Genomic DNA, 72,089 nt, shown 5'->3' with positions numbered 1-72,089 from the left:
ACCCGATACAATACATAAAAGTGCTTGTGCAGAATTCATTGCTTTACATACTGTTGCTGTATCAGATCTTCCCTGTTCACATCTGCATCAATTTGAACCTAATGCATGCAAAATGCCCCACAATTCCAAATAACAAATATTTCCCTGCACCCATTTTCCATGGGCTTTGAAATAAATTATTCCCTATCAATTTTTGAAGCAAATTCAATTGTTCAGAGAGAGAGAGAGAGAGAGAGAGAGAGAGAGAGAGAAGGGGGGTGAGCTGGTGCGCATGATAGATACAGGTCTCCATAATGCAAGTGGAGAAACAAGAATAATTTTTTTGAGCACTAATATTGACTTTTTGGTTTCTTCTCCACGATCCGAGTGGTTTTCCTTTTCGGGGCGATGTGAATGCACAGAACTGGAAGAGATAACGTAGTGGAGGGTTTCAAGCTCAAGCGAGAGCCAAAATTAACAGAGAGAGAGAGAGATTCCCAAACGATAAGGCCCACAAGTCACAAGACATTCCCTGTGCTGCATGTTTTATTCTTTCGGTGATAAGTTTACATTTGGTTTTATTTCCTTTTGGTTTACTCTTAATGTTTTAATTTGAGTTCCTTCAAATAAAAATAGAAACACACCTAAGCTGTTTTCAACTTACTTTCATAGCGCATTTTTTTCGTGGAGAAATGAATTATTTTGAAAATATTTTTTTTTATAAAAGTGATCGCTCGTGTAACTTACAAAAATGTGTGATCAAAAATAAATTTCATCATCCACAGATTTCACAGATATAGATTGAAGAAAATTACCAAAAAAGTTTTGAACTTATTGTAATTGTGTCAATTCAGTTATAATTTTTTTTTAGCCAATTTAGTCCTTTTGACCGGCATTGACGTGGCAATTTTTAATCGTATTTTAATAAAATCTATTAACTTTTTCTTATTTTATTTTATTTTCTTTATATATATTTTTTTGGCTTAGGGCCAGGATGCCATCACGTCGCCCTGGGCTAGGGTTGCGATGCCCTCGCCAAATCGGGCTAGGTGAGGATGCCAACCCTCGCGCAGCCACAGCGAGGGTTGTGATGGCCTCGCTTGTGGCCAGCACTAACACTTGTTGGCCCTAAGCTAAAAAAAGAAAAAAAGGAAAAAGTAATGAAAAAATAAAAAATAAAAAAATTATAAAAATTGAAGATATTCTTAAAATAATTAAATTGTCACGTCAAAGACTGTGAGCCAAAGTTGACCGGAAGGACCGATTTGGCAACAAAACTATATGACTGAATTGACACAATTATAATAGGTTTATAACTTTTTTTTTATAATCTTCCCACATAAATTGTTATCGATAATGAAAACGTCTTTCATTAACTAGTTATTTCAAATGATTATGTTTTGAAAAATATTTTTCAAATCATTCTTTTTCCGCAAAACAAACGGAGCCTTAAAATCATCTTATTATCAGGTCAAAACTTTTCACAATATTTTAGTAGTTAAAATACTTTTTTTGTGAGTTTCATTAGATAATGTTTATAACGTACTTATCAAGCAATCGAATAAAGTTTTCAATGCGTTGAGGGTTCTCCTAACACATTAATTGCTCCCCTAATATGTCATTGCTTTAAAAAAGAAATGTTTTCCTTGTTTAGTGCGTAGACCAATTTCCCTTGTGGAAGATCTTACTCGAATCAACGCATAATTGAAAGGAAAAGTTGAAAAAACAGGTTTTCACCTAACGTCGAATGATTTTAAAAGTAAGTTGAAAATGGTCTAGCTGTTTTTTTTTTCTAAAAGAAGTCAAATTCAAACACTAAGAGTAAACCAAAAGGAAATAAAATTGAATGTAAAATACTTTTCTAGTGAGTTTCATTAGAGAGTGTGCATGAAGTACTTGTCAAGCAACCGAATAAAATTTGCGATGCATTGAGGGTTCTCCTAACACATTAATTACTCTCCTAATATATCGTTACTTTGAAAATAGAAATGTTTTCCTTGTTGAGTGTATAGAACATTTTCCCTTGAGGAAAATTTTACTCAAATTGACACATGATCGAAAGCAAGAGTTGAAAATATAGGTTTTTGCAAAAGGTTCGGGCATTCGAAGGATCATTTTTGAACACCAATCTTACTTCCTCATCACGGACTTAGCTCGAAGTTGAGCACTCAAACACAACAGTGTTGGGCCCATGACAAGTAGCGACCGACATGTGATAGTGAATCCCGTGCCGTTTCAGCATGAAACTCGTTCGTTTGAGTTTTTATCTAGCTTTTAGAGGCTTTTCGCACACTTCTCCCAAGAGCTATCCAAATCAAAGGAGTGTTTTACGGGTTATCTACAAGTTTTTTTTTTTTTTTTTAATAATTTATGAGATCTCCGCGAGAGACTATGAGATAAGAACCATGTCATTGTTGAGTGTAGTTGCAGGTAGGGCCCGGCTGCTTGAGATATTAGACTCTGTAATTCTCCATTTGTTTGTAGTTAAGTCCTCATTGTGTGTGGACGGAGGTTATATAATTAAACAAAGGAAAGCCCGGTGCATTTTCTCTTTATTTCTCTCTTTTATTGCTTATGCTAAAATTTTAGGCATAAGGACACCCCAAGTACTAATATTTGTGCATGTTGCTCACTTTGGTGTCAATTTCTTTTTTTTTTTTTTTTGGATTACTTAAATACCAAATCGGAGAAAAAACGACCACTTTAGTGTCAGCAACGAGAAATTCCAGCGACTCTACCGGAGTTGGCACTTAAATAACCGTTTTTAAACAAAAAAATTGACGCTAGAGTGATAAAAAAAAACGATCACTTTAGTGTCAAATTGGAGAAAAAATAATCACATTTGGTGCTAACAACAAGAAATTCCGGTGACCTCATCTAAGTTGGCACTTAAATAATCATTTTTCAAAAAAATTGACATTTAAATAATAAAAAAAATATTAATATCAAAGTGAACGCCGTACATAAATACTTACACTTGAGTTTTGTCTAAATCTTCATGTTGACCTCTTACTCATATGACAACCTATTTTCCAATGATGATGCAGGCATGATCATTGCTTGCTCATGGTCGGAGTCGACATGTCGTCAACCTAATCATATCATAAAAGAATAGTTTCCCACTACATATATACAGAGAGAGAGACATTTGGCCCAATAAGGAACATTTTTTAGCCCGATATTTACTTTTGTTTTCTTCCTCGCTTTGACTAATTTCATCAGTTTCAATCCTCGCCGGCCAAGCACGTTTTGTACGTTTGGTCAAGAAGAGAAACAAAAAAAATCGAAAATTGAACCGAATTGAATTTTTAATTCTTTTCGAGGCGAGATCCGGTTCGGTATAGTTCAGGTTTCTTGAAAAACTGAACTAAACCAAACCGTTGACATTCCTAGTTGTCAATATCTTTTGTTCCGAGTAATTGTCGTAACTCAAACTCGCTTCTGGTTCTGTTGTTCTCTGGAGGACGATCTTTGCCTTTCTTGAGCCTCCACCGATCGATTGCTTTTGAAGCCTTGATTGGGTTGACTCCACCGGTCCATTATTCTAAGGAGTCTCTTTCTTTTTCTAGTACTAGCAAGTAGCAAGTTGTCCTTACGTTGCACGGGGTCAAGACTATATTTATTATATTACTCTAAATGCTGTTGTCCACATCAATTTTCACCAGAGAAATGACATGCAATTTTTTTCAACAAAATAAATACTCACGTCAATTAATTCCAGCTAGAGTTCATATAGAATTTCATTTAAGGTAAATCTGGACCTCATCGTGTAAGTTTAAGGAGACATTAAATTGCAATATTTAAGAAATCATAATGTAGGTATATGGAGTATTCGAGCCAGTAAAATAATATGAATCAATTAGAAACATGACAGTACAAAGTGAAAATCTAAATCCTCTTTTGATAGCTTTCCTTCTTTTGTCAGGATGTTCACCTTTGTCCCACCGACTTGGTATCGAAAAGAAGAGTAATTTATTCAACTCTGTTGTTTTCGCATCTTCACTTTTGGCCTTTTGGATCACTTAAGAAAATGAATCAAAAGATAATCAATACTTAAATTCAGGAAATTAATTTCCTCTTGAAAAAATTACAAATTATTTTTCAGAATATGACTAGATATTGTGATTAAATCAGAATCTCTATGCTTGAGCGCAATAACCCTAATGTCCGCTCTTGGGCCCTTGGCAATAGAAGCCGGGACTAGAGGTCGGGGCCAAGTCTACCGAAGTCCACAAAGGACAAGCCCGATTCCATCGAGGTAGGGGTAAGACCCTAGTGCCCGAGCTTGGAACTCCGGTGCTCGTACCCATGCTCGGCGCCTCGGCCATCTAGACTATGCCCGGGACACCGGTCATCGCACCCAGGTCCATCAAGGCCGGGGCCGATAACATTGAGACCAAGCCCAAGTCCCCGGGCCTTGTGCATGGATTCACCGAGCCCAATCCCTGGACCCCAACTCCAGTGTCCTAGTCCCCAGTGTGCGGACTGGGGTTTATCAAGCACGGGATAGGGTTCTAGGTGCCTACGCTTGGGTCCATCACGATATAACTCGAGACCTTGACACTTGGACGAAGTGGCCGACGCTTATGCCGGCGCCGGGGCCGGTTCTAGAGTAAATTTCTTCTCTCTTTTCCATCTTTTCTTCTCTATTTTAGAAACGAAGAAGTGGTCTCCGGATCATATTTCATATTTTTATTTCAATTTTTAGTGGAAATTCTCGCTAATTTTATAGTTTCCATGATTTGATATCTATCTTTTTGTTTTGGCAAAAGTCATTAGGTATTTTAACATCGTTGACAATGTATAATAAAGAGAATTGGATAACTAGAGAAAAATACGCAATCTTCAACTTGTATTTTTAAATAAATTTGCAATACTTCTTTCACCAGTAATGCATAAGTAGAATATCTTTGGTTATTTTTATAATGAATAATCCTTACTTTTCTTGTGAAAATTTCGTCGCCCATGTTTTGTTATTAATATACTTCGCATTTGTTGATGTTTGAAGCTAATTATCTATCCTAACTCTGTAAATTTTAATTTGGTGGTATCGTGGTTATTTGTTAATATCTTTTACTTATGTTACTATATTCTGTATGTTATGTGGACATTCCGGATGCAAATGGTGAAACATTACCTGTCCCACACTTTAACGTCCGTGTGACAAACAAATTGATATCAAAATTAAAAGGAGCATGAGATATTACTTACAAGTCACAATGACATTTTAATCAGGTGTATCTCTACGTGTGATGCACACTATTATTTGAACTTATTACGGCCGTAGAAATATGCCTTGAAATAGTAATAGGGCGGCGCTATTTCCACTCCAAATTTTGCTTTGGCACTCCCTTTTTACGGTGTCTTTACTATAATACCCTTACTGATCTTCTTTTGGTTTGATTGCCTCATTTTTCTTTCCTTGCGGGTCCCACGCTGTTCATTCTTTCTTCTCAGCTTCCGTAGAGAAGCCGTGGATGACCCAGCTCTCGGCCGTTGCTTGTCTCTCTCTCTCGCTGCCAAAGTGGAGGAGACCCAAGTGCCTCTCCTCATTGATTTCCAAGTACGTTGTCGGAAAATGTCTGTCGTCCAGCTATTTGACCAAATGCCTCTGAGAAAAAGTGTCGTTTGATTTGCTTGTTAGCGGACAATGTGGGTTCGGTTGTTTTATTAACATTTTTATCCAGGTCGAGGACCGTAGCTTCGTCTTTGAGGGGAAAACTATGCAGTGAATGCCTTTGTTTTCATTCTTAATTTTCTTTCCTCGCTGTCCCTCTTTTCATTATGGTCCAAGGCCGAAGCCTTGTGCGGCTCTTGAACTTGCCCGCCGTCATGGGGGTCGAGTCAACCGTCTTCGGGGATGCCGCAAATGCGAAAAGCAAGGTTGGAGCTGACACGTTTGGCGGCGAGAATGACGAGGAAGAAGGCATCGGGCACGGGTTCCTTGTCGATATCCCGCAGAGGTCCGAGTTCCTGCTGAACGACCTCCCGTCCAGGTTCATCAGCACGACATACTCTGGAATCTCACTGGCGAGCTCTTTGTTTTCGATCTTATCTATTATTTCCTTCCTCGCTGTCCCTCTTTTAATTATGGTCCATGGCCGAAGCCCTGTTTGGCTCTTGAACTTGCTCGTTGTCACGGGGGTCGAGCCAATCATTTTTGGCGATGCCGCAAATGCAAAGGTGAGGTTGGAGCTGACATGTTCGGTGGCAAGAGTGACGAGGAAGAAGACATCGGGTACAGGTTCCTTGTCGGAATCCCGCAGAGGTTCAACTTCCTGCCGAATGACCTCTCGTCCTGGCTCATCAGCACGACATACTCTGGAATCTCGCCGGCGAGCTTGTAGCAGGAGAAGTCGAGGGTTACTTTGCCGGGATCCTTCTGGCGAAGCCCATGAGGATCTCTCTGGAGAGCCGGTTGCGAGACCCGCACAAATTTATTCGGTGTGAAATCCCGCAAGGCGCATATCTAAGCATCAAAGTTGGAAAAATACCACCTTGATCAAGTATAGGACATTGGATCATCTTTTATACTATGCTCAGGATTCCTTCTTTCTTAAAAAAAAAAAAAAAAACTTCTCTCCTCGGGAAAAAAAAAGAGCAAATATATAAGTGAAAAAAAGAGAGAACAATAATAATAAAAAAAATGACTTGTTCAATCTGTAGAATTAAATTTGATATCATAGCAACGGAAAGACCTTTTTCTCTTATCGTCGTTTCAATAATTAAAAAAAAAATTAACAATAAGCATTTTTATTCTCGATTAATATCATTATATCTATGATTTTGGAACGGCGACAAGTTTGGACGAGAAAAGATTTTTCTTTTTTCGGAAAAGGGGGTATTCTTGCTTTTTTTATTTTTTATTTTTAATTCAAAATATCTCTTTACACCATTTTCTTTATCTAAATGAATCGTTTCTCTTTTCTCCCTTTCTTTAAGTTAGCTCAGCATCACCATGAACTGAAAAGAGAGAGAACGGAGAAGAGGAAGAACAATGTGCGACCCACAAGAAAAGAAAATGAAACAATCAAACAAAAAGAGGGACATCAGAGGTAATGCGGGAAAGACAGTGTAATAGGGAGGGTGGAAGCAAGAACCAGAGTGTAAATAGAGCGACCTATAGCAATACTATAGTTCAACGAAAAACAATAGGAATGTAAAAATATGCTTTGTTAGTAATCTCTATTCATGATAGATCTGTCAAACGAGCGAGTCGGGTTTGGTTGAAAATGATTCAACCTATTTTATACAATACAATTCTAATGACCAATTTCTAAAACACTTCAATAATTTACTCAATTTATAAAAACTTGTTTCTTATATATCTATTGAAAAAAAATATTACTAAACTATTGTGGAAATTTTTTTATAATTTTTTAAAAAGATCCTACTTTTTTTAAACCATATTCACATTTTTTTTTTTTTTTTTTTCTTCTGCGTTTGACAAGGATTGCTGGTGACCGGTGACGACCTATGACCGGTGGAGACCAATGATGGTCGGCGATCGGCAACCGGCAACAACGGGCCAGATCTCGACGAGCTGGAGGCTCGTCGAGGCCTTCATAGGTTAAATACATTTTGGGTTCAAATTAAATGGGTTGAATATGGGTTCACATCAAACCCAAATTAGACCCATATAAACGTAGGCTTTATCATTTCAACCTATTTTTAAAATTTTAGGTGATCCATGTTTAATCTGGGCCAGCTAAACCTAAGTTAATAAATGGATTTCGGACCTGTATTGCCACATCTCCGTGGGGTGATTTCATTTTCGGGGCAATGTGAATGCATAGAATTGCAAGAGAATAACGCGGTGAAGGCTTCGAGGGGATTGCGAAGGGTTTATGTTTTTTTTTTTTGGGGGCAAAAGCTGCATAGTGTTGAGGCGAATGTAAAGGCGCTGAGTTGGCTGGTCGATGGGTAGAGTGGCAAAATGGGTTTAGAAAACTAGAACTCTTACGTGTACTCATATTTAATTGTATTGCTTAACAGCTTAATGGGTCTTCAATTGATCATAAACAAGTTAGCTTAACTATTTTAAGCAAATCATAATAAACAGGTCATTTGTTGATTTTTTTTTTATGATGTTCTTTAATTTAAATTTTATTTTTAATTTTTTTTTCACGAAATCTGGTGTGGGCTTTGCGGCTGTCGCTTGTTGTCGACAAAGGTCAATCGGCCAACGCCTGTTACCTACAAGGAATGGCCAACGACCCTCGCCGGACTTCGAATAAAAGAAAAGGAAAAGAGAAAAGATTTTTTTTTAAATTATAAAAATTGGTCACAATGGTTTGGAAATATACTTTTTTTAAATAATGTAACAAGTTTTCCTAGATTGGATTAAATATTTAAATATTGAAATATTTTAGCAATATGCGTTGGGTCGAGTATGGGTCGAGAAATTTGCATTGCAATAAATGAGTTATAAGAGGGTTATATGGATCAATTTGGGTCGAACCATTTATGACCCAACCCAACTATTTGATACGTCTATCGATGGGTTGGGATGATCAGCATCGCTCGTGCCGCGTTCTTGTGAGTCTTCTACACCAATCTTGGAAGGGGTCGCCTCTCAATGTCGTAAAGGAGAATAGCAGGTGTGTTGATTTCGCTTCGATCCCGCATTGAAAATTTCCAAGAAATGATGATATCAAGTCGTGTTAATCAAGAGCACCGCGTTGTGTTCTTAAAAGATGATAATTCCTACGAAACCAACGACAGTCTCACGACCGTTTCGATAGATTTGCCTCACTTCCTGTAATACTTGTTTATTTTACTAGGTCAAAAAGGTGGTGGGACCCACCTTTAAAATAAAATAATAATAAAAAGGGCTTCTTGAGCCTTCCTTTCCACAGCTCACGCACATAAAGGAGCAGAAAAGAATGAAGAAGAAGAAAAAGAAGAAAGAAAGAAGGAGAAGGGAGAGAGGGAAAAATAGGAGAAAGGATCGCGCGTGTGCGCCACTCGCCACGTACGCCACGTCGAGCTTGTTCTACTACGTGCTGCCACGTTAGGTAAGTGCTCGCAATCCTCGTTTACCTAATCGGAACGGTTTTCGTAGCTAGGGCTCAAATTCGGATTTATAGAAAAATTGAACTGCGAAGTCAGATTTTGGAGTCGTTAAGTCAAGATTCTTTGGGGGAATGATAGTTTAGGGTGTTGTGGAACTGTGGGACTTTACAGAACTCGATTTGGACTTACGGTTTGCCCGGAACAAGTTTTTTTCAAATCTGGTGCGCTACAGTACACTGCGAACAGCAGACTTTGAAGGCTGATTTCTTTAGTTTCTGATTATCGGTTGGGTTGTCCATGTTAAGGATCTTGTAGTACATCGAATAAGCTTCATGTGGACTATAAGATCACTTAAATCGGAGCTCGGTGGAGGAAGATATGACCCGAGAGATTTCAATACGTGCAGTGAACAGTACGCAACCAGAACTGTTGCGGCCATTTTTGCTAATTTTCGAATAGATTCTAGTCAAACCATGTTGGGGCTTTTGTAGTACATTAAAAGATCTTTCTTTAGACTGCAAGTTTGTCTAAATCGGAGCTCGGGTGAGAGAGTTACGGTCCATTTAAGCTTGTAGCGCAAGCTGCGCATGTCGGACAACATGCATGTCCGCTATAGGAGATCGTTTTGTTGGTGCGTGGGTGTCGCCTTAGCGACAAATAAGCCTCTTTCATTCAAGTTATGCTTTTGGGTAGCATATTACTTAGTTTTTATATACCATTTTTCATATATTTGATAGGGTTTCGAACTTGTCGATCCAAGTAAGCTTTATATTTTGCTCCTGGCATTGTCAGGTGAGTGATACAATTTCTTCTTTGTATTTGTAAACTCATATTTCAAAAATGATAATACTAAGTATGTTATGATTGGAGAAAATAGCATTATTTGTTGCATAAAACAGGATCGAACATTTACTATTGTTTTGTTCTATTTGATACGGTTTGCAAACGATTTGTGTTGCTGGTTTTGAGTTGATTCTGCTACATTCTGGTGATGAGGAGGATGTTGTTGTTTGATTTTGTGGTGCTCAAGATAACCGTGAACCCGGTTGAAGGGTTTGTGGGTATGCGCATACTAGTTAGGATATCCTTGTGGGCCGAGCCACCGGCATTGTAGGTGGAGACCTTGCCAAGGGGGGGATCTTGGTCGTCTTTTGTCACGGGCATTATACGTGATCATGGTTAGAATCTTGAGTATGAGATTGGCCAATGGATAGACCATTGGCATATGATTTGATGAGATTAGTCAATGGATAGACCATCGATATGTGTTTTGACGAGATTGATCGGTGAAATTAGACCATTGATGTATGCTTTGATGTTATTATCTGATATGGATACTTTTGCTATGAATATATTATGTTAAGATAATATATAACTTGTTTTCATCATAAAGGTTTGATATGTTTCGAACTTGATGTAAATATCTTATATTTTGAATATTAAGTATGCATAGTGATTGTTCGATCCGCTTAGAAGAAATGTATTACTCATCGAGCCGTGTTAGCTCACTCCTTCCATCTTCTTTGTTTTCGAGGTTCAGCGAGTCGCTAGTAGGACGCGAGAATAACGTTAGCTGAAGGATTTTTGGGTAGGGAAATTTTTGCTACAAAGTGTACGTAGGTGTGTTGAGCTTTAGAGATAGCTCTTTTGATGGATGTATGTATAGGTCTGTTTGAAGATTTTAGGAAGCTCATTTACTATAACCGCAAGACCTTTTTATCGTATATATGTGAATGTATATATATTGATATTAGGTTGAGCAGTGTTATATTTTGAGGCTGCATCCTTTGAGAGAAAGGATGGCCGTGTCATTGCCTTGTTCTTGTAGGATCTGGGGTGTGACATTTGTTGGTATTGGAGCATAAGTTATGATCTCTATGGGTAGATATGGGACGTTGTGAGATAGTGTAATAGCATTTAATGCATTAGGCTATGAGATACTAAGGCATAATCTTGGTTTCATTCTTGGATCCAGGTAACTATGAGTTCGATCGGATCCACCGCTTCTTGCTAACTATCGTAAGAGAGGTAGAAGCAAGAAAGCTATTGACCTTCGATTCCGGGGATGTACCCCAAGGTTCTAGAGGTAGGCCTTCAATAAGGCGAGAAGAGGATACAAGAGCTGAATCCTCACAGAAACAAGAGAAGAAAGCCAGCAACAAGGGGCCCAAAATAATGTAGTCAAAGTTATTGGAGCCTAAGGGTGATGGAGGTTGCTACACTTTTGCCCAATTTAGAAAGGCGAAACCACCAACTTATGATGGGAAAACTGATCCTCTTGTGGCTGAACGTTGGATTAGGAAGATTGAGGGGATCTTCGGAGTTGAAGAGGTCCCCAAGGAGAAAAAGGTCGACTTTGCTACACAATATTTAGAAGGTGAAGCCGAGTACTAGTGGGAAGGAATGAGATCCGCCTTTGGAGATGAAGATATTGTTATCCCTTGGAAGGACTTTAAAGAGACTTTTAACGCCCAATTCTTCCCTCGGTCGTTTCAAGCGCAGATGAAGAATGATTTTCTACATATATCACAAGGTGACTCTACTGTTATGGAGTATGCAGGCCGTTTCAATCAGATGAGTAGATTTGTAGGGCGTCCGGTGGCTAATGAAGGTGAAAAGGCTGAACATTTTGTGAGAGGACTCAGACTTGAGATTCGTTTTACGCTCGTGTCTCTTTCACTTTGCCGACTTATAAAGACGTGTTGGAACGTGCAATCAAGATTGAACGTGAGATTTCTATCGGCGGCACTCGGGGTGCCCCTTCATATAAAAGGCCAAAGTTCACTCATTTTCAGGAAAGTCATATAGGTGGCGGCATCAAGCAGAGAGGCATCAACAAGCTTGGAAAGGGTAAAGAGTCAAGCTATTCAAGGTCCTTGCACTACATGTGGGAAACATCATGGAGGTCTTTGTCACCGCAAGACAAGAGCATGTTTTTTTTTGTGGGAACACATGACATATGGCACGTGATTGTCCCACTTAGAGGAGTGCACCTATAGATAGTAGGGTATGTTTTGTTTGTGGGTAGCCTGGGCATGTAGCATGTACTTGTTTTATGAGGAAGACGAGCTTTTCAACTGGTAGGCCTCAAGAAAATCAAGAAAGGCAAAGAATGACCGGGAAAGTTTTTGCTATGACAAAAGATGATGCGGCAGCTTCTAACACCATCGTTGTAAGTATTATCTCACTTGCCTCATAGTGTGCTTATGCATTGTTCGACTCTAGTGCTACGCATTCCTTTATTTCTACGGAATTTGCAAAGAAACTTGATGTGCTGCCCGACCCTCTTGATTATGAATTACATGTTGATACTCCTACCGGTGACTTCTTGATTGCTAATTGTGTGCTCAAGAAGTGTAAGCTCCGAATTGATAATGTAGAAATGCCTGGAGATTTGATGTTGTTAGATATACGGGATTTCGATGTTATTCTTGGGATGGATTGGCTATCGACATATCATGCTACTATTGATTGTTATTCGAAGAAAGTTGTCTTTCGACTTCCGAATCAACCCAAATTTTCTTTTTGGGAAGTTGTAGAAGCACTTTTCCAAGACTAATTTCAGCTATGCAAGCAAAGAAGCTTCTAAGAAAGGGTTGCTATGGTTATCCGGCTTACGTAAAAGACACCAAGAAAGAAGTTGTGAAGCTAGAAAATGTTCCAGTTGTTAGAGAATTTCCGGATGTGTTTCTTGATGATTTAACTAGTTTACCTCCCGATAGAGAGATTGAATTTTCCATTGAACTGTTTCTTGGGACATCACCTATCTCTAAAGCACCTTATCGGATGGCACCCGCCGAATTAAAAGAGTTGAAGACACAACTATAGGAACTTTTAGATAAGGGTTTCATTAGACCCAGTGTCTCACCTTGGGGAGCTCCCGTTCTTTTTGTGAAGAAGAAAGATGGTAGCATGCGACTTTGCATAGATTATAGAGACTTAACAAGGTGACGATCAAGAACAAATATCCTTTGCCTCGGATCGATGACTTATTTGATCAACTCCAAGGTGCTTAAGTATTTTCAAAGATCGACCTCCGCTCCGGTTATCATCGGTTGAAGATAAAAGCGAATGATGTGCCAAAGACCGCTTTTAGAACAAGGTATGGGCATTATGAATTTCTTGTCATGCCTTTTGGACTAACGAATGCACCTGCTACTTTTATGGACTTGATGAACCGGGTATTCAAGTAGTATCTTGATAGATTTATTGTGGTGTTTATTGATGATATTCTGGTGTATTCGAGGAGTTTGGAAGAACATGAACAACATCTAAGGCTTATTTTGCAAACTTTGCGTGAGAAAAAGTTATATGCTAAGTTTAGTAAGTGTGACTTTTGGCTTGATCATATTGAGTTCTTGGGCCATGTCATCTCAAAGGATGGTATTTCTGTTGATCCAAAGAAAGTTGAAGCGGTTGTTTAGTGGAATCGTCCTACAAATGTTACGGAAGTAAGAAGTTTTCTTGGGTTAGCAGGTTATTATAGGCGATTTGTGGAGGGGTTCTCCAAACTTGCTAGTCCACTTACTCGCCTAACTCAAAAGGGCGTCAAGTTCATGTGGTCGGATCGGTGTGAGCACAATTTTCAAGAATTGAAAAGGCTATTGGTATCAGCACCTATTTTGACCTTGCCTTCAAGGAATTGGTGGTTTCACTATCTATTGTGATGCGTCTAAAGAAGGTTTAGGTTGTGTTCTTATGCAGGATGGTAAAGTTGTGGCCTATGCCTCGAGACAATTGAAAACTCATGAGAAAAATTATCCTACTCATGACCTGGAGTTAGCAGCGGTTGTCTTTGCTTTGAAAATATGGCGACACTACTTGTATGGTGAAAAATGTGAAGTTTTCACTAATCACAAAAGTTTGAAGTACATCTTTACTCGGAAAGAATTGAACATGAGATAGAGGAGATGGCTAGAACTTTTGAAAGATTATGATTTGTCTATTAATTATCATCTAGGAAAGGCAAATGTAGTGGCGGATGCCTTGAGTCGTAAATCTTTGGGGAACTTGGCGGTATTGCTCACTTCTCAACAGCCTATTCTCAAAAATATGAAGAAACTAGAATTTGAGGTATTAGTGCATCAGCTTGGTGCTCGGTTAGCTAATCTTCAAGTGCAGCCGATGTTGATTGATAGGATCAAGGCTAAACAAAATGAGGATCCTCGGTTGGGGAAGATCAAAGAAGGTATAGAAGCTGGGGGGCAACCAGATTTTAGTGTCCATGTAGATGGATCATTGAGGTTCCGTGGTCGGCTATGTGTTTCCGATGATGCAGGATTAAAAAGGAGATATTGCAAGAGGTTCACACCACTAGATATTCGATTCATCTAAGAAGCACTAAGATGTACATGGATTTGAGAAAAAATTTATGGTGGATCAACATGAAGAAAGATATTGTGAAGTTTGTTGATCAATGCCTAGTTTGTCGGCAAGTAAAGATCGAGCATCAGAAACCAGGTGGACAACTACATCCACTTGAGATACCCAAATGGAAATGGGAACATATCACCATGGACTTTATTGTCGGCTTACCGAGGACGCCTAGTGGTAAGAATGCTATATGGGTGATTGTCGATCGATTGACTAAGTCAACACACTTCCTGTCATATCGATTTGGCCTTTCAATGGAAGATATGGCGAAACGGTATGTAAATAAGATAATCAAGCTACATGGAGTTCCGGTGAGTATTGTTTCTGATAGGGATCCCCGATTTGTGTCTAACTTTTGGAAGAGTTTACAAGGGGCGCTGGGTACCAAGCTTAATTTTAGTACGGCTTTTCATCCTCAAACAGATGGACAATCAAAAAGAACGATCCGGACTCTAGAGGATATGTTGAGATCATGCATTATTGACTTTGGTGGCTCGTGGGATGAACATATACATCCGGCGGAGTTTTCTTATAATAACATTTATCATTCTAGTATAAAAATGGCTCCTTTTGAAGCTTTGTGTGGTCGAAAATGTAGAAGTCCTATTTGTTGGGATGATGTTGGTGAGAAAAGACTGACCGGCCCTAAATTCATACAATAGTCAGAGAGAAAGTCAAACCGATCCGAGAGCATTTGAAAGCTACTCAAAGTCGATAGAAAAGTTATGCAGATCTCAAAAGACGCAGCGTAGAGTTTAATGTGGGAGATCATGTGTTCTTAAAAGTGTCACCTATGAAGGGCGTTATGAGATTTGGCACTCGTGGAAAGTTGAGTCCAAGGTATGTGGGACCGTTCTTGATATTAGAGAAGATTGGCAAAGTAGCTTATAAACTTGCTTTGCCACCAGCATTATCCGAAGTGCATAATGTGTTCCATGTATCCTTATTGCGAAAATATGTGCCAAATTCCGAACACGTATTGGATTTTACACCTTTGAAATTAAAGGAGAACTTGAGATATGAGGAGCAACCTATCCGAATTGTTGATAGGAAAGATCAAGTGTTACGACGGCGAACTATCCATTATGTTAAGATTCAATGGCAGAACCACACTGAAAGAGAAGCCACTTGGGAGCTTGAGGAAGAAACAAGACACAAGTATCCTCACTTATTCGAAAGTTGAGGTAAGTTCAATTATTCAAATTTCGAAGACAAAATTTTTTTAAGGAGGGTAGAATGTAATACTTGTTTATTTTACTAGGTCAAAAAGGTGGTGGGACCCACCTTTAAAATAAAATAATAATAAAAAGGGCTTCTTGAGCCTTCCTTTCCACAGCTCACGCACATAAAGGAGCGGAAAAGAAGAAGAAGAAGAAAAAGAAGAAAGAAAGAAGGAGAAGGGAGAGAGGGAAAAATAGGAGAAAGGATCGCGCGTGTGCGCCACCCGCCACGGACGCCACGTCGAGCTTGTTTCACTACGTGCCGCCACGTTAGGTAAGTGCTCGCAATCCTCGTTTACCTAATCGGAATGGTTTTCGTAGCTAGGGCTCAAATTCGGATTTATGGAAAAATTGAACTGCGAAGTCAGATTTTGGAGTCGTTAAGTCAAGATTCTTTGGGGGAATGATATTTTAGGGTGTTGTGGAACTGTGGGACTTTACAGAACTCAATTTGGACTTACGGTTTGCCCGGAACAAGTTCTTTTCAAATCTGGTGCGCTACAGTACACTGCGAACAGCAGACTTTGAAGGCTGATTTCTTTAGTTTCTGATCGTCGGTTGGGTTGTCCATGTTAGAGGATCTTGTAGTACATCGAATAAGCTTCGTGTGGACTATAAGATCACTTAAATCGGAGCTCGGTGGAGGAAGATATGACCCAGAGATTTCAATACGTGCAGTGAACAGTACGCAACCAGAACCTGTTGCGGCCATTTTTGCCAATTTTAGAATAGATTCTAGTCAAACCATGTTGGGGCTTTTGTAGTACATTAAAAGATATTTCTTTAGACTGCAAGTTTGTCTAAATCGGAGCTCGGGTGAGAGAGTTACGGTCCATTTAAGCTTGTAGCGCAAGTTGCGCATAGCGGACAACATGCATGTCCGCTATGAGCAATCGTTTTGTTGGTGCGTGGGTGTCGCCTTAGTGACAAATAAGCCTTTTTCATTCGAGTTATGCTTTTGGGTAGCATATTACTTAGTTTTTAATACCATTTTTCATATATTTGATAGGGTTTCGAACGTGTCGATCCAAGTAAGTTTTATATTTTGCTCTTGGCATTGTTAGGTGAGTGATACCATTTCTTCTTTGTATTTGTAAATTCATATTTCAAAAATGATAATACTAAGTATGTTATGATTGGAGAAAATAGCATTATTTGTTGCATAAAACAGGATCGAACATTTATTGTTGTTTTGTTCTATTTGATACGGTTTGCAAACGATTTGTGCTCTTGGTTTTGAGTTGATTCTGCTATATTCTGGTGATGAGGAGGATGTTGTTGTTTGATTTTGTGGTGCTCAAGATAGCCGTGAACCCGGTTGAAGGGTTTGTGGGTATGCGCATACTAGTTAGGATATCCTTGTGGGCCGAGCCACCGGCATTGTAGGTGGAGACCTTGCCAAGGGGGGATCTTGGTCATCTTTTGTCACGGGCGTTATACGTGATCATGGTTAGAATCTTGAGCATGAGATTGGCCAATGGATAGACCATTGGCATATGATTTGATGAGATTAGTTAATGGATAGACCATTGATATGTGTTTTGATGAGATTGATCAGTGAAATTAGACCATTGATGTATGCTTTGATGTTATTATCGGATATGGATACTTTTGCTATGAATATATTATGTTAAGATAATATATAACTTGTTTTCATCATAAAGGTTTGATATGTTTCGAACTTGATGTAAATATCTTATATTTTGAATATTAAGTATGCATAGTGATTGTTCGATCCGCTTAGAAGAAATGTATTACTCATCGAGCTGTGTTAGCTCACTCCTTCCATCTTCTTTGTTTTTCGGGTTCAACGAGTCGCCGGTAGGACGCGAGAATAACGTTAGCTGAAGGATTTTTGGGTAGGGGAATTTTTGCTACAAAGTGTACGTAGGTGTGTTGAGCTTTAGAGATAGCTCTTTTGATGAATGTATGTATAGGTCTGTTTGAAGATTTTTGGAAAGCTCTATTACTATAACCGCAAGACCTTTTTATCGTATATATGTGAATGTATATATATTGATATCAGGTTGAGCAGTGTTATTTTTGAGGCTGCATCCTTTGAGAGAAAGGATGGCCGTGTCATTGCCTTGTTCTTGTAGGATCAGGGGTGTGACACTTCCTCTTCTCTACGGGATCTTAGGGCAGGAGGCATCCAATGTTTCTGCAACAAAAGAAGAATCTGAGTAGCAAACGTGCATCAACCATTGACTTGGATGAACCACAAGAATGCAATAGGCACAGAGTGATAATCAAGAATAGTCCGGAAAAAGACTCCATGAACTTTTAGCGAGATCTTTAGCGAACTTGATTACGTCTTCAGCTGATTCTGCGTACGGCTCTGCTTTCGATTTTGGATTCCATCTGTGTTACGAGCCACGAATTGATTATCTTTGATTTTGAGTAAGTGTCTTAAGAACGCGCTAAATCCACCCCTCTAAATCTCTAATGGCTTCATCCCAAGTCCTGGATAGACAGGCATTTAGAGAGAGACAGGGGCACCCCTCTACTCTGTGTTACCGCCCGAATAATTGGGCCGCATCAGGTCTCGCATCTCCATATCTAGCGTTTCGTCTTCAAACTCATCCGAGTGATTGCGGCAGTGACAAGGGAGCGCACGCGAGCGGCGGGGGAAGAATTGTGCTAAAACCACAAGCTTCCTCTAATCCCAAGCGGAGTAGTGATCGGGATTGTTCTCGAGCAGAGAGAGATTGTGCATACAGTTGCAGTGATTAGAGAGTAACCGGGATTGAAGAGCTGTTAGCTTCTGGGCTTTGGCGGCTGATGCTGCAGCATCGTCCAGCTTCGGAGCCGTATGAGGCCGGCCGTGCATTTTTCCCCGCTGGCTGAGAGAGAGAGCTGACAGTGTGAACTTGGAACCAAGAGAGGCTTGAGGATTAAGGAAGCTGTTGAACTTGAAACTGAGTCTTCTAACCATGTTAAGTACTTTTGAGTGTGGATGAAGCCAATAGAGGGGTGGTTCAGCGCCGCACCTTGGAATTGTTCCACGTTAAGTACTTTGGGCTTTTCACAAAAGAGCAACTGATCCACGGTATTCTTTTTCTCTGTTGCAAGTTATGCTATTTCGTCTGGTGGATTAACTGAGCAGGAAGTAACATGAAGATGCCGTTGGCCTTGCTATTCATTCTTGCATGAAGTTGATCGGGAGGCACCACCCAACCATTGTCTCCAACAAAAGCATCAGCTCTTCAACCTCCTCTCAAACGCTTCTGAGCCCCCTCTTTTGCCTCTGGAAAAATGGCGGAAGCAGTTCTCTTCAGCCTTGCCACCAACATACTGAATAGCCTCGCCGCCGAAGTGGCGAAACCCGGAGGCTCCTTTGCTTCTCAGAAGATCCAGTTGCTCTGCAGTGCCAAGGACGAGCTCCAAAGCCTTGAGAGGACTATCCAGTCCATCCAAGCTGTGCTTTTGGATGCCGAGAAGCAGCAATGGCACAACCACCAGGTCGAGCTCTGGCTCAAGAGGCTCAAGGACGTGCTGTACAACGTGCAGGACTTGTTCGATGATGTCGCAACTGAAAATCTGAGGCGAAAGGTGGCTTCTGGCAACAAGACCTGGAATGAGGTACGCCTTTTCTTCTCCAAATCGAATCAGCTTGCACACCGGCTCAAAGTGGCTAATAAGATTCAGGAACTTAGGAAGACACTGGATGGGATTGAAAAGGATAAGATGTTCCATTTAGAGAGGCATCTGATTGAGGAAACAATGGCCATTGGGCGAGGAAAGAAACCTGAATTTTCCGCACCGGATGAACAAATAATTGGAAGGGAGGAGGAGAAAGAAAACATCAAACGACTTTTGTTCGATCCCTCCTCTAGTGATACCGTGTCATTTGTTTCCATCGTTGGTAAAGGAGGTCTTGGAAAGACCGCACTCGCACGGCTAGTATTCCACGATAGGGAGGTAGAAAATCATTTCGATCTTAAGATGTGGGTGTGCGTATCTGATGTCTTCGATGTGAAATTCATTATCAAAGACATTCTTAGATCAGCAAAAGATGAGTCTCTAAGACAAGATCACGAGAATAAGCCTATAGAAGAATTGCAGAGTCTTCTTCGTGAGACTCTAGCAAGGAAGAAATACTTGCTTGTTTTGGACGACATGTGGAATGAAGTTCGGCTTAAATGGTTGGAGCTTGGAGATTGGCTAAAGGGTGGCATGCGGGGAAGCAAGATACTTATAACCACTCGCAGCCACACGGTTGCAAAGGTCACGGATGAGAAATCGGCTATCTATGATCTACAAGGCCTACCTAGTGACGAGTCCTGGGATCTATTCAGGGAAGCAGCGTTCGGGGATAGGCGAGCGTCGGTGGATCAGAGATTGGAGGAGATGGGAAAAGATATAGTCAGGAAATGCGCCGGAGTTCCCCTTGCCATCAGAACTGTAGGAAGCCTTTTGTACGGCAAAAAGGAAGATGGGTGGCTCCGTTTCAAAGTGAAGGAACTTCCAGAAATACAAGAAATTGATGCGCTTGATAATGGCATCATGCAAGTCCTCAAGTTCAGTTACGATCATCTCCCATCGTACTTGAAAGATTGTTTTGCATATTGCTCATTGTTTCCGAAAGATTGCATCTACGATAAGGAGACGATGATACAACTTTGGATGGCGCAAGGCTTTATTAAGTCACTCAATGGGGAGGATAACCTTGAAGAGATCGCTGATAATTACTTGTCAGACCTACTATATAGGTCATTTTTTGATGCTGAAACCGTAAGCGATGATGGTGAGGTCCTAACTTTCAAGATGCATGATCTCATGCATGATCTAGCTCGGAAAGTTGCTGGAGGTGAATGCAAGATTGTTGATTTTGAAAAAGAAGAAACTTATGGAGGAATTCGACATGCCTTACTTCTATCATGGATTTTCTCTGAAGAGAAAATGATGTCCTTGCTCGAAACATCCATATTGCGGACGTTTTTCATTTTGTATTGTCGTGAACTCAAAACAAGATCCTCTGAACTTGACAAAGTTTTCTCGGGGTTAAGGCATTGTCGGGTCTTGGGTTTGCGCCAAGCAGACATTCCTCTCCCTCCCTCCTCCTTTGGAAAGTTGACGCACTTGAGGTTTCTTGATGTTTCTCAAAACTATTCTATCCAGAGTCTGCCGGATTCCATCACGGATTTGGTAAACTTGCAGACCCTTAAACTCTCTTATTGCAGCAAGCTCACAACACTTCCTAGAGATTTGAAGAAACTGGTCAACCTTAGACACCTCTTAATTGATGGGTGTCGCTCATTGAGTCACATGCCATGCGGGTTGAGCCACTTGTCCTCGCTGCAGACTTTATCCCAATTCATCGTCCAAAAGATGGACCTCAAGGTACCTGGTGGTGTGGGAAGCTTAGATGAACTGGGTGGCTTAAACAGATTGGGGGGATCCATTCGTCTTGAACACTTGAAGTTCCTTCAACCGGCACCGGAGAAATTTCACTTGAGGGAAAAGCAACGTCTCCGTTCCTTGGAGTTGAATTGGTCGTGGGAGCAGCAAGAAGACGACGAAAGTGAGAGGGATGAATCCATCTTGTGGGACAACCTCTGGCCGCACCCAAATCTGACCAATTTGAGCATGGACTCATGTATGAGCAGGAGTCCGCCAAGCTGGCTTTCTACCATCAAGAATGTTGTTGAGCTGGAACTCGGTCGCTGTGGAAAATGGAAGTACCTACCACCCCTGGGCGAACTCTCTTCCCTAAGGAGGTTGACTCTCAGACAATTGGATGCCTTGGAGTTCGTTCAAGAGATAAGTGACCAGGAGCAATTTAATTCTGAGCGCCCCTTCTTCCCATCTCTGGAGGAACTGAAGCTCATGGGCTGTGAGAAACTGAAAAGCTGGTGGGGAAGAAGGCAACAAGTGGGAGCAGATCAAGATCATTGGCAGTACGATTCGCATTCAACATTCCCAAAACTTTCGGTCGTGCGAATATCGTCTTGTTACCACCTGAATTCCCTGCCGCTGTTGCCTCAGGTAAAGACCTTGACTTTTGCTTCTGCAGTTTGCGTGAAGTTGTTGGAACAAGAAGTGATGGCCGTTCCAAATTATCTATCAGAAGCAGCACTATCTCCATCCACCCCCCTCTCTAAATTAGAGCATATAGAGTTTTATGATGTGATGGATCTGGAGGACTCGATGTTCGAGACTCTACTTCCACTCCTCAGTAATCTCCAGTCCATGCGCCTCGACCGTTGCCACAACCTAAGGAGTCTCTCTCATGGTATGCAGTACTTGTCCTCGCTCTCGAGCCTCCAAATTCGAGACTGCGAAGAACTCGATTTGTCAAGCCACGATGATGAGCATGGCACCCAATGGCGTTCCCTCACGAAACTCCGTGATCTTACAATCACAGGACTTCCGAAGTTAGTGGCATTACCCGAAGGGATTCAACATGTCCTCACGTTGCAATCTCTTAACATTACATTTTGTGAGAATCTGACAAGTTTGCCGGAATGGATTGGCAATTTCTCTTCTCTCCAAGAGCTTGATGTTAGTTGCTGCTCAGGTTTAACGTGTTTGCCTGATGGGATGCGTCGCCTCACCTCATTCAAGAAATTGGTAATCGTTGGGTGTCCGGCTTTACAAGAGTGGTGCCAAAGAGAAAGCGGAGCAGATTGGGAAACGATTGCCGACCTTTGGATACCCGTATCGTATTATGTTATTCCATGGAGGACTAGATGAAACCGATCCGTCACCAAGCCTCCAGTCCAGCTGCAGGGGTATACCAATAAACGAAAACAAGAAATGGATGTCATCGGATGACTTTGGCCATCAAAGTCCACAGATTTGGATAATCTTGTAAATGTTTTCGTGTTGTAGATTTTGTGATTGGCCTGTAATTTCTCAAATGCTCAGCTAAGTTATAATAAATATCGAGTCTTTTGACGTATAAGGTGAGAGGGGAATAATAAGTCCTTTTGCCTGTCCTAAAAAGTAATTAACGTACGCAACAGCCAAGTGCGGTATACCTAAATGGGCTCGGCTACCTTTTTTTTTGGGTATACCCAAATGGGCTCGGCTACCTTGACCGTGCCATAATTTTAATTTTCTAACCGTCTAATATCAGCCACAACTTTTAATGAAGGAAAGTAGGACAATGCTTTGACCGGTTCATCTGTTTTTAAAAAAACAAATTCCACAGTTTTCTTACTTAATTTAGGATTAGAGCATTTATAAAGACCCAAAAAGCTTCCATAAGTTAAAATCCTTGGAATATGAAAATAAAATAAATTATATACCTTGATGCAAATAATCACAAGTAAAAAAAATATTATTACTAAGTAAAGAGAATCATTAATGTCAGTAAAAAGATATATTAAATTTCAGAAATAACAAAATTATTGTGCATTATGACTTCTTCATTTCGCTCAAATCAAATTGATTTATAAGGACTCTCCGATGGGCTAAAACAATTTACAAGTAACTTAAGATTTCATCGTGTCACAACTCTTTCATCGCTAGCATCTTCATTGTTCACCTCGTCCTTATCGGTCTATTATTTGCATAAGTGAAGTTAGGATTGGATGGCGTTGCCCGGATTGTCACGCCCCAATCCTTGGGTATGCAATATTACTACTAAAACGCCTTAAGTCATTAAGGACGACGTCCTAGGTATGTCATGGACCTATACATTTTATCTTTTTAATAAATGCATGTGGAACGTATAACTCCTAGACGACAAATCAAACAACAAGGATAGGAAAACAGGACAGTCAACAATAATAATCAATTCAGCAAAAGACTATTTCATTTTCATTAGCAGATAATCTTTAAGCCTACAGAGCTAAACATATACAACCCCATACTTCGGGGTGGCTCCATATGACTAGCAAAAAGATAGGTGGGTCGGGGCAGGGTTAAAGTCATACTATTACAAAAGAGGAGTCACATCACCCTCATCCACACATCTCCCAAAAAGGTCTCCACGACCACAGCAGCTCATAAAAAAATACTCGGAAGTAGGTGCATAGCTCAAGTCATCAAAGATCGGGTCGTATTCAATGTCCACTACCTCCGTATCGATGTCTATTGAGTCCCATGTTTCGAACCTAAGGGTCGCGGTAGGCGGCTCCTCGAATCCACGGATAGGCCCATAGAGAGCATCACCAAGGCGAACGAACCATGCTTTGAAGCGGTGGGACAATAAGTGCTTTAACCCCTCATCTACCTATATGGTCGTCACATGATACTCTCGGACCCGATCCGTGTCCGGGATTGGATGGTACTAGATACAAACGACCGGTTGAAGGGGACTTCAAATCGAACCCGACGAGTCTCCATTACTTTAATCCCGAAAAGTTTAAAAAAAAAAACGGGGTGAAAAATAAATCTCGGTGAGTCAACGTCTAAGCCCGGTTAGAGCATTGATTCGCTCGGAGCGACCTAAACGTGCAGAACAAATCGATAACGGATTAATAGCGAGCGATCTACGCCATGCTCTAACTAATCACATGAATAGGTACAACCCAGTAATATATCCACAATCACATGCAAGCTTACCATGCCTTTGTTCATGCACAAAGCAATGCTCAACACGACTCAAGAGTCATTCCAACTAAGACATGCAACCAAAACACCTAAAAAACTTGCATGCATAGAAAACCACACGTGTTTAAGTTATTAATGGCCAATCGGCCCGGCACACTAGGCGGTTGGTGCTTGGCACACTAGTCGATTAGTGCCCGTACATTAGGCGCTTGGTGCTTAACACACTATAGAGTTGGTGCTCTACTAGCATGACCAGACATCGTTCCATTACTTCGGCAACGGCGACTATTAGGCCATATGATTCCAATCGGCACGGCACGGTATAACAGGCATTCCCGTAAGGAACGTCGTTCCATTACAAGATGCGACCAGCATCCAACCAACCTGGCGTCATGGATTGACATGCAATTGACAACTCGTGTGATTCCGATCGACATGGCACGAACTTGTTAGGAAACCATCATATGACCACACGAGCACACTAGACAGCCAATCAATTCTTATCTTTTGCATTTAGTCAAACGCTCACACGGTCGTGCTCAAAAACTTGGCCTAAGGCCATTTTCATTCTCAAATATGCAATTTGATTTCACACGTGGTAACATAAATGCACAATTTATCCACCGGACTTTGTATCCGATACATGGTGATTAATTATCATATATATATAATATATACACAACCAATGCATACAACAACCAACCAATAATCATTAATCAATCGATCGATAATAATAATTAATTATTATGGTTATGGTCAATTAGCATGACAGTAATTAATTAATCCAATTATAATTAATTAAGTCCACCTTAATTAATTAACCCAACAATCATCAATCTACTCGGCTTCGACTAACTATCCCGCTCGCGATCAAATCCAGTAGAGTCTACCAACAACTAGCCACGATCTATTTTATCCAACCAAAGTTAACTTAACTAATTGTGATCATTTAACCTAACTAGAGTTACTAACCTAACCCAAGCATAGTTAACTAACTAATATATGATTAACACTAATTAATCTATTCCTAAACGCAATTAATGACCTAACCGTGGGTTAGCGGTTAACTCACACTAAATGGCTCGAGACGACGGTGGCGACGACGACGAAGGCAGGGACAACGGTGGTGCCGGAGAAGCTTGAGGGCTCGAGGGGCGGGTATGATCACGGGTCGGCTCTCACGAGGCTTGAGGTTCTCGCTGGTTTGGGCATCAGGCTCCTTGGGGGTCACGGCTGACCAGCCTTGGCGGCTGATGGTAGTAGGGCAGCGGCGGGCTGGCGGCCAGCGAAGACGCGACGCGGCGGAGGTGAGGGTCGGGGCGGAGCAGGTGGTTCGAGTTGCGTGTCGTATCCTTTGACACACTTTTGTGGACCAATTCCAGGCAGCGTCGAAGATAGCTCTCATCGAGAGCAACCAGATGCTTCGGGATCCGAGTACTTAAGCCGAGAAGTCTTTGGGCAGTCGCATCCTTCACACATCTTTCACGGCTTTGTGATTGGCTGACATTTAGTACAAGGTTATCATCCATCCGCTTTGCCACGGTTTTTGGAGAAGTCGAAACAATCACTGGTCGACGAACAGACCTTCTTTCTCACCCCGCTTCGTGAATCTTCTTCCTCTTGCACATCTTTCTCAGTAATGACAGATGAGTTCACCATGTTCAACCTCCAGCTACAAAAGCAAACACTAACGTGTGCATCGAACTGCTTGGGACGATGAGGCGTAGCATTTCTGAACAACCATATTCTCAGCTAACATCTGAAATCACTGGTCCAGAAATATCCAAATCAGATAATTTGAAAAGTTTTAAAACTTCAACAAAAACGATATCTCTCATATGAGCAGGTAATGATTGGCAGATCATGGTTGCAAGTATATTCGCCAATACAAATGCGAAACTCAAGAAAAGAAAGATGATTGTCAAGCTCAGACAAAGCCTAAATTGAGAAACTAGTGCAGAAAAACAACAGCCTTCCACTTCACTGAATTCTAAGGGGAAATGACCTTTAAACAGGCAGCAAGTAACTCTTTACCCTGATTAGGCAGAAAGTAACTCTTTGCCCAGATTTAGGAAAATAACAGAAGCAAGAATCTTGAATGTGTCGCGACCTAAAAATTAGCTTTTTCAGGTTAACGGATTATTAGGTTAATTAGATTAACTAACCTAATTCGGACTCTCCCAAGTCCTACCGAATCGCAACTTAGGTTCAATTACACGCCAAGATTTTAAATTGGAGCCGCCACTAATCTTTTATGGTAGGTAGATTAGAAACCTAAATAAAGTATTCGGGAGAAAATACTTTATTTCATACGAACCAGAGATTAAATGGATTCGGGGACTTGGTTACATTAACTTTTCAATTAATGCCCTTTCGGCACCCGATTTTCATGAAAAATCCTTAGTTTGATGATTTGAATTAATTTTTTTTTGGGATTTTCTTTTATTAAATGCAATGCTAATGCAATCTACCTATATGACATGTGAGATGTAATGACATGGCAAAAATACGTGACATGGCATAATGACGTGGCAAATATGCATGACAAGGAAAATATAATAATGCAAACTAAACTATAATGCTATGCAACGTGGATGGTATTTTTTGGTATATTTTTGTATATTTTCGGATTCATGAAAAAATAAAGGTAAAAACTACCCTAGCGTGAAGTAACATCTAATTTAACTTAAGAAATTGATTTCTCAAAGTCCTAATTTTATTAGACGTTATTTTCATGCAAAAAGTGAAGAGAAATATGATTTAGCTTAAGAAAACGTGACATCTTTTTTTGGGATTTTTTAGGAATTTATTTAAACCATGAAAATAATGAAATTTGAACAAAAATAAACAATATTGCCCATAAAACACCTTTAAATCCGAAATTCCGATTTTTATTCACAACATCCCCCGAGATTAGGGTTAGCAAGTGAATATATTATAGAATTACCGTCGTCCCTATATACATAGGGCAAACCTTGAAATTCTATTTAGGAATTAGCGATCCGCTCCTCGAGATCGAGGATTTGATATCTAATTCACACGTACGGCCACGATCGTACTTCGAGATCGAAGTCATATGTTGCCTTTAATGTACGTTTCCCGAGGGACAAGGCACAAATGGGGAGCACGTGTTATTGGCAAGATTGTTTAAAGATGTGCAAACTTTATAACAGTAAAAAAAAAAAAAAACAAACAACACGACAAAAATAAAGTAAAAATAAGTCCATTGAGCTTGAATTTTCGAAAATTCAAAGAGGGGTGGCCGAAATTGTGAAGTGAGAGCCCACCTTTCCTCATCCAAAATTTATTCAATTTTAATTTTAGAAAATTATCTTTGAGGATCAGAAAAATTAATTTTCAGATAATTCTAAAAAAAAAAAGGGCAAATATTCAATGAGCTCAAACTTTATCTCTAACAATCAAGTGTCATAACCAAAAAAAAAAAAAAATCACAAGATGAAACTTGTTCGACCAATAGATAAATATCCGCAATAAATCACATGTTAGAGATAGTCCTTAAGATCAGAGAGCACATCCGTAGCACATGAGATAACATCAAACAACTACGAGATAATATAATCCAAACGAACATGATGGCTCAAGGCAAGAATTATCTCTATTACACATAACAAATCTGATCATGAGGATATGTGCACGCCAAGAATCTGTTTTACCAAAGTTTTGTCTCTTTTTTTTTTGTGTTGGGCCGATTGAATAGCTTATTATTTGGAAGAAAGACATATTTTCAAGTTCAATCTATCACCCATAGAATTCAATTCATGGATCAATTTGTCTAAAGAAAACAAACAGGTTCTTGTATATATAAAAAAAAATCAACTTCCGGTTCAAGCAAGCATTCAATAAAAAGGTTTAATTTTTCCTTTGCTTAATTGCAAATCACACATGTTCAAAGGGATCCAAGAATGACAATGCAAATTTCCAAGCAAATATGCATAGATTAGCAATTAAAAGTCCAGAAAAATTACCTCTTGAGCAAATTTTCAGCAAACTTTCAAACTAGGATCCACGCCCAAAGACCTGTGCTTTTGAATCCGATTCACCACCAATATATTTCGAACAATTAGATCTGGACAGCAGCGAAGAGATTGAGCGGCAACCGTGGTCTGGCGTTTTTTATCAAACAGAAATTTCTGGTTTCACCGGAACCGAATGGCAGTGGTTGGAGACTTCGGGGATAAGCGGCCGATACGCACAAGGGCTGCTGGTCGGCGAGGATCGTGGTTGTTTCACAATGGAAGAGAGGTCAGCAGCGATGCGTTCGGTGAAAAGAGGAGAGATCGAAGAGCCCAAATCTAGCTCGAATCGAAGAGGATTGTCTCGACCGGTGGGGGAGAGAATCAAACTCTTAGATTTTCTCACGTTATGCTAGCTCTATGTGTGCTAAAAAATAATAAGAGTCCCCCCTTTTTTAAATTCTGACGTGAGTCCCCCTTTTATAGGCAAAGTAGTCTTGGATTCTCAAGGAAGAGCCCCCGATTTCGTTAAGATATTGTAGTTTATATTGTTTCTTCCACCTCCTTCTACTTTCCTCTTTCTCACGTCCATGGACACATGAATTTATTCTTGAGAATTCTTTCTTTCTTGTTTTAACACAAATTGCAATGCCCTTTACTGACCGAATCATATATTTTCTCTCTTTAGATATTTCATTCAAAATCCACATCCTAAATGATAGTATTCTTCCCAAACCGTGAACCACTTATGCATGAGAGTGCAATCTTTCGCAATATATGGCCATGTTCAGAAGATCAATGGCTTGATTCTCACGTTCATGCGGGCATGTGGGCAAGTTTTAATGATTCTGTTAGTGCACAATTTTCCTTCATTTATTATTTATTCTTTTTACCAACCAATTCTTGGACACATGTACATTTTCCTTCCAATTTTTCCTTTCAATCAAAGTGCAAGCTGCACGGCCAAGAAATCGAATAAATTTTAGAAGAATTGCACTGACTTTTTTATTGTATTTGCCCTAGGGATAGTGCTATTTTTTCATTGGGATTTTCGGAGCGCACATTCCCTGCTCCCATGGACTTGATAAGTTTAAAGTTCCGCTGAGCCAATCTCAAACATGATTAACTAAGTTCTGAACTTACATTTAAGCATGTTCATTGCCAGTCCAAAAATGTGCAAATTTATGCAAATGCTCCTCCTATGTGCAACAGATGATTTTTTGTCGATCCCTAATTTTCATGTGAAAAACAAAAATTAAAATTTAGGTGTCAACAACCGCCCCTCTTTGAGTGGAAGTTCGCAGAGGTTTTGCTCAAAGACCAAAATTGAAACCTAAATTTTGCAAATTCAAGTAATGAAATATGATATTTTTTGGCGAGAGTTTTAATCCCATTTTTTTAATGCAAAGGAAATGATGCATGATGTGCAAGACTATAAATAACATGCACCGTAGCTTCTCTTTTTCCATATTAAAGAAGCTTGCACATGGATCGCATATGAGAATACATGTTTTACCGGATACCTCATAAGTTGACAATTCCCTTAATTTCCAAGCTTATAATGCGAGGATCTTAAGGTACCGGGCCCATCTATTATCAGAAACTTCTCCCCGATGCGAGATGACGCAAGATCCGTAATGAAGAAATGTGCTTGAGTTATGGTTCAAGCTGCACCATCTTCTCTCTTGGGGCTGCCATCGTTTAGTGAGCCACCGTGAATTTGAAAATGCTTCTCGTGACCTCCTCCGTTTTAGCGGGTCACGTATCAGCTGAAAATGTCTCTTGAGACCACCTCCGTTTTAGTGGGTCATCATGAGTCGGTAAAAATGTCTCTCGTGACTCCTCCATTTCAATGAGCCACTGTGAGTTGATAAAATGTCTCTCGGGACCACCTCCGTTTTAATGGGTCACCGTGAGTCGGTAAAATGTCTCTCGTGACTCCTCCATTTCAATGAGCCACCGTGAGTTGATAAAATGTCTCTCGGGACCACCTCCGTTTTAATGGGTCACCGTGAGTCGGTAAAATGTCTCTTGGGACCACCTCCGTTTTAATGGGTCACCGTGAGTCGGTAAAATGTCTCTTGCGACCTTCTCCGTTTTAGCAGGTCTCTCCGTATAAATGCAAGAGATGATGTGACGCCTGAAACTTGCCAATACGATTCACAAAAAGAGTGTGATACAAACCTTATTAGTACGCACACAAAAGGAACATGTCACGCGCGCCTTATCGCCGTGAACATAAAACAGGTATGTCACACGAACCTTATCGGCGCGAACATACTTAGGGATCAAAATGACAACCAAGGTTAATTTGGAAAAGGGTTCGAAAAACTTACCTGGACTTTCTGAGCAATGGTTAAGGAATAGCTAGGCCGATCGCATCATACCTATTCATTCACTTAAAATAAAGCTGCAAATAATTGTGTTCATAACAAAAATGCAACATCCTAAGCCAAAATTTGTTCATGTTACCAAGCTTCCACTGAAAATTTATCAATGAGGAAATTTGTCCGATCCTTTCGATAAATTTGATTAAGTTGAATGAGGAACCTTCAATCAGAAAGGACTTTTCACTCGCTCTCATGAAAAGGCTTTTGAAACCCCGGCCATTAATGTGGGCATGAGAAACACTCAAAACTGTCATCATCACACTCGACAAGGGTCTAGGTATTCTCGCAATTAGTATGACCGGACCAATCCATGCGGTCTTTTGCAAGGACCGTAATTCGGGCTCGGTCAAAGGTTGATCAAAGGGGACTCACAAGAGTCATAAGGCTTAGAAGTGAAATGAGATCTTCATCAGCTGCATCGGGTTTACAAGTCGGGAACCCCGCAAAATGAGATAAAATGATCTTGCTTGCACTTCTTCGAGTGACATTTATAAGTATTTGAAATCCTACGTTAGCTCAAGTGCCTTAATCTGAAAAGACTTCGGTAAGGGTTGTAACGTAGGTTCGGGGTAGGCTTGGAAATGAAAGGCTTATTTATAACAAAAGAGGTGTATAAAGATGAGATCCGTGATCATTCATCTTTGTCGCTTTTAAGCATGGATGTCGTTGCGAGCGAGCAACTTCTCTCGATTTGCATAAAAAATGACTATCCATGACGAACATATTGTGAGCCAATCCAGTTGAGACCTCCTTCCATTCAAAGATTCACTTTTTTTTTACGGCAACGGGCCTTTTCTTTAAGGCTACACTTGTTTTTCCCTTCTTTTGGGTGCACAGAATTTTCGGATGCCCCAAATTTTCTACATGGTGAGCCTTTGCTTTTCTTCCCCCTACTCCCATTTTCTTCCGGGCTTCTTTTTTTTTTTTTTTTTTAGAAAGGGGGGGTTTCATCTGAATCTTCTGCATATTTTGCCGATAGATCTTTTTGAGTTTTACTTTGCCCCAAGGCACTTTGCTCATTTGTCGGATGATTGGGTTATAAGAAATGAATTCGCCGCTCAAATTGGGTTAAGCAATGGATTAAGTGTGTATGGTACATGAAGGAAATGCTCTTCGTCATGTCTAAGGCACTTGAACTAACATAGAATTCTCATGTAATAAATATACTTGAAGATTGATGCAAGTGAAAGCAAGAAAATTCTAGTCATTCTCCGAACTTTTCATGAATTGCCCCAATGTGGGGTTATTCTGACAGGGGGTATGAAATGAAACCACCGTTCAAGGGGTTGAGCAAAGGACAACCCGTAGTGTTTGGATAGAGGAAATGAACGCCTCATATTATCTTGGTCGTCATACTTTTCGTGAGATAACTTTTACCTTGTGAGTGTGGAAATCTCATATTTCTCACTGGGAATTATGATATGGACGTGTATAAGAAATGGCTTGCCTTTCATCGTTATGATGTTCCTTATTCAAAATGATCGGTTTAATAGAATCCGAGAGACTACCCGATTGAAACTACCTCACGGTGAAGATCGGTAATGCAAACAAGAACAAGCGGATAAACAAGTGAAAGCAATGCATCAAAATAACTTAATCCAAATGTCAGAGCGAATCAAGCATAATACTTCTTTATAGCATCAGAATTGACTGGATCGGTGAAAACACGACCATCCATTTCTGCTAGGATTAAAGCACCGCCCGGGAGAACTTTCTTCACAACGTATGGGCCACCATAATTTGGAGCAAACTTTCCTCCGAGAAGTGGAACAATGGGCAAAAGCTTTCGCAAGACAAGCTCTCCTACTTGAAAATGTCGAGGTCGAACTTTCTTATTAAAAGATTTGGCAACCCTCTGCTGGTAGCATTCGCCATGACATAGAGCTCTAAGCCGCTTCTCGTCAATCGGGTTCGGTTGGTCCATCCTTTGCTGGATCCAATCTGCGTCAGTCAGCTTGACTTGAGATAGTATACGCAAGGAAGGAATCTCCACTTCAACCGGTAATATTGCTTCCATTCCATACACAAGAGAATACGGGGTTGCCCCCGTAGACGTTCGAATCGAAGTCCGATACGCCATGAGGGCAAACGGCAACCTCTCATGCTAGTCGCGATAATTCTCAGCTGTCTTGGCCAATATCTTCTTGATGTTCTTATTAGCTGCTTCCACTGCTCCATTCATCCGAGGACGGTACGGAGAAGAGTTCATATGCTTGATCTTGAATTTCTTGAGCAGTTCATCGACCATCTTGTTGTTCAAGTTTGAGCCATTGTCGGTGATTATGGCCTTGGGTGAGCCGTATCTTGCAATGATGTCTCGACGGATGAACTTCACCACATTCCGTGTTGTGATCGCTAAATATGATGCGGCTTCAATCCATTTAGAAAAATAGTCAATTGCCACGAAAATGAACCGATATCCATTAGATGTTTTAGGATTAATAGGGCCGATTACATCAATGCCTCACATAGAAAACAGCCATGGCTCGGAAAACTGATGTAACTCATTCGGAGGAACATTAATCTTGTCACCATGAATCTGACACTTGTGACAGCTTCGAACATGTTGAATACAATCACTCTCTAGGGTGAGCCAATAATAGCCCAACCTCATGATCTTCTTAGCCAACATGTGGCCATTCATGTGTGGACCACATATCCCTTCATGTACCTCCATCATTAGACGGATCGCTTCGGTAGAGTCAATGCACCTCAGAAGGACAGAATCAAATGATCGTTTATACAAACTCTCTCCGCTCAAAAAGAACTTCGAGGCCATTTTCTTTATTTACCTTTGATCGAGTGTGGTACTTCTCTCGGGAAATTCTTGCTTTTGAATGTAAGTTTTAATATCATGATACCACGACTTGCGGTCGGGTTCGTCGGTTACATCCATACAGTATGCCGATTTTTTCAACACCTTGATCCTTAGTGGCTCGATCTCAAGTCCATCGGTAACTTGCAACATTGAAGACAAGGTAGCTAACGCATCGTCGAACCGATTGTGAGTTACGGATAAATACTCGAATGAGATATCAACAAATTCCTCCACCAACTCATCCAGATACACATGGTAGGGTAGCAACTTAGCATCCCGTATTTTCCATTTTCCGATAGTTTGGAGGATAATTAAAGCGGAATCTCCGAATACCTTGAGCCGAGTTATACGCATTTCAATTGCTGCTTGCAAGCCGAGAATGCACGCTTCGTATTCTGCTATGTTATTTGTGCAAAGAAATACCGGTTTTGCTGCCATAGGATAATGTTGGCCACCAGGGGATATTAGAACCGCTCCAATGCCCGACCCGGATAAATTTACAGCTCCGTCAAAATACATGGTCCAAAAATAATCATCTACCGACATGATTCGATCCTCGGGATAATAGGTGTCATCGTCCCGCCTTGGACTTTCGGCTAGGACATCAGCTACGGCTCGTCCTTTGACCGATTTTTGGGACAAATACTTAACATCAAATTCAGAAATGAGAATTTGCCATTTAGCAAGTCTACCGATCAATGCAAGTTGATTCAACAGGTACTTGATAGGATCGCATTCCGTCACCAGGAATACCCGATAATGCAAAGTATATTGCCGAAGTCCGTGTAGCACCCGGACTAATATCGTGCATGTCTTTTCAGCCTCGAGAATAATTCATTTCGAAGCCGTGAATTTCTTGCTTAGATAGTAAATAGCTCGTTCTTTCCCATCCTCGCGACTTACTTGAGCTAGCATCGCACCCAAGGATTCGCTATTGATAGTAAGGTAAAGGATCGGAGGCTGCCCCGGCGTTGGCGGAACAAGTATGGGGGGATTCATGAGATGTTGCTTCAGCTTTTCAAAAGCCCCCTTGCACTCGCTATCCCAATTGACTAGCGCATTCTTTTTTAGCAACCCGAGAAACGGCTTAGCGGTTTCAGATAATTGAGAAATGAATCGAGCGATATAGTTCAGCCTACCCATGAGGCTGCGAACTTCCTTGATCGTTGTCGGTGGCTTGAGTTCGCAGATGGCTTTTACCTTAGATGGATCGATCTCGATACCTCTACTACTTACAATAAATTCAAGCAACTTGCCCGAGCTAGTGCCAAAAATACATTTGGCTGGGTTGAGCCGCAACCAAAACTTTCGAAGTCTCTTGAATAGCTTTGTCAAGGTTTCAACGTGATCTTCCCCACGCCTTGTTTTTGCAATCATGTCATCGACATAAACTTCGATCTCATTATGCATCATGTCATGGAACAAAGTGACCATAGCCCGTTGGTACGTAACTCCAGCATTTTTGAGACCGAAGGGCATCACCTTGTAATGAAACAATCCCCATGGTGTAGTGAATGTGATTTTCAACTTATCATTAACGTTCATCGAAATCTGATTGTATCCAGAGAAACCATCCATAAATGAAAATAGTTCGAACCCAACTGGTCTGTCGATGAGTACATCAATGTGTGGGAGGGGAAAATCATCTTTAGGACTAGCCTTATTCAAGTCTCGGTGATCGACACGGACCCGAACTCGACCGTCTTTCTTTCGTACCGGTACTATATTAGCAATCCAATCAGAGCATTCGGTAGTCTCGATAAATCCCACGTCAAGAAGTTTTATAACTTCTTCTTTAATCTTCTGTGCCAACTACGGCTTAGCTCTCCGTGTCCTTTGCTTTATGGGCTCAACCGAAGGATCGGTCGGTAAACAGTGTTCAACGATTGATCGATTGAGACCGGGCATATCTGCATAGGACCGGGCGAAGATGTCATGGTAATCCCTCAACGGCTTGGTCGGACGTTCAGCTATGTCTTTAGGAAGGTTCGTCCCGATCTTAACTTCTCTAGGGTTTTCTGCATCGCCTAGGTTGATTGAGATAGTTTCTTCACCGGTCAAGGGCTTAGCCTCCTCGTGCTGTTCGAAATCCCGACGAATTTCCTCATAGTCCGGATTGGACTCATTTAGGTCGTATACTTCTGAATCCATTAGATTTCCCTCCTCATATTTGCCCCTGAAACATAGAGTAGCAAAATCAAAAGGACAAACATGGTTTAATTATTCGTTCATTTTTTGAAAAATTGAGTGTTTCCTTTGATGAATTTTTATTTTCGAAGACCTCGGGACGAGAATTCTTGACGAAGCCCAACCCTCGGTGCCTACCATAGATAACAGATTGTTTGATCGCTGGTTATCGTCATTGGGTTGGTTTGGGGATACTTCGACAATATTCAAATAATTTAATGAAGAACATCCGTAATTTTATTGATAATGAAATCAATGCATTACATCTTATTGGAAGGAAAATTGAAAAGTGCAACATAGAACTGGAATGAAAATCCTAAGAAAGTGACACAACCAAGACTCCTAAGAACTAGAAAATCCCACGCAGGGGATTGCATAAATGTAAAGATGTTACTCTAAATCTAAACCCTCCAATGAATCGTCAAATATGGCACCGACGGATGGCCTTGGGGGTCTAGGCACCATGTAAGGCTCCTCTTCGGGTACTCCATGAACTTGTATGAGATCTTCAAATACAGCAGCAATGGTCAAATCATCGAACCATCCAACAAGATTAGGGACTCCAACATCGGCTTCATTGTCGTCCAAGTCCATCGGCTCGGCCACAACATCTTGGTCCTTCGGCGAGTCGGGGAATACAATTCCTAGATCAACTTCAGATTGAGTAATCTCATTGTAACCACCGACCACTCCAGCTGATCGGAAAGTGGTGTGCAAAGGTGGTGGCAAAGGATCGCATTCCAGCTTACCGCGGCCCATTGCACGTCGCATGCTATGCCCGGGACGGCCATGTCCTTGGTATCCCAAACCAGCCGTATGGGACTGGCCTTTGAGTTTAATTGGGTTGCGGATCCCTTGGCCATACCGACCTAAACCCTTGCCGGGCTCAAAACCATTGCCGATCATTACCTTAGCTACCATAAGAGAGGCGGTTGACATTTCGGGAACATGTAAAGGACTTTACGGTGACGCATGAATGGTCCGCACAAGCTCAAAAGCATGGTAAGAATCTTCCTCATTATGAGCTGGCTCGATGTAGGGGATAGCCATCTCGTTAAAAATCCGGTGATCTTCCTCACCATGGATGATAACCAATTTCTGCTCAACCACGAATTTGATTTTCTGATGAAGACTTGACGGCACGGCTCCAGCGTTATGAATCCATGGACGTCCTAGCAAGAGGTTGAATGCAGATGGGATGTCTAACACCCGAAACAAGACATCGAACAGAGATGGTCCGATCTGAATCTCAATATTAATCTGCCCCATTACATTCTTCTTCATACCATCAAATGATCCGATAGAAGTCTTAGCAGCCTGCATTTTGGCGAGATCAATCCCAAGGCGATTCGGTGTGGCTAGCGGGCAAATGTTTAGCGCCGACCCATTGTCGATGAGTACTCGAGCTATATAGGTTTGCTTGTGCTTCACTGTTATGTGCAAAGCCTTGTTGTGGCCTCGTCCCTCGGCGGGAATCTCATCATCGGCGAATGCAACCCGGTCCTTTAGAAGAACGGCCCCGACAAAATTCTCCAGCTTATCCCGATCGATGTTCTCGTGTACGTGAATCTGACCCAATACCTTCATCAAGGAATCTCGATGCTTTTCGGATGATTGTAAGAGCTCGAGCGGGGAGACTGGGGCTGGCAACTTTCGTAATCGATCGACAATGCTGTACTCACTCGTCTTGATCACGGCTAGAAACTCCTTTGCATCCTTCTCATCAACCTGTTTGGCCGACCGATCATCATTGTAGGTACGCCCGGACACGGTTATCAAGGCAAGGTCATAGGACCAAGGAACCGCCTTATCATCTTTATAAGAGAACGGCTGGGGTGAGGTGATCATAAGAGTCTCGGGTATCACAATCCCGAGCTCATCATCAAACGCATCTTCTAGTGGAGGCATATCGGCTAGCTCTGGATCATCCTTAATCAGATCAGCCACGTTGTTTCTTCCTACTTTGATCTCCGAAAAATGTTCAGATTGGGACATGGTCAAGGCGGCGAACTCTTGATCCCAATCAATAACGATTTGTGATACAGTAGCTATCACTTATGTCTGACTTGTCCGGACTATCAATCCGTCTTTGATCAAACTTGAAATTCTCTCCCTTAACTGGTTGAATGATAATGTTTCCCCACCCCGATAATAGCCGGCTCTAACCAGGGCATTAAAAATATTCGTCACCTGGACTTTAAAAGCATCTATCCGTCTGGGCTCGGCATTAAATATGGCACTCACCTTGCACGAGTGATCGGGCAAAGGGTTATTTTGAATGTTCGGTTGAGGGTTACTTTGGAAGGAAAATGCTCCAGATTCGAGCAAGTCTTGGATCCGATTCCCGAGAACGTTACGGCTATCCGTGTCGTGCCCCGGCTCACCTCGATGATACTCGCACTTCTTAGTTGGGTCATACTTTGCATAGCTCATATAATTTAGTCGCATGGGCTCGGTTGACAGCAAATCCTTTTTACGCAGGACGGCCAGAACACGGGAGAGAGTTCCAGGTAGAGGTGTAAATTGCCGGGGCGGATGTGCGTTCCCCTTCTGTTGTCGTACATTGAAGTTGGCTTGCTGCCTATTAGGGATCTGCACCGCCGGTGTCGAGCAATGGGTTTACTGCGCATAGGTCATGTTAACCTGGGGAGCAGACTCCTTGTCTTTCTTGACCGCGAACCGCTTATTACTTGTGCTAATATCGCCGTACCACCCCTTCTTCAGGCCATTTTCCACCTCCTCAGCCATTGAGATGAGATGGCTGAATGATGTTGCAGCAGTTCCAAGAACGCGAGATCGCACTGCTTGGGGAAGGGTGGAGACAAACAATCTCATGAGCTCGTGTTCAGGTGGCACTGGTTTCAACCGGGATGCCACATTCCTCCATCTAGTGGCATATTGCTTAATCGTTTCACCCTTCTTGATTTCGATTGCTCCCAGATCTTCCCTAGTGATGACGACATCAATGTTGGAACTGAAGTGTCGGACAAATTCGTTGGCCACCTTCTCCCGTTCTTCCATGCCGTAGATCTTGTAGTCCGTGTACCACCTCATAGCCGCATCCTTCAAACTAGCCTGGAAGGTTTGAACCATCGAGGGTCCATTAGTTGTGTATTTGTTCATCCTCGCCTGGTACATTTGGACATGCTGCACTGGATTGGAAGTGCCATCGTATTTCTCGAAGTCAGGCATCTTGAATTTCTCCGGAACATTAACCTTTGAAAAGGCATCAAAATCAATCTGCGGTATGTTGTGCGTTCCCTCTACTTCACGTATCCTCTGTTCCATCCGGGCTAGGAGCTTGGCCGTCTCATCATTTGGTCCCGTAGCCACGGGGCCGGCATGGGGAATTGGGATCAAGGGTGGCGCGCTCGAGCCTATGCCCGTGACGATCACATCTTCTAACGGCATTGTCTGATAATGGGCAGCTTCCGGAGCTTTGCCGGAATTATTCGCCTGAGGAATCAGAGTGGAAGCAATCGGTGGCGGAGTAGGGCTAGATAATTGAAGCTTAGCCGTGAAGCTTGCCATCATTTCCTCCATCTTTTGGGACATCATTCCTTCAAATCGCTCGGTTAAGGTGCCAAGCTGCTCATTCAAAGCCTCACGGACCGCGGCGTTGATGTCGGCCATTCTCTTTGCGACCGATCGAGTAAAGTGCGGATGATCCGTGATAGATTACCTGCATGACGCGATAATATGGTTAGTACAACACACAAGAGAGCTTGGGTCGATCCATGGCTCAACTAGACTCACGAACATCACATGACTAGACTCATGACCTTGATGCAGGGGATCTCTGTTTTTCGTCGGGTTTTAGAGAAAAATTCGTGAAAAATCATCGAATGGTTGAAACGATGTGAAAATTTACAGACTTGTAGCCAAGAGGCAGATGAACAATTTTCATGTTGAGCAAAGAGGCTGGAAATGAACAGATCAAATCAGTTTAATGTGTCTTTCCGAAAAAACATGTTCAGAAAACTGTTCTGTCCGCCTATAGTTAAAAGAACGAAGGACCCTCTTAAATTGTGAATTTAATTCTGAAATTTTGTAGGCTGATATTTGAAACATAGATCTACAACTTTCATGTTTGGAAATTTATCAAAACGGCACGTTTACTAGTAGTAAATCGCAAAAAAAATCTGTAGTCTGAGAACGTGCGAGATTCCAGCCTGCTTTACTCCGGCCATTAATTCTATAATAAATAGAAAACACACTGGATTACCACGGAATTTTCCAACACAATGGTTCAAGATCTTATGAACACTTTTCATTTGAAGTGAGGAAACTGAATACAACAGGAAAAGGGTGTAAAAATTCTTACAGCACAGCAAGGTCAGAATGAGAACAGAACTGTTTTATTTATCTGAAAGTGCAATTAAAGGATAACAAGCCTAACACTTGACGAAAGTTTCCCTAACAAGAGGCCTAGAAAATAAAGAACATGTCCAGACATCGAAAAGAAAATTAATTAAATGTAAGACCAATAACCAAACGACTCGATGACGATACGATCTCGATTTACTACTTCAAGAGAGCATTCTTGTTTTTCAACCGTTTCAATGCCCGTGTCGCCTCTGCCGCTTTCCTCTTTGCCCGCTCCAATTCCTGCGTGAGATCTTCCACTTGAGCATGAAGAGTAGCCGTAGGTCGCACCTCTGGGATTACCGGTCGTAAGGCTTCAGGAATTGAATGCTTCTTGATGTATTGAGGGGTGGCATGATATATCTTTTCATTGCCCAGCAACTCCTTCCTCGGTAGCTTGAGCTTGGATGGCCGACAAAAATCCCACAATGAGCGGATGGTAATCATTGATTGTTCACGCTCCGGGACCTTGACGGTGAAGTCGAGCCGAACACCTTCGGCCTCTAGGGGTGGTGGTAAGGTCTGGACAACTCCGTATTGACATGCCACCCGTAGTGGATAATACTTAGTAGCTCCGGTGAATCCGAGCAAAGGGATTGGTCTTGAACCAGCGCTTGCCAAACGAGCCATACCTATCTTGAACCAACTAGCTTGCCAAAGGAAACCCCTAGGTTCCGGATCCTCTAACAATCCTATCCACTCACAAAAATGGTAATCTGGAATTTTATCCTGTTTTTCTTTGAAAACCATAATCGGGGGAGAAAAATTTCTGAGCTTTTCGATTGTTACAAGATTTTGACATCCTTTAATATGAGAAAGGAACCATATTTGCAAAAGCTCAGCCGAACCTTTAAAAGTACCACATTTATCTCGCTTATACTTGTTCAAAGACATAAAAGTTTCCGCCAATATTGCGTTGACGAAATTTTTCTCTTCACAAACTTGTTGAACAAAGTAAGCTATCCTTGGGTTAATCGAATTTTTACAATGTGGAAAGATTACTAATCCAAAGAAAGCCAGCAAGAAAATTTTCCCTTTTTGCAATGAAATAGCTTGATTAAAACATTCATTCAAGAACAAGAATGAGCAATTCCCGTAATTAGCTTTTAAATTTCTTTGAACTTCAGCTATTCCAATATTCAAAAATTCAACAAGCAAGAGTGGAGGGTCAGTACCAATATATGGACTAATAGGTTCCGGATCTAGGGACTTTCCAATGAGCATGCTATATTCCTCTAAAGTAGGGGTAAGCTCATACTTACCAAATATAAACATCGAGGTCTCGGGGCACAAAAAATGAGCAATCACCTGAATAAGCCCGATATGGACCCGTATCTCACAAAAGTGCACCAAACGCCCCAATCTGCGCTCCACATAATCTCGAGCTATGTTGTCCAGTTGGGTAAACCAATTGCCTAGTCCCTTCTTGGGCATTGGAACAGTTCGGATGTTCTTGCATTCCATGCGCTCCATGAAGTAGTAAATCGAGACACGACCAACCTAATTGCCATGGACCGACCGAAATAGTACACGAGGATAAGTAATTTGCACGAAAAGGATCAGAAAGCTTACCCACCAACATTATGACATTACACGGACATGCGCGTGACGGGTGTCAGGTGTGTGCCTTTTTTATGATTTTTTTGAAAAAGTTCGAAATCTTAAAGACAAACCGTACCAAATTAAATTGGTCAATGCTCAGCCTTTAAGAATTTCATTTAGGTCGAGGGTCCATTCCATGCTATGAGATTATAGCTAGGTTGGGTGATCCTCCGTACCAAAGCTCGGGATCGAAGATGGGGTCACCCATTCCTCGTGATTGAGGCTAAGGAGATTCCCAATCTTGATACCATCCTAAATTTTACTAAGGTTTTGAAAATGGTGTAGTGCAAACAAATGAAAATTCATGCACTAGAGTTTATGATTCCCAAGATATTAAATTACAATATGACACAACTATCAATCATTCAAAACAAAGGTCGGATAGTCGGAAAATCAATATAACAATTAACACCCAAAGAAAAAAAAACGAACAAATTACAAATCCAAATCATCAATCAAGGAGAATCAACATGAAAATCACTTAGGCTTAAGTCCACCAGAATTTTTTCCGAAAAAATTACGTCCCCGATGGAGTCGCCAAGCTGTCGTGACCTAAAAATTAGCTTTTTCGGGTTAACGGATTATTAGGTTAATTAGATTAACTAACCTAATTTGGACTCTCCCAAGTTCTACCGAATCGCAACTTAGGTTCAATTACACGCCAAGATTTTAAATTGGAGCCGCCACTAATCTTTTATGGTAGGTAGATTAGAAACCTAAATAAAGTATTCGGGAGAAAATACTTTATTTCATACGAACCAGAGATTAAATGGATTCGGGGACTTGGTTACATTAACTTTTCAATTAATGCCCTTTCGGCACCCGATTTTCATGAAAAAATCCTTAGTTTGATGATTTGAATTAATTTTTTTTTGGGGTTTTCTTTTATTAAATGCAATGCTAATGCAATCTACCTATATGACATGTGAGATGTAATGACATGGCAAAAATACGTGACATGGCATAATGACGTGGCAAATATGCATGACAAGGAAAATATAATAATGCAAACTAAACTATAATGCTATGCAACGTGGATGGTATTTTTTGGTATATTTTTGTATATTTTCGGATTCATGAAAAAATAAAGGTAAAAACTACCCTAGCGTGAAGTAACATCTAATTTAACTTAAGAAATTGATTTCTCAAAGTCCTAATTTTATTAGACGTTATTTTCATGCAAAAAGTGAAGAGAAATATGATTTAGCTTAAGAAAACGTGACATCTTTTTTTGGGATTTTTTAGGAATTTATTTAAACCATGAAAATAATGAAATTTGAACAAAAATAAACAATATTGCCCATAAAACACCTTTAAATCCGAAATTCCGATTTTTATTCACAACATCCCCCGAGATTAGGGTTAGCAAGTGAATATATTATAGAATTACCGTCGTCCCTATATACATAGGGCAAACCTTGAAATTCTATTTAGGAATTAGCGATCCGCTCCTCGAGATCGAGGATTTGATATCTAATTCACACGTACGGGCACGATCGTACTTCGAGAACGAAGTCATATGTTGCCTTTAATGTACGTTTCCCGAGGGACAAGGCACAAATGGGGAGCATGTGTTATGGGCAAGATTGTTTAAAGATGTGCAAACTTTATAACAGTAAAAAAAAAACCAAACAACACGACAAAAATAAAGTAAAAATAAGTCCATTGAGCTTGAATTTTCGAAAATTCAAAGAGGGGTGGCCGAAATTGTGAAGTGAGAGCCCACCTTTCCTCATCCAAAATTTATTCAATTTTAATTTTAGAAAATTATCTTTGAGGATCAGAAAAATTAATTTTCAGATAATTCTAAAAAAAAATTGGGCAAATATTCAATGAGCTCAAACTTTATCTCTAACAATCAAGTGTCATAACAAAAAAAAATCACAAGATGAAACTTGTTTGACCAATAGATAAATATCCGCAATAAATCACATGTTAGAGATAATCCTTAAGATCGGAGAGCACATCCGTAGCACATGAGATAACATCAAACAACTACGAGATAATATAATCCAAATGAACATGATGGCCCAAGGCAAGAATTATCTCTATTACACATAACAAATCTAATCATGAGGATATGTGCACGCCAAGAATTTGTTTTACCAAAGTTTTGTCTCTTTTTTTTTGTGTTGGGCCGATTGAATAGCTTATTATTTGGAAGAAAGACATATTTTCAAGTTCAATCTATCACCCATAGAATTCAATTCATGGATCAATTTGTCTAAAGAAAACAAACAGGTTCTTGTATATATAAAAAAAAATCAACTTCCGGTTCAAGCAAGCATTCAATAAAAAGGTTTAATTTTTCCTTTGCTTTAATTGCAAATCACACATGTTCAAAGGGATCCAAGAATGACAATGCAAATTTCCAAGCAAATATGCATAGATTAGCAATTAAAAGTCCAGAAAAATTACCTCTTTAGCAAATTTTCAGCAAACTTTCAAACTAGGATCCATGCCCAAAGACCTGTGCTTTTGAATCCGATTCACCACCAATATATTTCGAACAATTAGATCTGGACAGCAGCGAAGAGATTGAGCGGCAACCGTGGTCTGGCGTTTTTTATTAAACAGAAATTTCTGGTTTCACCGGAACCGAATGGCAATGGATGGAGACTTCGGGGATAAGCGGCCGATACGCACAAGGGCTGCTGGTCGGCGAGGATCGTGGTTGTTTCACAATGGAAGAGAGGTCGGCAGCGATGCGTTCGGTGAAAAGAGGAGAGAACGAAGAGCCCAAATCTAGCTCGAATCGAAGAGGATTGTCTCGACCGGTGGGGGAGAGAATCAAACTCTTAGATTTTCTCACGTTATGCTAGCTCTATGTGTGCTAAAAAATAATAAGAATCCCCCCTTTTTTAAATTCTGACGTGAGTCCCCCTTTTATAGGCAAAGTAGTCTTGGATTCTCAAGGAAGAGCCCCCGATTTCGTTAAGATATTGTAGTGTATATTGTTTCTTCCACCTCCTTCTACTTTCCTCTTTCTCACGTCCATGGACACATGAATTTATTCTTGAGAATTCTTTCTTTCTTGTTTTAACACAAATTGCGTTGCCCTTTACTGACCGAATCATATATTTTCTCTCTTTAGATATTTCATTCAAAATCCACGTCCTAAATGACAGTATTCTTCCCAAACGGTGAACCACTTATGCATGAGAGTGCAATCTTTCGCAATATATGGCCATGTTCAGAAGATCAATGGCTTGATTCTCACGTTCATGCGGGCATGTGGGCAAGTTTTAATGATTCTGTTAGTGCACAATTTTCCTTCATTTATTATTTATTCTTTTTACCAACCAATTCTTGGACACATGTACATTTTCCTTCCAATTTTTCCTTTCAATCAAAGTGCAAGTTCCATGGCCAAGAAATCGAATAAATTTCAGAAGAATTGCACTGACTTTTTTATTGTATTTGCCCTAGGGATAGTGCTATTTTTTCATTGGGATTTTCGGAGCGCACATTCCCTGCTCCCGTGGACTTGATAAGTTTAAAGTTCCGCTGAGCCAACCTCAAACACGATTAACTAAGTTCTGAACTTACATTTAAGCATGTTCATTGCCAGTCCAAAAATGTGCAAATTTATGCAAATGCTCCTCCTATGTGCAACAGATGATTTTTTGTCGATCCCTAATTTTCATGTGAAAAATAAAAATAAAAATTTAGGTGTCAACAGAATGATCTATTGAAAGAATTCTGTAGCAAATGATTGAATTTCACCCAAGAAAGAGCCAGCTCAGCTTCTCTTCAAAAACAGGGGATTAATCCCAAAAAGAGAAGAACAATTTGGAACACTGCAAGAAAATTTCCTTTGGAATGGAGCATCTACATGAGCTCCAACACTTCCACAAAAAAGCATTTAACTTTCGAAAATGCTTAAAGCAATACACACCCTTTTGCCTTTGGTCCCCTAGCCCACGTCCATCCACGGAAAAGGACATAGAAAAAAATACAAGTCATACACAAAAACCCACAAAAAGTTGGAGACTCCCAAAGCCAAGTTGAAACCTACTCAATCCTGTAAAAACAGAAAGACGAAGACTTTTCAATTGTACCTGAAGAAACGGATCCAAGAAAGGAACCACCAATGCTCGGCTCGTGTGTGTTGCACCACAAAACAAGAACCACCCTTTTTTAACCCCCAAAAAAGCAGAGAGAGAGAGAGAGAGAGAGGATCCAATCCCCTTTGCTTTCTGAGCTTATCTACGAGAGCAAAATGAAGGGTACTGTTATCATCACCAACCAAACACAGAGAAATTGCCCTTGTGAAGAGAGAGACAAAGTAAATAGCGGAGAATGAAATATTATAAGTAAAGAAACCGTCAGCCGTGGATGTACCAGGTTCTTCCTATGGTTGTTGAACATGAACGTGAAGCAGCTAAAGGAAGGATTTTTAAGAAATTTTTTCCTTCCTTTTTCCTGACTTTGAAGTGATCTTTAATTGACCGCAGAGTGTAAAAGGCGTCAAGAGTTTCAACAGGGAAGGTAGAGAGAGAAAGTGACAATTAGCTGAAAAGCAAAGAGAGCTGCAATATGGTGTAAAGGGTGCACAGAATCTGGTAATTGTAAGCGACGTTTTTGGTTGGAAAAAAAGTTTGTGCCCAGCTTAATCCCAAAACGGTGGGTCATTCGCCGGATCCATCCAATCATGGTGTCCCGATTCTTTTATTCTTGCTAGTGCACAACAAATGAAAGATTGTAAAAAGGCAATGTCTTTGTAAGTCCCCTATTGAATCAAGGCTTCCTTTTTTTAAGAAAAAATAAGAATGACCCGTAAAGTATTTTCTTAATGTAAAACAACACAAATGGTCTCTCAACTTTGATCTAATATATAATGTGATCTCCAAATTTTTAATTCATTCAATACGGTCCCTGAACTTTAACACAATGTGTAATGTGATCCCTGAACTTTTAAATTTGTTCTATATAGTCCATGAACTTTTGGTACATATTTTATAAAAATATTCGATGTTATCGCTAATCTTAAATTAATGGAAAGATAGTTCAAGGACTCCATTGAATCTGTACCAAATGTCTATGGACTACATTGAATAGATTAAAAGTTCGGGGATCATCATTATATTAAAGTTCAGATGCCAAATTGAACAGATTAAAAGTTTACGAATCACATTATATATTTAGTCAAAATTAGACACCATTTGTGTCATTTTCCATTTTCATAAAAATAATTTATCGCTTGAAATAATTTGCCAATGAAAAATATGTTCATTAGCAATAACAATTTCTATCTTAATATTTTCGGGAACATAAAAATATTTTTTGTTCATTTACATTTGAAATCGATACAAGCCATCATTTTCGGGAAAATATTTTATAGATCATTTTTTTTTTTTTGCGAAACAAATGAAGTCTAAGCAAACACTAACGACCACCTAAGGGAATGCCAATACTAAGAGCAAATATTCTCCTAGCCAATCATCGCCTTGGATAATGTGCTCACATGTACTTGCGTTGGTGGATTTACGGATCCTAACCAACCCATGTGTAGGTTAACATGTGGGCTAAGTTGGCGAAAACTAGGCTTCACGTTCAAAATCTTTTGTTTTCACGTGAAGCATAATTTTGCGACATCGGACACTTCGAAACAAATGAAGTCTAAATTTGTATAATTTCATGTTCGAAAGTTGCAAGTATCAAACTTGTTCATTGTGATCTTTACAACCGAATTCATAGGAAATGTAGATACCGTAAGCGTAATTTCTCTTCTAGACATTGTCATGCAAGCAACATTCAAACCTCCTTTATCTAAAAAAGTATGTCAGTTTAGGAAAAAAGGAATGTAACATAAACTGAAGTGTCTTTGAAGCGGATGGCTGAGTTATGTGATTGTGTTTTACTACGAGTAAAATATCGAGCAAAAGCGTCAACATCTGTCTGGAGTTTGTCCAAAGAAAAGCAAGGAGGAGACAGACAATGGGTTTGCTGGATCTCGAAGATATGATATAATAATTCTAAATGTAAGTGGGACGAACAAGACAATGGATGAATTTCAAATTTTGAAATTTCATACATTTGACTCCTTTAAAAAATATTTAAAATTCCTAGAGACCATTTTCACGAATTTTATATGTGCATATTTTGAGTAAATGTTGTAAGAAACCTCAAAATTGTTTTAGAAAAAGGCACACATGATGTAATTGCTGGTGATTGAGTTTGATTGGTAAAGCTCCATCTTTTTTTTTCCTCTTCAACAAAATCTAGTCTTGGATATGCAGAGAGAATCAACGCATTTGGTCGATTTGGTTACATGGGAACTAACTTGTGAAACAGGTTTGTGGTCCAATTAGTACAGCCTCAAATAACTTGAAATGGCATTTTCCCTTTTCCCACGCAATTACTAAAATATAAGAAAAACACACCAACCCTTTCTTTTTTCAACGATTGATAAAAGAAAAAAATTCTACTAATTCAAGTGTGTAGCCGATTTCAATAGAAGCTCGAGTCATTAGAGAAGTAAAAGCACAGCACGCATCTAAAATGTACTAATGAAAACGATGCATCCATACATGGAATCAAATGGACATCGACTCGATACAATACATAAAAGTGCTTATGCAGAATTCATTGTTTTACATACTGTTGCTGTATCAGATCTTCCCTGTTCACATCCGCATCAATTTGAACCCAATGCATGCAAAATGCCCCCACAATTCCAAATAACAAATATTTCCCTGCACCCATTTTCCATGGGCTTTGAAATAAATTATTCCCTATAAATTTTTGAAGCAAATTCAAATGTTCAGAGAGAGAGAGAGAGAGAGAGAGAGAGAGAAGGGGGGTGAGCTGGTGCGCATGATAGATACGGGTCTCCATAATGCAAGTGGAGAAACAAGAATAATTTTTTTGAGCACTAATATTGACTTTTGGTTTCTTCTCCACGATCCGAGTGGTTTTCCCTTTCGGGGCAATGTGAATGCAGAGAACCGGAAGAGATAACGTAGTGGAGGGTTTCAAGCTCAAGCAAGAGCTAAAATTAACAGAGAGAGAGATTCCCAAACGATAAGTCCCGCAAGTCACAAGACATTCCCTGTGCTGCATGTTTTATTCTTTCGGTGATAAGTTTACATTTGGTTTTATTTCCTTTTGGTTTACTCTTAATGTTTTAATTTGAGTTCTTTCAAATAAAAATAGAAACACACCTAAACTGTTTTCAACTTACTTTCATAGTGCATTTTTGAGAAATAAATGATTTTGAAAATATTTTTTATAAAAATGACCGCTCATGTAACTTATAAAAATGTATGATCGAAAATAAATTTCATCATCCACAGATTTCTTAGACATAAATTGGAGAAAATTACCAAAAAAATTTTAAACCTATTGTAATTGTATCAATTCAGTCCTAAACTTTTTTTTTGCCAATTTAGTCCTTTTGGCCGGCACTGACGTGGCAATTTTTAATCATATTTTAATCAAATCTATTAACTTTTTCTTATTTTATTTTGTTTTCTTTATTATTATTATTTTTTTGGCTTAGGGCCGGGACGCCATCACGCGGCCCTGGGCTAGGGTTGCGATACCCTCGCCAAATCTGGCTAGGTGAGGATGGCAACCCTCGCCCCGGCGCGGCAAGGGCCACGACGGCCTCGCTTGTGGCCAACGCTAACACTTGTTGGCCCCAAGCTAAAAAAAAGGAAAAAGTAATGAAAAAATAAAAAAATAAAAAATTATAAAAATTCTATATATTCTAAAAATAATTAAATTGCCACGTCACCACCTATGGGCCAAAGTTGACCGGAAGAACTGATTTGGCAACAAAAGTATAGGATTGAATTGACACAATTACAATATGTTTATAACTTTTTTTTTTATAATCTTTCCACATAAATTGTTATTGATAATGAAAACATCTTTCATTAACTAATTATTTCAAATGATTATGTTTTGAAAAATATTTTTTAAATCATTCTTTTTTCGCAAAACAAATGGAGCCTTAAATTCATCTGATTGTCAGGTAAAAACTTTTCACAATATTTTAATAGTTAAAATACTTTTTTTGTGAGTTTCATTAGATAATGTTTATAACGTACTTATCAAGCAATCGAATAAAGTTTTCAATGCGTTGAGGGTTCTCCTAACACATTAATTGCTCCCCTAATATGTCATTGCTTTAAAAAAGAAATGTTTTCCTTGTTTAGTGCGTAGAACAATTTCCCTTGAGGAAGATCTTACTCAAATCAACGCATAATTGAAAGGAAAAGTTGAAAAAAATAGGTTTTCACCTAATGTCGAATGATTTTAAAAGTAAGTTGAAAATGGTCTAGGTGTTTTTTTTTCCTAAAAGAAGTCAAATTCAAACACTAAGAGTAAACCAAAAGGAAATAAAATTGGATGTAAAATACTTTTCTAGTGAGTTTCATTAGAGGGTGTGCATGAAGTACTTGTCAAGCAACCGAACAAATTTGCGATGCATTGAGGGTTCTCCTAACACATTAATTACTCTCCTAATATATCGTTGCTTTGAAAATAGAAATGTTTTCCTTGTTGAGTGTATAGAACACTTTCCCTTGAGGAAAATTTTACTCAAATCGACACATCATCGAAAGCAAAAGTTGAAAATATAGGTTTTTGCAAAGGGTTCGGGCATTCAAAGGATCATTTTTGAACACCAATCTTACTTCCTCGTCACGGACTTAGCTCGAAGTTGAGCACTTAAACACAACAGTGTTGGGCCATGACAAATAGCGACCGACATGTGATAGTGAATCCCGTGCCGTTTCAACATGAAACTTGTCCGTTTGAGTTTTTATCGCAGCTTTTAGATGCTTTTCGAACACTACTTCTCCGATTTTGCGGGTTATCTACAAGTTTTTTTTTTCTTTTTTTGTAAATTTATGAGATCTCCGCGAGAGACTATGAGATAAGAACCATGTCATTGTTGAGTGTAGTTGCAGGTAGGGCCTGGCTGCTTGAGATATTAGACTCTGTAATTCTCCATTTGTTTGTAGTTAAGTCCTCATTGTGTGTGGACGGAGGTTATATAATTAAACAAAGGAAAGCACGGTGCATTTTCTCTTTATTTCTCTCTTTTATTGCTTATGCTAAAATTTTAGGCATAAGGACACCTCAAGTACTAATATTTGTGTATGTTACTCACTTTGGTGTCAATTTCTTTTTCTTTTTTTTTGGATTACTTAAATGCCAAATCGGAGAAAAAACGATCACTTTAGTGTCAACAACGAAAAATTCCAGCGACTCTACCGGAGTTGGTACTTAAATAATCGTTTTGAAAAAAAAATTGACGCTAGAGTAATAAAAAAAAACGATCACTTTAGTATCAAATCGGAGAAAAAACAATCACATTTGGTGCTAACGACAAGAAATTCCGGCGACCTCATCTAAGTTGGCACTTAAATAATCGTTTTTAAAAAAAAATTGACATTTAAATGATAAAAAAAATATTAATATCAAAGTGAACGCCGTACATAAATATTTACACTTGAGTTTTGTCTAAATCTTCATGTTGACCTCTTACTCATATGACAACCTATTTTCCAATGATGATGCAGGCATGATCATTGCTTGCTCATGGTCGGAGTCGACATGTCGTCAACCTAATCATGTCACAAAAGAATAGTTTCCCACTACATATAAATAGAGAGAGAGACACTTGGCCCAATAAGGAACATTTTTTAGCCCGATATTTACTTTTGTTTTCTTCCACGCTTTGACTAATTTCATCAGTTTCAATCCTCGCCGGCCAAGCACGTTTTGTACGTTTGGTCAAGAAGAGAAAAAAAAAAATCGAAAATCGAACCGAATTGGATTTTCAGTTCTTTTCGAGACAATATTCGGTTCGATTTAGTTCAAGTTTCTTGAAAAATTGAACCAAATCGAACCGTTGACACTCCTAATTATCAAAATCTTTTGTTCCGAGTAATTGTCGTAACTAGTTGTAAAGCTTATTCAGTAGAATATGTTACCACATGATCTCAAACTCGCTTCTGGTTCTCTTGTTCTGTGGAGGACGATCTTTGCCTTTCTTGAGCCTCCATCGATCGATTGCTTTTGAAGCCTTGACTGGATTGACTCCACCGGTCCATTATTCTAAGGAGTCTCTTTCTTTTTCTAGTACTAGCAAGTAGCAAGTTGTCCTTACGTTGCACGGGGTCAAGACTATATTTATTATATTACTCTAAATGCTGCTGTCCAAATCAATTTTCACCAGAGAAATGACATGCAATTTTTTTTTTTTACAAAATAAATACTCACGTCAATTAATTCCAGCTAGAGTTCATATAGAATTTCATTTAAGGTAAATCTGGACCTCATCGTGTAAGTTTAAGGAGACATTAAATTGCAATATTTAAGAAATCATAATGTAGGTATATGGAATATTCGAGCCTATAAAATAATATGAATCAATTAGAAACATGACAGTACAAAGTGAAAATCTAAATTCTCTTCTGATAGCTTTCCTTCCTTTGTCAGGATGTTCACCTTTGTCCCTCCGACTCGGTATCGAAAAGACAGGTAACTTATTTAGCTCTGTTGGCTTTGTATAAAATATTTTTTGGCAAAATATTTTCTTCATCTTTTGCTGTTTGGATCACTTAAGAAAATGAATCAAAGGATAATCAATACTTAAATTCAGGAAAACGATTTCCTCTTGAAAAAAATCACAAATTATTTTTTAGAATATAACTAGATATTGCCGATTGAATCAGAATCTCTATGCTTGAGCATGAGAACCCTAATGCCCGTTCTTGGGCCCTTGGCAATAGAAGCAAGGACTAGAGGTCAGGGCCAAGTCTACCAAAGTCCATAGAGGGCAAGCCCAATTCCATTGAGGTAGGGCTAAGACCCTATTGCTCGTGCTTGGAACTCCAACGCTCGTACCCGTGCCCCGTGCCTTGGCCTAGGTCCATCTAGAGCGTGCCCGGGACACCGGCCACCGCACCCAAGTCCATCAAGGCGGGGCCCGGTAACATTGAGACCAAGCCCAAGTCCCCCCCGGCCTCGTGCATGGATTCACCGAGCCTAGTACCTAGACCCCAACGCTAGTGTCCTAGTCCCTAGAATGCAGACTAGGGTTCATCAAGCGCAAGCTCGGGTTCCAGGTGCCTATGCTCAAGTCCATCGAGATATAACTCGAGACCACGACACTTGCATGAAGTGGCCGATGCCTACGCTAGCGCTGGGGTCGGTTCTAGAGTAAAATGATTTCTTCTCTCTTCTTCATCTTTTCTTCTCTATTTTAGAAAGGAAGAAGTGTTCTTCGAATCATATTTCATTTTTTTATTTCAATTTTTAGTGGAAATTCTTGCTAATTTTATAGTTTCCATGATTTGATATCTATCTTTTTGTTTTGGCGAAAGTCATTAGATATTTTAACATCGTTGACAATGTATAATAAAGAGAATTGGATAAGTAGCGAAAAAATACGCAATCTTCAACTTGTAGTTTTAAATAAATTCGCAATACTTCTTTCACCAGTAATGCATAAGTAGAATATCATTGGTTATTTTTATAATGAATAATCCTTACTTTTCTTGTGAAAATTTCGTCGCCCATGTTGTGTTATTAATATACTTCGCATTTGTTGATGTTTGGAGCTAATTATCTATCCTAACTTTGTAAATTTTAATTTGGTGGTATCGTGGTTATTTGTTAATATCTTTTACTTATGTTACTATATTCTGTACGTTATGTGGACATTACGGACGCAAATGGTGAAACATTAGCTGTCCCATACTTTACCGTCAGTGTCACAAACAAATTGATATCAAAATTAAAGGGACCATGATATATTACTTAGAAATTACAATGACATTTTAATAAGGTATTCTCTACGTGTGATGCACACTATTATTTGAACTTATTACGGCTGTAGAAATATGCCTTGAAATAGTCATAGGGCGGCGCTATTTTTACTCCAAATTTTGCCTAAGCACTCCCTTTTTACGGTGTCTTTACTATAATACCCTTATTGATCTTCTTTTGGTTTGATTGCCTTTTTTTTTTTTTCCTTGCGGGTCCCACGCTGTTCATTCTTTCTTCTCTTTTTTTTTAGCTCATGGTGACCAGCCATTTGAAGACGTTTCTCTTCTTCTCACTCCGTTTTTAATCTTCATCTGTCCATTTCTTTCTTTGTTATCCCTCTTTTGGGAAGATGAAGAGCTGGCTTCTCGCTTCTCCGAAGAAGAGCTAGACCACATGCATTCGAATCTGGAAAAGTACCCATCTTTAGCTGATGGTCGCTATGAGCTGTGGAGTTGGTAATGAGAGTCCGCACGCACTCCGCGATTCGGCTCTCACGGTTTTGCTCGCCGTGAACAATATATTTGGATAGGTTTATGTGCAGCTTCCGTAGAGAAGCCATGGATGACCCAGCTCTCGGCCGTTGCTTGTCTCTCTCTCTCGCTGCCAAAGTGGAGGAGACCCAAGTGCCTCTCCTCATTGATTTCCAAGTACGTTGTCGGAAAATGTCTGTCGTCCAGCTATTTGACCAAATGCCTCTGAGAAAAAGTGTCGTTTGATTTGCTTGTTAGCGGACAATGTGGGTTCGGTTGTTTTATTAACGTTTTTATCCAGGTCGAGGACCGTACCTTCGTCTTTGAGGGGAAAACTATGCAGTGAATGCCTTTATTTTCATTCTTAATTTTCTTTCCTAGCTGTCCCTCTTTTCATTATGGTCCAAGGCCGAAGCCTTGTGCGGCTCTTGAACTTGCTCGCCGTCATGGGGGTCGAGTCAATCGTCTTCGGGGATGCCGCAAACGCGAAAAGCGAGGTTGAAGCTGACACGTTCGGCGGCCAGAATGACGAGGAAGAAGGCATCGGGCACGGGTTGCTTGTCGAGATCCCGCAGAGGTCCGAGTTCCTGCTGAACGACCACTCGTCCAGGTTCATCAGCACGACATACTCTGGAATCTCGCTGGCGAGCTCTTTGTTTTCGATCTTATCTATTATTTCCTTTCCTCGCTGTCCCTCTTTTCATTATGGTCCATGGCCGAAGCCCTGTTTGGCTCTTGAACTTGCTCGTTGTCACGGGGGTCGAGCCAATCGCTTTTGGCGATGCCGCAAATGCAAAGGTGAGGTTGGAAGAATAATGTGGGACCCACAAGAAAAGAAAATGAAACGATCTATCAGGGGTAATACGGGAAAGACACTGTAAATAGCGCAACCCATGGTAATTCTATAGTTCAACGAAAAAACAATAGGAATACAAAAATATGGGCAAAAAGACACATCAAGTGCCAATATTGGTGTATGATGCTTACTTTGGTGCTAATATTTTTTTTTTGTGATTACTTTAAGTGCCAACGGCGAGAAATTCTGTCGATGCACCGGAGTTGACACTTAAATAATCATTTTTAAAAAAAATTGGTATTCAAGTGATCAAGAAACTGATTACTTTAGCCCTAAATCGGAGAAAAAACGATCATTTTAGTGCTAACACCATAAAATTCCGACTACCTCACCGGAGTTGGCACTTAAATAATCATTTTTTAGAAAAATTGGTACCTAAATGATCCATAAAAAATATTGGTACTAAAGTGAGTGTCGTACGCAAATATTGAAATTTGAAGTGTCCTTCTGCCCAAAAATATGCCTCGTTAATCTCTATCCGTTAAAAAAAAAAAAAAACTCTATCCATGATATATTTGTCAAACGGGTGGATCGAATTGGGTCGAAATTGGTTCGACCCATTTTTATGTAATACAAATCTAGTGACTAATTGCTAAAACACTTCAATAATTAACTCAATTTATAAAAACTTGTTTCTTATATATTTTTTGAACTTTTTTACTAAGCTATTGTGGAAAATTTTTATAATTTTTTTAAAATATTTGATTTTTTTTTCCATATTCACATTTTCATTTTTTTTCTTCTATGTCTGACAAGGGTTGTCGGTGACGAGCAACAACCTACGGCTGGCGGAGACCAATGAAGGTCGGCGATCGGCGGCCGGTGACAAGCGGCCGGATCTCGACAAGCTCGAGGCTCCCCGAGGTCTTCGTAGGTTAAATACATTTTGGGTTCAAATTAAATGAGTTGAATATGGGTTCGCATCAAACCCATATTAGACCCGTATAAACTTATGCTTTATCATTTCAACCTATTTTTAAAATTTTAGGTGATCCATGTTTAATCTGGGCCAGCTAAACCTGAGTTAATAAATGGATTTTGGACCCATGTTGCGGCCTCTCCGTGGGGTGATTTCATTTTTGGGGCAATGTGAATGCATAGACTTGGAAGAGAATAACGTGGTGAAGGCTTCGTGGGGATTGCGAAGGGTGTTTGTTTTTTTTTTTGGGCAAAAGCTGCAAAGTGTTGAGGCGAATGTAAAGGCACTGAGTTGGCTGGTCGACGGGTAGAGAGGCAAAATGGGCTTAGAAAACTAGAACTCATACGTTAACCTCTATTTAATTATGTGAGTCATAAATGAGTTGCCTTAAATTTTAAAAACAAGCTTATGTGGGTCATAATTGTATTACTCAACAACTTAATGAGTCTTCAATTGATCATAAACGAGTTAGCTAACTATTTTAAGCGAATCATAATAAACAGGTCATTTGTTGATTTTTTTTTTTTATAATTTTCTTTAATTTAAATTTTATTTTTAATTTTTTTTGCCAAATCTGGTGTGGGCTTTGTGGCCCTCGCTTGTTGTTGGAAAAGGTCAACTGGCCGATGCCTATTACCTGCGAGGAATGGCTGACGACCCTCACCGGACTTAGAATAAAAGAAAAGGAAAAGAGAAAAGATTTTTTGATTTTTTAAATTATAAAAATTGGCCACAATGTTTTGGAATTTTACTTTTTCTAAATAAGGTAACGAGTTTTCCTAGATTGGATTAAATATTGAAATATTTTAGCAATTGCGTTGAGTCGAGTATGAGTTGAAAAATTTGCATTGCAATAAATAGGTCATAACAGGTTTATATGGATTAATTTGGATCGGACCATTTATGACCCGACCCAACCGTTTGTTAGGTCTATCGATGGGTTGGGATGATCAGCTTTGCTCGTGCCGCGTTCTTGCGAGTCTTCTACACCGATCTTGTAAGGGGTCGCCTCTCGATGTCGTCCCATCGAAAGGAGGACAGCAGGTGTGTTGATTTCGCTTCGATCCTGCATTGAAAGTTTCCAAGAAATTATGATATCAAGTCGTGTTAATCAAGAACACCGTTTCGATAGATTTGCCACACTTCCTCTTCTCTAAGGTATCTTAGGTCAGGAGGCATCCAATGTTTCTGCAACAAAAGAAGAATCTGAATAGCAAACGTGCATCAACCATTCACTTGGATGAACAACAAGAATGCAATAGGTACAGAGTGATAATCAAGAACAAGGTATATGAAGAACAAACACTTACCACATGATCCAGAATAGTTCGGAAAAAAACTCCATGAACTTTTAGCGAGATCTTTAGCGAACTTGATTACGTCTTCAGCTGATTCTGCGTATGGCTCTGCTTTCGATTTTGGATTCCATCTGTGTTACGAGCCCCGAATTGATTATCTTTTATTTTGAGTAAGTGTCTTAAGAACGCGCTAAATCCACCCCTCTATATCTCTAATGGCTTCATCCCAAGTCCAGGAGAGACAGGCATTTAGAGAGTGACAGGGGCACCCCTCTACTCTGTGTTACCGCCCCGAATAATTGGGCCGCATCCGGTCTCGCATCTCCATATCTAGCGTTTTGTCTTCAAACTCATCCGAGTGATTGCGGCAGGGACAAGGGAGCGCAAGCGAGCGGCGGGGGGAGAATTGTGCTAAACCACAAGCTTCCTCTCATCCCAAGCCGAGTAGTGATCGGGATTGTTCTCGAGCAGAGAGAGATTGTGCATGCAGCTGCGGTGATTAGAGAGTAACCGGGATTGAAGAGCTGTTAGCTTCTGGGCTTTGGCGGCTGATGCTGCAGCATCGTCCGGCTTCGGAGCCATCCGAGGCCAGCCATGCATTTTTCCCTGCCGGCAGAGAGAGAAAGCCGAAGTGTGAACTTGGAACCAAGAGAGGCTTGAGGATTAAGGAAGCTGTTGAACTTGAAACCGAGTCTTCTAACCGTGTTAAGTACTTTTTGAGTGTGGATGAAGCCAATAGAGGGGTGGTTCAGCGCCGCACCTTGGAATTCTTCCACGTTAAGTACTTTGGGCTTTTCACAAAGGAGCAACTGATCCACGGTATTCTTTTTCTCTGTTGCAAGTTATGCTGTTTCATCTGGTGGATTAACTGAGCAGGAAGTAACATGAAGATGCCATTGGCCTTGCTATTCATTCGTGCATGAAGTTGATCGGGAGGCACCACCCAACCATTGTCTCCAACAAAAGCATCAGCTCTTCAACCTCCTCTCAAACGCTTCTGAGCCCCCCCTTTTGCCTCTGGGAAAATGGCCGAAGCAGTTCTCTTCAGCCTTGCCACCAACATACTGAATAGCCTCGCCGCTGAAGTGGCGAAACCCGGAGGCTCCTTTGCTTCTCAGAAGATCCAGTTGCTCTGCAGTGCCAAGGACGAGCTCCAAAGCCTTGAGAGGACTATCCAGTCCATCCAAGCTGTGCTTTTGGATGCCGAGAAGCAGCAATGGCACAACCACCAGGTCAAGCTCTGGCTCAAGAGGCTCAAGGACGTGCTGTACGACGTGCAGGACTTGTTCGATGATGTCGCAACTGAAAATCTGAGGCGAAAGGTCGCTTCTGGCAACAAGACCTGGAAAGAGGTACGCCTTTTCTTCTCCAAATCGAATCAGCTTGCACACCGGCTCAAAGTGGCTAATAAGATTCAGGAACTTAGGAAGACACTGGATGGGATTGAAAAGGATAAGATGTTCCACTTAGAGAGGCATCTGATTGAGGAAACAATGGCCATTGGGCGAGGAAAGAAACCTGAATTTTCCGCACCCGATGAGCAAATAATTGGTAGGGAGGAGGACAAAGAAAACGTCAAACGACTTTTGTTCGATCCCTCCTCTAGCGAAACTGTGTCATTTGTTTCCATCGTTGGTAAAGGAGGTCTTGGAAAGACCGCACTCGCACGGCTAGTATTCCACGATAGGGAGGTAGAAAAACATTTCGATCTTAAGATGTGGGTGTGCGTATCTGATGTCTTCGATGTGAAATTCATTATCAAAGAAATTCTTAGATCAGCAAAAGTTGAGTGTCAGGGACAAGATCATGAGAATAAGCCTATAGAAGAATTGCAGTCTCTTCTTCGTGAGACACTAGCAAGGAAGAAATACTTGCTTGTTTTGGACGACATGTGGAATGAAGTTCGGCTTAAATGGTTGGAGCTTGGAGATTGGCTAAAGGGTGGCGTGCGGGGAAGCAAGATACTCATAACCACTCGCAGCCACAAGGTTGCAAAGGTCACGGATGAGAAATCGGCTATCTATGATCTGCAAGGCCTACCTAGAGACGAGTCCTGGGATCTATTCAGGGAAGCGGCGTTCGGGGATAGGCGAGCATCGGTGGATCAGAGATTGGAGGAGATGGGAAAAGATATAGTCAGGAAATGCGCTGGGGTTCCTCTTGCCATCAGAACTGTAGGAAGCCTTTTGTACGGCAAAAAGGAAGATGGGTGGCTCCGTTTCAAAGTGAAGGAACTTCCAGAAATACAAGAAATTGATGCGCTTGATAATGGCATCATGCAAGTCCTCAAGTTCAGTTACGATCATCTCCCATCGTACTTGAAAGATTGTTTTGCATATTGCTCATTGTTTCCGAAAGATTGTATCTACAATAAGGAGACGATGATACAACTTTGGATGGCGCAAGGCTTTATTAAGTCACTCAATGGGGAGGATAACCTTGAAGAGATCGCTGATAATTACTTGTCAGACCTACTATATAGGTCATTTTTTGATGCCGAAACCGTAAGGGATGATGGTGAGGTCCTAACTTTCAAGATGCATGATCTCATGCATGATCTAGCTCGGAAAGTTGCTGGAGGTGAATGCAAGATTGTTGATTTTAAAAAAGAAGAAACTTATGGAGGAATTCGACATGCCTTACTTCTATCATGGATTTTCTCTGAAGAGAAAATGATGTCCTTGCTCGAAACATCCATATTGCGGACGTTTTTCATTTTGTATTGTCGTGAACTCAAAACAAGATCCTCTGAACTTGACAAAGTTTTCTCGGGGTTAAGGCATTGTCGGGTCTTGGGTTTGCGCCAAGCAGACATTCCTCTCCCTCCCTCCTCCTTTGGAAAGTTGACGCACTTGAGGTTTCTTGATGTTTCTCAAAACTATTCTATCCAGAGTCTGCCGGATTCCATCACGGATTTGGTAAACTTGCAGACCCTTAAACTCTCTTATTGCAGCAAGCTCACAACACTTCCTAGAGATTTGAAGAAACTGGTCAACCTTAGACACCTCTTAATTGATGGGTGTCGCTCATTGAGTCACATGCCATGCGGGTTGAGCCACTTGTCCTCGCTGCAGACTTTATCCCAATTCATCGTCCAAAAGATGGACCTCAAGGTACCTGGTGGTGTGGGAAGCTTAGATGAACTGGGTGGCTTAAACAGATTGGGGGGATCCATTCGTCTTGAACACTTAAAGTTCCTTCAACCGGCACCGGAGAAATTTCACTTGAGGGAAAAGCAACGTCTCCGTTCCTTGGTGTTGAATTGGTCGTGGGAGCAGCAAGAAGACGACGAAAGTGAGAGGGATGAATCCATCTTGTGGGACAACCTCTGGCCGCACCCAAATCTGACCAATTTGAGCATGGACTCATGTATGAGCAGGAGTCCGCCAAGCTGGCTTTCTACCATCAAGAATGTTGTTGAGCTGGAACTCGGTTGCTGTGGAAAATGGAAGTACCTACCACCCCTGGGCGAACTCTCTTCCCTAAGGAGGTTGACTCTCAGACAATTGGATGCCTTGGAGTTCGTTCAAGAGATAAGTGACCAGGAGCAATTTAATTCTGAGCGCCCCTTCTTCCCATCTCTGGAGGAACTGAAGCTCATGGGCTGTGAGAAACTGAAAAGCTGGTGGGGAAGAAGGCAACAAGTGGGAGCAGATCAAGATCATTGGCAGTACGATTCGCATTCAGCATTCCCAAAACTTTCGGTCGTGCGAATATCGTCTTGTTACCACCTGAATTCCCTGCCGCTGTTCCCTCGGATAAAGACCTTGACTTTTGCTTCTGCAGTTTGCGTGAAGTTGTTGGAACAACAAGTGAAGGCCGTTCCAAATTATCTATCAGAAGCAGCACTATCAACATCCACCCCCCTCTCTAAATTAGAGCATCTAGAGTTTTTTTATGTGATGGATCTGGAGGACTCGATGTTCGAGATTCTACTTCCACTCCTCAGAAATCTCGAGTACATGAGCCTCGAGTGTTGCCACAACCTAAGGAGTCTCTCTCATGGTATGCAGTACTTGTCCTCGCTCTCGAGCCTCCAAATTCGAGACTGCGAAGAACTCGATTTGTCGAGCCACGATGATGAGCATGGCACCCAATGGCGTTCCCTCGAGAAACTCTGTGATCTTACAATCACAAGACTTCCGAAGCTAGTGGCATTACCCGAAGGGATTCAACATGTCCTCACGTTGCAATCTCTTAACATTACATTCTGTGAGAATCTGACAAGCTTGCCGGAATGGATTGGCAATTTCTCTTCGCTCCAAAAACTTGATGTTAGTTACTGCTCATGTTTAACGTGTTTGCCTGATGGGATGCGTCGCCTCACCTCCTTTAAGAAATTGAGAATCGTTGGGTGTCCGGCTATGCAAGAGTGGTGCCAAAGAGAAAGCAGAGCAGATTGGGAAACGATTGCTGACTTTTCATTCCCCGTATCATATGTAGATGTTCCGTGGAGGACTGGATGAAACCGATCCATCTCCAAGCCTTCAGTCCAGCAACAGGGGCATACCAGTAAACGAAAACAAGAAATGGATGTCATCGGATGACTTTGGCCATCAAAGTCCACAGATTCGGATCATCTTGTAAATGTTTTTGTGTTGTAGATTCGGTGATTGACCTGTAATTTCTCAAATGCTCAGCTAAGTTACAATAAATATCGAGTCTTTTGACGTATAAGGTGAGAGGAGAATGATAAGTCCTATTGCCTGTCCTGAAAAGCAATTAACATACGCAACAGCCAAGTGGGGCATACCTAAATGGGCTCGGCTACCTTGACCGTGCCGTAATTTTAATTTTCTAACCGTCTAATATCAGCCACAACTTTTAATGAAGGAAACTAGGACAATGCTTTGACCGGTTCATCTGTTTTTAAAAAAAGAAATTCCACAGTTTTCTTACTTAATTTAGGATTAGAGGATTTATAAAGACCCAAAAAGCTTCCACAAGTTAAAATCCTTGAAATATGAAAATAAAATAAATTATATACCTCGATGCAAATAATTACAAGTAAAAAAATATTATTACTAAGTAAAAAGAATCATTAATGTCAGTAAAAAGATTTATTAAATTTCAGAAATAACAAAATCATTGTGCATTACGGCTCCGTTTGTTTCACAAAACATATTTTTCCAGAAATTTTTTTCCCCAATTTCCGTTGTTTGGTGGGCGGAAAATAAGTGATCAACGAAAAATATTTTCCGATCAACAGAAAAAAAACTTCTAAAACTGAGAAAAATGATTTCCATTTTAGAGAAATGGAAATCATTTTCCCCCTCCATCTCGAGCTTCTCTTTAGTAAGTTTCTGAAATTGAAAAAAAAATTCCTTTCTCTCTCCTCTCCTCTCCTCAGTCCACGTTCTCTCTCCTCCATCCCCATTCTCTCTCCTCCATCCCTCCCGTCTGATGCAAAGCAGGTAGTCCAGAGACCTCATCCTTCAAAACCAACTCCTACCATGGGCTAGAGCTCCAGAATCACGGCCTCTCCTCGAGTCTCTGTGAAAATAACCGGAACAAGTTCCCTCCGCCTTCGACTTCCTTGCTCGCCAGCCGTGGTTGCTCGCTCGAGCTTTGGATTCACCAGGACCGGCCGAGCCTCGAGCTCACTGGCCTGCGTCATGGCCGATGGCCGGGCTGAGGAAGGAGGAAAGAGCGGCAGAGAAAGGAGTAGCAGCAGAGGAAGGAAGAAGGAGGAGGAGGAAGAAAGAGCAAAGAAAAAAGAAAAGAAAATTAAAAAATTTCACAAAAAAAGTTCGAAATAAATGAAAAATTAAAACATAATTAAAAAATTATTTAAAAAATAAAAAAATTATGTGCGACAACGGAAAATATTTTCCTTCCTAAACGGCGGAAAATATTTTCCAATTCATTTTCATATTTTCGCCAAACACCGGAAAATATCGCTATTTTCTTAGAAAACGACTTCCTAGAAAATATTTTTCAAAAACGCTTCATTTCCCGTGAAACAAATGGAGCCTACGACTTTTTCGTTTCGCTCAAATCAAATTGCTCTATAAGGACACTCCGGTGGGCTAAAACAATTTACAAGTAACTTAAGGATTGTATGGTGTCTCGACACTTTCTTTGCTAGCATCTTCATTGTTCACCTCATCTTTATCACTCTATTATTTGTATAAGTGATATTAGGATTGGACGGTGTTGGCCGGATAGGACGAAGCGTGGGATGGCCTCGCCTCGCCTCGCCTCGCCTAGCAAGGGTCGTCTCGGCTAAGCGCCGCTGCCCCTTGCCCCGGGGCCCGCGACCACACCTTTATTTCTTTTCTTTTAACTTTTAGTTTTTTAATTTTCATTTTAATTTAATTAAGAATTAGGTTAAAGTTTTATTTTGACGAAAACGCCCTTGATCGGCCGGAAAATTAATCCGGTCGGTCAACTAGTGAAGGCAGGCCCTTATTTGAAACTTTCACGGTCATTTCGAGCCCTTATTTAAAATTGCCATGTACTTTGAACTATTTTTTAAAACGAGGTCTACTTTAAACTCTTATTTGAGAAAATGAATGCACTTCGAATCTTTATTTTGAAATTTTCCCTTTTAAAAGTTGTTATTGGATTACATGACCGTACTGTCATTTTACGAAATGACTGGCCCGATTTTGAAGATGGGAATGGGGATATAGACATTGTCGATTTCGTAACTTTTTGTGGGCGAAATGATGGGATTTCCACTATTTTAAAAAGGGACAATATGAAAGGCGAAAAAAAACAAGATAAGATTTATTTTCCTGTTTTATTTTGAAAAGACAAATCAAAGTGATGATATTTGAAATAAGTAATGTATGAAGAAGTCGCTGGCTGCTCCTATTACACTCCTACTCACTGAAGGATGAGAACAACTTAATCCCAGTATGTTAATTGGAAGAAAATAAGTTTTGTTCCAATGACAATTGTTCACTCTCTATGATTAGAGGGAATTCAAATCGAGGAGTAAGCTATAAATATAATATTATGATGGTATAACCTTAAAGTGAAGGGTGATGACCAATGGACCTTTTACCTCTATGTGGCATTGCTCTATCCATCTATCCGAATGATGGGTCGTAGTTCGATGAATATTCGGATTTCTATAATTAATAATATATAATATTCCAATCGAGAGTAATGATTGGAGTATAACTGGTACATTTGTGATGATCATCAATCTTTACAATAAGAATGGAAAGGGTGTTATCCGTTTTCCTATTTATACGGAAAATATCAAGAATGAAAAATGGGCCAAAGCTGTAAAAGGTTGGGCCAACTGCTATTCGGCCTAATCAACCTTTAACTTCTTGGCCCGTTGCCTCGCCTTAAACGGTGAGATTCGTTCATATGCTGAAACAAATAACTTGCTTACGTGCGAGCAAATTTGCCAAATATATTGAACTTTTCGTGTCATCACATCCACAAATGAAGCACGACTTTAATTTTGACCTAACAAAAAGCACAACTTTAATGACCAAATATGTCAGTAAAAACTCTCTATTTACTGGCGACAATAGTCATTCTTTTGTAATGGATAATTTTGGTTCGAACAATACAATCACTAGATCAATGATGGCTAAATGGCTTTTTAGGAGCTCCTCATCACGTTTATCCTATTCAAAGCCCTAACCACCTCGAGCTCCAAAACCACCTCATCGTCCCTCGAAGGAGAAAATTGTCTAAAAAATTCTTAAAAATTATTGTACTTTTACTAATTCAATCATAAACTTTTAAATTTTGCCAACTGAATTCTAAATCTTTTAATATTTTTTCAATTAAGTCCATTCGGCTAATTTCGATAGAAAATAGATGACATGAGGGCTGGACGTCCTACTTGGCATGGTCGGTCTTGATATAGACAATTTGTAATAACTTTTGGATATGTCTTACAAAAAATTAGTTTTTTCTTTTCTTTAGCCTTTTTTTCCCTTTACTTTTATTTTTTCTTTATTTTTAAATTTGATTAAAAGATAAAAATGAAAAGCTAAAATTTTATTTAAAAAACAAAACTGAAAAAAAGAATGGTAGGCGCCGGAGAGGTAGGCGGAGGTCGCCTACCATGGGCAAGGGTTGACCACCCTCGCAAGGCCGGGTTGAGGCATTACGGCCCCCGGGCCAGAGTCGACGACCCATGCCGGGCCCGAGTGACGATGCCTAGTTACGGATGACGTCAACCCTCACTTGGGGCTAGGGATGATTGCCCATGGCCAGCGACCTCCACCAACCCCTTTAGCGATGGGCGGCAATGGTAGTATCGGCCCACCAGTGCGGGTTATTCTCTTTCTCTCTTTTTTTTTTTTAAAAAAAATTTCATAAATTTTAGCTTTTATTTTTTAGATTTTAATCTAATTTAAAAGAAAAGAAAGAAATAAGTAATATATTAATAAAAACATTCGAAGAATATTAAAATATTATTAAAAATTATCTACATTAGCGATGATCATGCCAAGTAGAATGGCTAATGTCACGTTAGTGATTTCAGGTCAAGATTGACCAAATTGACTCAATTGGAGAAATATGAAAAATGTCTAGGATTTAATTGGCAAAATGAAGGTGGTCAAAACAAAGCGAAAGCGAGCTCTCAACGTTCAATTTCAATATAAGTAAACTTAAAAAGCGGGACAATGATCAGCGGTACGAAAGTTTGAAAGCTCGTAAATTCTCAGCTTGGTAGAAAATTTTCAAGAAATGAAGTGGTATTGATTTATTTATTTATTTCCAAGATGATGAGAAATGGGCCAAAACAGTTAAAAGACATTGAGCCAATTTCTGTTTGGGGCGAAATCAACCTTTAACTTGAAATGAATTCAACTTTTGGGTTTCGTTGTCGTGAAGCAAATAACTTGCTTGCATGAGAGCAAATTTGCCAAAACATTGAACTTTTGGTATCATCACGTACCACAAATGCAGCACGACTTTGATGAGCAAATATATCAGCAATCTCTCTCTCTCTCTCTCTCTCTGCCTTAATATCAGTTCTAATGGCAGCAACAGTCATTCCTTCGCATTTGGAAAGACAGTAGCTTTGGCTTGAACAATATAATCGCCAAAACAATGACAGCTAAATGGCACCCTTCATCACGTTCCTCCTGTTCAAAGCCCTAACCACCTTGAGCTCCAAATTGACCTCATTGTCCCTCGAAGGGATGGTACAAACGCGACCCTCCATCTTGGCCTCAGAGCCGGTCGACCCACCCGGCCCAAAAGATCGTTCGAGACGTGTCCGCCACTCGCACTTGATGTCCCACCACAAGTTCGAGAGACAAGAAGAGAGAGAGAGGAGGCCCAAGGCACATAGGGGCTACTCCCCCTCTCACATATAATCTTTATGTTATCTTTCTCTTTAGGGATACACACCCCTATCTCTCTGATCTAATCTTTATGTTATCTTCTATTGAAGGATGAAGAATATGAAAAGTAACGTTAATAATGTACAAGCACTATAACATAAAAAGCAAAAGAAGAAAAAGAAGAAAGAAACAAAGCAGTAATACAACAACAACATAACCCTCACAGGTCTTCCACACCACTAACATCTGCACATTATCTTCTTATTGGTCAATTCCAATACCACTCGCCAGAATATGGTTCCCTCGTATAAACATAATAACAATTGAGGTTTGAAACCATCAACTTTAAGCGCACACGTGTGAATCTAAGATCATTAAATTCAAATCCAGAGAAAAATTACTAATCTTTGTCATTAGCTGCCAATAATTTTCTTCAGCCGCCGATCCGCTTAAGCAGTGCAAAAGACATAATCACTCCTATTCGAAAGTAATTGAGACTCGTCGGATATAATTTCCCTGTTGACAATGTTTGAATTTAATCCCGCGCATCACAATCGATAGCCTCGCTCGCTCGTGCATAATCTAGGATTATGCACTTTCTCGCTCTCCTACGGAGCTTACTGTCATTGTTTTGAACATAATACGAACTACCAAATATTTTAAGAATGTAATAACCAGCAAACATTCCCGACTGAACTTTTTCGGTATTTCAAGAATAGAATATCCAGCAAAGATACCCGACTGAAGTTTGTCCAGAGGTCAATTTGATGGGGTCTAGTTTCCATACCGAGCACATCCATCCAGAATCTTGGCATCAAGAGGGCATTCTATCGACCATCTAGAATTTCTTATTGCCGCATCCTTTTTTGACCCACAGGCCTTTGTGTCTTTCCTCTGTTCTTCTTTAGTCCCTTTTTTTCCTAGAGTCCACGCGTTTTTATTTTTGTTCGAAAGTCCCCGTGTAATTCATCCCACCTCACATTTGCACATACTTATCTTCTTATTGATCAGTTCCATTCCCACATGCCAGGATTTGATTTCCTCGTATAAACACAGTGACAAACGAGGTTTGAAACTCTCATTGTTAAGCACACACACACAAGAAGAAGAAGGTAGGCCATATTGAAAATGGCAGAAGCAGTGCTCTTCAACCTCGCCACCGAGATACAGAAACTGGTCGCTTCCACCACCTATTCCGAGATCCAACTTGTACGCGGTGCAAGAGATGAGCTCCAAAGTCTTAAAGATACCATCGAGACCATCCAAGCTGGGCTTTTGGATGCCGAGAAGCAGCAATGGCACAACCTCCAGGTCAAGCACTGGCTCAAGAGGCTCAAAGACGTGATGTACGACGCGCAGGACTTGCTCGACGATGTAGCAACCGAAGATCTCAAGCGAAAGGTCACTTCCGGAAACACGATTCCGAAAGAGGTACGAGTTTTCTTCTCCAAATCAAATCAGCTTGCACAGTGGCTAATAAGATTCGAAAACTTAGGAAGAAACTGGATCAGATTAAAAATGATAAGGACTTCCATTTAGAGCCTCATCTGAGTGAGGCAACTGTTGCTGTTGGGAGGAGGAGGACAACTCACTCTTTTGTCCGTGACGAAGAAATAATTGGTAGAGAAGAGGATCAGAAAGAGATCATCGCACGCTTGTTAGACTGCTCCTCCGGAAAGAGTGTTTCGTTTGTTTCCATCGTCGGTATAGGAGGACTCGGAAAAACCGCGCTTGCTCAGCTAGTATACAATGATGACAGGGTGAAAGGCTATTTCGAACTGAAGATGTGGGTGTGTGTATCTAACCTCTTTGATGAGGATTTGATCATCAAAGGAATACTGAAATCTGCCCAAGATGAGTATCAAGGGGATCCTGAGATGAGTAATCTGCAAGACATTGAGAACAAGTCTAAGGACCAGTTGCAGAGGCTACTTCGCAGGGTAATAGACGGGAAGAAATACTTGCTTGTTTTGGATGACCTGTGGAATGAAGATCGCCATAGATGGTTGGAGCTCCAACGTTTGCTTATGGGTGGTTCATGGGGGAGCAAGATACTCGTGACCACACGCAATCAGTCGGTCGTGCAGGCTACAGATGCAAAATCAGCTATCCATGTTCTACGTGGGTTATCTGGAGAGAAGTCGTGGGAGTTGTTCAAGATGATGGCTTTTGGAGATGGGGAAGAATCATTAGACCACAAAATGAAGGAGGTAGGCCTAGATATTGTTAAAAAATGTGCTGGTGTTCCCCTTGCCATCAGAACTATAGGCAGCCTTTTATATGGCAAAAAGGAAACTGAGCGGCTTTATTTCAAAGTGCGTGAGTTTTCCAAAATAGATAAATTGAATGATGGAATCATGGAAGTTCTCAAGCTCAGCTACGATCATCTTCCGTCGTGTTTGAAGCATTGTTTTGCTTACTGTTCGTTGTTCCCAAAAGATTATGTCTTTGATAAACAGACAATGATTCAGCTTTGGATGGCACAAGGCTTTATTGAGTCATTGGACGGGAATGAGGGACTAGAAGATATCGGGGATAGTTATGTCTCGGACCTACTGTGCCGGTCATTCCTTGAAGTTGTAGAGCTCGATCATGACACGAGTGAGGTGAAAATGTTCAAGATGCATGATCTCATGCACGATCTTGCCTTGAAAGTCGCAGGAGATGAGTGCAAGCTAATTAGCCTCAATGAAGGCGACATTGGCGGAGGAATTCGGCATGCATCATTTGCTTCAAATTCGTCCTCGCTAAAGGAATTGACATCTCTATTTGAAGCGACCAATCTACGAACGTATCTCTCTTTGAAGAGCACACGACCATCTATGCAGAACTTGTCTCAGAATGAATATCATGGAATTTTCTACAAGTTTATGCATTGTCGAACGTTGGCATTGGGCTATGCAGATTTTTGTATCCCCCCTTCCTTGGGGAGTCGGTTGAAACACTTGAGATTTCTTGATGTTTCTGAAAACCAATCCATCCAGAGCTTGCCGGATTCAGTAACAGATTTAGTGAACTTGCAAACCCTTAAACTCTCCGGATGTAGGAAGCTTACCATACTACCGACAGACTTGAGAAAATTGGTCAACCTTAGGCACCTCTTAATTGATGGGTGTGACTCACTGAGCCACATGCCACCCGGGTTGAACCACTTGTCTTCGCTGCAGACTTTATCCCAATTCATCGTGCAAAAGACGAACCATAAAGTAGATGGTGGCGTGGGGAGAGTAGATGAACTGGGTATGTTAGACAAATTAGCAGGGTCCATTACTCTTGCAAAGTTGGAGTTCCTTCAACCGGCGCCGAACAAAGGTTACTTGAGGGAAAAGCGACGTCTCCGTTCGTTGGAGTTGAAGTGGTCGGCGGACCAGCAAGAAGACAACAGCGAGAGCAATGAATTGATCGTGTGGGAAAACCTCAGACCACACCCAAATCTGGCCCATTTGACCATGTTCGCTTCTATGGGCAGGAGTCCGCCAAGCTGGCTTTCCTCCATTAGAAACCTGGTTGAGCTCAAACTCTATACATGTCGAAAATGGACGTACTTGCCATCCCTGAGTGAACTCCCTTTGCTAAGGAAGTTGAATCTCGTGGGCTTGGCTGCTTTGGAGTTCGTTCAAGAGATGAGCGAAACAGGTAAAACTGCACCCCTCTTCTTCCCATCCCTCGAGAGACTATTCCTCCTCAACTGTCGCAATGTGAAAGGATGGTATGGAAGAAGGCAACTGGTTGGAGCAGATCAGGGGCATCACCGGTACGATTCACAGTCTTCATTCCCAAGGCTAGCGTCCATGCAAATATCGAGCTGTCCCAACCTGAATTCCATGCCATTGTTCCCCTGGATAGAAAGCTTGAGATTAGATGGAGGTAGCGCAAAGTTGTTGGAACAAGAAGTGAAGGCCGCTCCAAACTGTCCATCAGAAGCCGTGCTAGTATCCACATTCATGCCTCTTTCTAAATTGAAGAAACTAGATTTTCATGGTGCGGTGGATCTGAAGCACCCAATGCTCAGGACTCTACTTCGATGTCTCAGTAATCTAGAGTCCATGTGCCTTGACCGTTGCCACAAACTAAGGAGCCTCTCTCGTGGCATGCGGTACCTCTCCTCACTCCAGCACCTCACCGTTTGGGATTGCAAAGAGCTCGATTTGTCGAAGCACGACGACATGCATGGCACCCAGTGGTGATCCCTCGCAAAACTCCATGGTCTCAGAATCGGACAACTTCCGAAATTAGTGACCTTACCCGAGGGAATTCGACATGTCACCACTCTGGAGTCTCTCGAGGTCGAATTATGTGATAATCTAATGAGTTTGCCGGAATGGATTGGCAATCTTTCTTCACTACAAGAACTTGACATAATTAGCGGCCTACGTTTAACGTATTTTCCTGATGGGATGCGCCGCCTCACCTCCTTGAAGAAATTGAGAATCTTTGGGTGTCCCATTCTGGAAGAGAGGTGTCAAATAGAAAGAGGTGCAGATTGGGCAAAGATTGCGCACACTCCATATATATCATTTGAGCACACGTCGTTTGAATAGATGTTTTGGCCTATAGGAAACCAATCAGTCCCCTTGGGCGGGTTGGAGATTCGGTGATTGATCTCTAGTTTTTTGTCAAATGTTCAGTGAAATTATATGAAATGTTGAGTGTTTTGACGTAGCAGGTGAGCAAGGGAATAAAGGTGGATTTGGTTTAACATTTGAAATGAGCTTTGAGAAAATGCAAATGCCTTCAACCCAAAGGGGTTTAGGAAAATGCTAATTGCGTTTGATAAAATCTCGTTTGAAAATGGACTTTGGATTGAATGATGTTTGGTAAAAACAACTTTCCAAAGGGGCTCTAAATGTAATTTTTTAATTTTAATTAAAAAAATTACCCGATGACGGACCGGCAAAGAAGGTAAACAATAAAAAGGGGAGGGAGGGGGCAAAATCGAAAATATAGGGAATTGATGAGGTTAGTTTTGGAAGGAAAAAAATCTCTTAGCATTTGGCCAAATGCTGAAAGCCCAATGCTGGTCCCTACCAACATTGGGCTTTCGGTTTTCCCAATGCTAGCATTTGGTCAAATGCTAATTTAAAACTAAACCAAATGCTTGAGTATTCTCCCAATAAGTTTTGGGGGCTAAAAGTCCATTGGAAATGCTGAACCAAACCCACCCTAAGTCCTCTTGACTCTTGTGTGTCTTAAAAGCAACCAACATAAGCAACATCCAAGTGGGAATACCTAAATACGTAAAGCATATGAGTAAGAAAAAGATGGTTAAAACAGAAAGAAATGAACTTCAGTACCAAGGTGCGAAATAAGTAAAGAAGAATCAAAATTATCAAATCAATGCATAAAGATCCGAAAATCGCAACTTTCGGTTCGGTTAAAATCAATGCATAAAGATCCGGAGATCGCAACTATTTGTTCGGTTAAATAATAAGCGGGAGGAATGTGACGCCTGGGAAATTCCGACTTTGTAAATTTGCCTGAATTCAATAAGAATGAAGATAATTGAATTTTAGTCGGTGCAAATTTTTGGATCGAAAGGACGAAAGTGATGAATTTGGACGAGTCCCGAAATTTTGTTCGGTTTCGATTGGGTCTCGAAACCGTGGTTGCCGCAACTTAGGATTTTTAATCCTCGCGCCTAAAATTTTCCGGACCTAACCTAGCCCGTGAAAGTCCAAATTTTATCCCCAATCGGTTGAGTCAAAAATCCGATCGGTCTCAATTTGTCAAATTACGGAACCGCCCTTAGATATTATTCATGTGAGACAAAAATCATTAATTTGAAGAGATGGGTGGGCCCCACTTTCAGTCAAATTTGGTCAAATTCTCCAGCTTCCCACGTGACTCTCTCTCTCTCTCTCTCTCTCTCGCTGTTCTTCTTCTTCCTCTGTTGCTCGCGCGAAGGACACCCTCACCGAACACCCATCCTCTTCTATTCCGGCCGTTTTTGCGCGACCCCAGCCCCGATCGACACCACCGCCGCCTCATCGCCTTGCCACCAGCTCGACGCCACCTCCCCAACCGCCGTTCGCCGCCACCGGAGCCGAAACAGCCCCGGTGAC

At 40.6% G+C, this 72,089-nt stretch overlaps 3 protein-coding genes and 1 long non-coding RNA gene across 4 annotated transcripts; 3 read left to right on the top strand and 1 right to left on the bottom strand.

Annotated features, from left to right (window-relative positions):
• Positions 1 to 18,641: 18,641 nt before the first annotated feature.
• LOC115731917 (putative disease resistance protein RGA4) lies at positions 18,642 to 22,283 on the top strand. Its single transcript, XM_048277373.1, has one exon. It carries the CDS (start codon positions 18,843 to 18,845, stop codon positions 22,281 to 22,283), a length of 3,441 nt encoding a protein of 1,146 aa, XP_048133330.1. The 5' UTR covers positions 18,642 to 18,842.
• A 3,149-nt stretch (positions 22,284 to 25,432) lies between these two features.
• LOC125312890 lies at positions 25,433 to 45,947 on the bottom strand. The gene is made up of 3 exons (XR_007196966.1): positions 45,770 to 45,947; positions 45,487 to 45,634; positions 25,433 to 25,857 (listed from the first exon to the last, which is right to left on the bottom strand). It is a non-coding gene; the product is annotated as an uncharacterized LOC125312890 (long non-coding RNA).
• An 11,631-nt stretch (positions 45,948 to 57,578) lies between these two features.
• LOC115726855 (putative disease resistance protein RGA4) lies at positions 57,579 to 61,224 on the top strand. Its single transcript, XM_048277369.1, has one exon. It carries the CDS (start codon positions 57,784 to 57,786, stop codon positions 61,222 to 61,224), a length of 3,441 nt encoding a protein of 1,146 aa, XP_048133326.1. The 5' UTR covers positions 57,579 to 57,783.
• A 5,934-nt stretch (positions 61,225 to 67,158) lies between these two features.
• On the top strand, positions 67,159 to 70,529 carry LOC125312752 (putative disease resistance protein RGA3). Its single transcript, XM_048271963.1, has one exon. It carries the CDS (start codon positions 67,323 to 67,325, stop codon positions 70,212 to 70,214), a length of 2,892 nt encoding a protein of 963 aa, XP_048127920.1. The 5' UTR covers positions 67,159 to 67,322; the 3' UTR covers positions 70,215 to 70,529.
• Positions 70,530 to 72,089: the final 1,560 nt, after the last annotated feature.

This window comes from Rhodamnia argentea, chromosome 1 (assembly GCF_020921035.1).
Source record: "Rhodamnia argentea isolate NSW1041297 chromosome 1, ASM2092103v1, whole genome shotgun sequence".
Taxonomy (NCBI): Eukaryota; Viridiplantae; Streptophyta; class Magnoliopsida; order Myrtales; family Myrtaceae; genus Rhodamnia; species Rhodamnia argentea.
Note: the sequence above shows the minus strand (reverse complement) of the source record. Positions and strands in the feature narration are given on the sequence as shown.

Coding starts and splice junctions, on each gene's coding strand:
- LOC115731917 (XM_048277373.1), top strand. CDS start 18,843: ATGGCGGAAGCAGTTCTCTTCAGCCTTGCCACCAACATACTGAATAGC.
- LOC115726855 (XM_048277369.1), top strand. CDS start 57,784: ATGGCCGAAGCAGTTCTCTTCAGCCTTGCCACCAACATACTGAATAGC.
- LOC125312752 (XM_048271963.1), top strand. CDS start 67,323: ATGGCACAACCTCCAGGTCAAGCACTGGCTCAAGAGGCTCAAAGACGT.